General features: G+C 41.6%; 2 pseudogenes; both read right to left on the reverse strand.

Moving 5' to 3' along the window:
* Positions 1–9,693: 9,693 nt before the first annotated feature.
* On the reverse strand, positions 9,694–10,260 carry LOC143386392 (centromere protein K pseudogene; annotated as a pseudogene).
* Positions 10,261–56,283: 46,023 nt separating this feature from the next.
* Positions 56,284–60,599, reverse strand: LOC143388013 (melanoma inhibitory activity protein 2-like; annotated as a pseudogene).
* Positions 60,600–69,661: the final 9,062 nt, after the last annotated feature.

Raw genomic sequence — 69,661 nt, forward strand, 5'->3', positions numbered from 1 at the left:
CCATCCCGACTCCCAAACCCGGACTGGAGCTCATATGGTGAAAGGCCACATAATCTTTCCTATCTTCTTGCAGGAGCCTGGTGCACACACATGTTCACATTTACTCCACAGTTTTTACAAGCAACATGTGGGCCAGGGCAGGGGAGAGCCCTCACCATGGAGCCCCGAAGACCCCATGTGTTCACACAATCATGCAGACAGAGCTTAGCCCACAACCAAGCTATCTTGGCAGAAATGCTTCTGACCCTCCTGTTCAGTCCATCTCCTGAGTAGCTCCCAACTGCCCTGAAGGGAGATGTGCCCATGGTCTCCTGGCTTCTGTCAGGGATGAGCATTCCTGGCCTAACCAACTCAGTATGAATGGAGGGGACTATACACCATTCAGTGACATTCACATCTGGCTCCTGGGCACTGTTAAATCCTGAGATTGGCATTGCATGTGCAGTGATGTTCTTTTGGAGAGTGGAATGAGACCATGGAAAGCAGGCACCTGGGGCTGCTTTTTGTGATGTGAGAAGTGCACTGTCCACACCTAACAGAGCTACTGTGCATATTTGCCAGCTGTTCCAATCACGCCTGTCTTGTGTGTGCCAATGCCTTTGCTTTGGCATGTGTAGAACCAACACACTGAGCATAGAAGACATGGTGGATCTTCTGCTCAGCTGTTATGGGTGTGTGCATGATGTGTGCATGGGTAATTACAAATCATACTATAACTAGATTCTGTGCAATAGAAAACTTGATATGAAGACTTCTGAGAGCTGTCTGGAGCTGGGAGGAGGTAGGAGGTGGGGCAGTCAGCTTTATTCTTGCCGGTGCTTCTCATGTAAGCCCCTCTAACACCAAGTGTGGGGAACCCCAATGCCCTTCTTTCCAGGTCTTGCAGTGTGCAGCCCTCACTTTGTGGCTGGAGTGCCCATCACAGGAGAAGCAAGGCTCCCTGGAAATGCCCAGGGTCTGGACTGAGCATCCCAGCTCCTCCAGGAGGTAATGGTTTGGGTCTGGAAAAGATTGCACTCCCTCATAAACTACACCCCTGATCTGTGAAGAGCAGAGTTCACCTTCCCTCTCCCACAGGATGGTAGAAGAACCCATAGGGTTGAGGAGAGCCCAAGGGCATGAGTGAGATACTAATTGTTGGATAAGACAGGACAAAGTAAGCTCAGGGTGGCCCATGACTCCATCAACTTTTCTCTAAATGTGTTTGGAGGCCCCAGAGCTTGGTCTTCAGTAGAACAGCTGCTACAGGCTTATTGAGAAGAGTTTCAAATGCTACAATGCTAATGTATCATGACCTCTGAAGCCTTTCTCTAACCTGGGCCTTCTTGCTTTTAATCTTGAGTAGAAAGATTTAAAAAGGCCTTCCCCAGACCTTATTCCTGTTCCCAGGGGCTGCTTGAATGCATTTGATAAGACCAAAAATATTGAGGGGTACGCAGCACAGGGAATGGGTACTCTTCAAATGTCTCATGTCACTTTCTAAATTTCGTGGTTTTCTTTGCAGTTGTTAAAGGTCATATGATTAGTCCTGACCAGTGAACTATCAATGCAAGAGATGTGTGTCACTTCTAGATTGGGGTGGCTAAGAGCTGCTTGCCTCCTCCTGATGTCCCCTGTCCCCTTCAATGATCCTGGAGGCCATAGACTGCAAATGGTGCCTCTATAAGATCCAAGGGAACATCATGCTTACCTAAATTAAAAAAAAAAGTTGAGGCTTTTGTATTTGTCTCTGTTATAAGGTATCCTAAAAAATATAGACTGCCCATCCCCAAGCCTATCTCCAAACCTTTTCCAACCAGTGCAAGCAAGACAGTGTATTGGGAGAAGCATTCTAGGACAGAAGTTGTGTCCTCAGTGACGTGGTACTGTGCTACAGGAGGACTGTAAGTTTCCCAACTCAGAATGGTTTCTGCACCTTGAGTAGCATTAGCCTCAGCTACAGAGAAAGTGGAACTCCCTGGGTTAGTGGTGATGATGAGATATAGAGGAAGACTCTTCCAACAGGGGATGGGCTTTGAATTGAGCTGGTCCAAGAAGTCTGATATTTCATGCAAAATGAGATACTAAGTCTGTTCATTTATAGAGTAAGTTAAGTCATATATTAAAACTGAAGGAGATTTTAGAAACAATCTGTTGAAACTGTTAAATCTAATTCACACATGGAATGAGATCCACTGGGATCTCAGCCTCTGCAGTTCCCTGGCAATATAGAGATAGATGTGTCCCACCCATTACCACTGTATCCTTCCTGAGAGTTCTGGGATGGGCATCAGAAGTGGATCTGATTGTCCTGGTGGCTTGCAGGAGTGCATCTGGATTGATGGAAACCATAGCAGCATCTACCTCCATGGCTGTGCCTGATGCTCAGAGCTTCTGAGGCCAAACTTGCCCTTGGGGAGGATGCAGGAATGGGAGAGGTTCATTTTGAGGCTTGTGATGCTTAGGATGGGGGCAGTCTTAGAAAGGAGACATGTTTTTTGTCATATAACCAGGTCTGCCTACATTAAGGTGAGAAATGCTATCTGTCCTCCTGGTTGAGGGCAGCTTGTTCTCTTTCCTGCTGTTCTTTCTCTTTCCACCCTTAAGGGCCCCCATCTTTCTTCTTTGGCTTCATTATTTGTCTTTCCTATTGAATGTAAATGCTATGTTTCTCACTGAATACAGAAAATTATAAAAACAAAGAAGGGACTGAAAGGCAGGTTGACCATGAAGGGCTTTTGTGGACACAGAAGGCCAGGTGGTCTTTCCACGGTAACATCTTCTTTAGGGGAGAGAAAGTTTTTGGTGTGGCTGAGTGAGTTAGATAAAGGAGGATAGTGTGCATTCAAAATTCAGTTTAGATTAGATTTGTCTTTCTCAATATGTGTTCCAGACTAGAATTGTTATTAGATGAGCCTTTCCAAGAAATTACTAATGAAATACTTTAGTTACAGACAATCTTTTGTAAATTATTGATTGGTTATAAAGGAGATTGCAGCCAGACCTGAATGTCCACTCTGAAGTTCACAGCTAGGCTCTGCCTTCAGTTGAGATTTGTAGCAGCACAGCACAGAAAAAATATATCCCAAGGTATGTGAACTGTGCTCAAGGTTAGAAGCATGCTCAGTCAGAACTTCCTCACAAATCTGTGGGATGAAGGCAAGTCATGGGTCTTATGAGTCATATAGCTATGTACCTATATAATCTTTATAGTTATATGATACAGTGCTAAAGAGCTACCTAGCCTTTGGGATGAAACTTTAATTTTTGGTCTGGTTTTGCCAATTTGTATTTTGGTGATCTGGGGAATATCTTAATGCCTCCAAGCCTCAGTCTGATCTTTACAAAATGGGGATGAAAAATGGGCCCTTGCCTTTGATTTCTATGGGGAGTTAAATATGAAGATTAAAAAGAAGAAAATATGCCCTCTGAACAAGATCTGAGATGCTCCATTCAAGGAGCACATCCCTGTGGCAGGGACTCCTTGGATAGTGGCTCCTGAACATGTACCCCCTTTTCCCTGGACACAGAGCTTGGTGACATTACTCAGCCTCTGTGACAGTTGGAGGTGGCTATGTGTCTGAGTATTAGCTAATGAGATGAGAGTAGAATCAAGGTGAACCACATCTATCCCTGTCCCTCAAAATCCCACCCAAAATCTGTTGCTTCTCTGAACTGTGTTTCTCGGCTGAGCAAGCAGGCATGTAGCTGCTTGAAGGTGGTGAGGCTGTGACCTGAAAGAAGACTGCATAAGTGACATGGAAGAGAGACCCAGTAAGACTAAAGCATCAATTCTAACTCTGCAAGAATGAGAACTACATCTTATCTTGCTTTAGCCAGGACACCTGTCTCCATGCATTTGGAACAACACCTCACTTTATAATACAGCACCTCATTGCTCTGACAAGGAGGGCAGGTGAATGATCTTTTCACTGCCAGGTGGGGACTTCCCCACATGACCAGTTGTGCCTGTGATGATGAGGCCTGTGTTCTGTAAGTTTGCTGGCTCCAACTCAAAATGCAATATCAACACCTCAGGGCAAGTCTAAGCCACATCCCCAGTAGATGTTTAGAAGGCAAAGCACCAGCCATATGACTGAACTTTGAACAGAGACAGCGATGTGATCTACCTTAGATACACCTCTTGTAAATAATCATCACCATCATCATCACCATCATGTCATTGTCATGTCACATTCATCTTCCTCGTAATCACCACCACCACCACCATCATCATCAACATCATTACCAGCAGCAGCAGCAGCAGCAGCAGCAGCAGCAGCATGATTAAATCTATACACCTGTGTGCTCACTCACTAAACAGATTTTGGACAGCTACCAGGCACAAGGGCATGGTTTATGCTCTGGGGGAACCTATATTAGGGAAGGGAAATATCGGTAAACACATAATCCAGGGAAAGTGGGATGGAGGTTTTTGTTGTAATAAGTGCTATAAATAAATAAAGCAGAATAAGGATACTATGGAGGATCCTGTTATTTTAAATAGGGTGGTAGGAAAAGATCTCTGAGCACAGACCTGGAGTTGAGGTGAAGTGCAGCTCTAGCATGATGCACAAGTATTTTGACATCTGTACTGTCAAGATGTGGGCCATATTCATCCCCAATACTGGCAGTGATCCTGTGTTGGGTTTTTTAAATGTATTATTTCTTTTTTTTGTGGTTCTGGGGACTGAACCTGGGGTACTCTACCACTGAGCTATATCCCCAGTTCCTTTTTATTTTTGTTTGGAGACAGGGTCTCGCTACGTTGCTGTGGTTACAGTGAGGCTCCATTTCTGATTGACAACGTTCACTTAGTAATATGCATTGAAGTTTTCCACATGTCTGTTCATGACTTGGTGACCCATTAACTCATATCTATTTTATATTGAATAACATTCTATTTTCTGGATACAACACCACTTATTTATCATCTACTGGAGGACATTTGGTTGCTTCTAAACCTTGGTAACTATGGATGATGTTTCTGCAAACAACTGTGTGTAGGTTTTGTGAAAACACAAGTGTTCAACCAATGTGCATAAATACCAATGAGCAAAACAGCTGGCTTTTGTGGTTAGAGCATAGTCATTTGCATAAAAAGTCATCAAACTGTCTTCCAAAGTGATTGCACATTTGGCTCTCCCACCAGGATTGGCTGAGTGCTCCCACCACTCCACCTTCTCACCAGCTTCTGCTCTTAGAGGTGCTGTGAATCTAGGCTGTTCCAATTGGTGTGCAGTGCTTCTTGATGGTGCTGTGCCTTGAGATTCCCTGTTGCCATGGGACATGGAATATCCATTCACATGCTCATTGGCTATCTGCTACACTCTTCATTTTTAAACCAGGCTGTTTCTTTTCTTATTGTTGATTTTAAGAGTTCTTCTCATATTTTGATAACAGGTCTCTATGAACTATATCTTTTGCAATTACTTCCACCCAGTCCATGGCCTGTATTCATATTTTATTGGCAATGTTTTCCAAAAGGCAGGTTAATTTTAATGAAATCCAACTCACCAGTTGTGTATTTTATTGGTCATTCTTGGGTGTTAAATCCAAAACATTATCACCACAACCAAAAGCCATCTAGAATTTTCTCCTATGTTATCTTCTAGGAGTTTCAAGTTCACATTTAGGTCTACATTGTCTTGATTTAATGTGCTTGAAGAGTGCAAAGTGTGTGTTTAGATTCTTTTCTATTTTTTATTTGTATGTGGAAGTCTAGATGTGCCCACACTATTTGGTGAAAAGATGAATCTCTTCTCCCCATTGCATTGCCTTTGCTTCCTTATCAAAGATCAATTGATCATATTTAAATGAGCCCCCCAAACTTTTTTTCTTCATATGTAGTTGGCTTCAGGCATAATGTTATAGTTATGAAAAATGGACTAATGTACCCAGTTAATGAGTGGTAGTGGTAGAAGAAACATCTGGATGCGTGTGATATTTTATTCTCCACAGAAGTATTGAGCTTTCCTTGAAATTCATTCACACACTATCCCCACTCATAACTTCTGCTTAATGTTAACAGTTACCAATCACATCTGCTCCACATAATGTAGAAAGCCTTCCCAGCTTTGCTCATCCCACCCCACCCCACCCCAAAGAAGGGTGAGTTCTGACCATGATTTGTTGGTGATTTTCTCATTCTCTTAGTTCCTTTAGGGAAGGATCTAGTTGATTTGCCCCAGAGGTCAGCACAAGGCTCCACCCAGAGATGATGATGAGGAGGTAGCAAGTACTACCTCCTGAACTACCTACAGGAACATATCACCCATGGAAGGTGTTCTCATGGTTCAAGGTGGGAGGGCTCTGAAAGGGCTGGTGCTTGGTGCTGAGTCATGCCTCAGGTGGTCTGCATGTATGACCTTCAAAGGGCTTCAGGGGTACCGTGGTCTCTTTCAAGGAAATCTCAAGCACACAGGCTCTTCCTGTACTACATTTATCTTGAGGAAATGGAGATGGAGCCTGTGAAGGCAGGCAACGGGGTACCTGAGTGGTGAGTGTGTTTGCATGGACATGGGGGAGAGTGCCCAAGAGCTTCTTAGACCTAAATACACTGAACTATAAAAGATGGCTGAGCAGGGAGAATAGTTAGAAGGGACAAAGTCAGTAGAAATTCAATGCTTTTTGATTTACTAACACTCCCTTTTTATTTAAATTAACATCCATTCTAAATCCCCTCTATGTTTCTACTAAATTAAATAAAACCCAATCTGGACTCTAATGTAGAAAGCACACCCTAAAGTAAGATCAGGAACACAGTTATCTGCCTCTGAAACCTTGTCTGCTTTCCAGCCTGATGGCTAAGCAAGAAGGCTTTTCAAAGCCATGGAGATGGTGAGTCAATGGAGATGTTAGAATTTTCAGTTTGATGGATGTTTTCTCCAACTTCTATCAGGAAGCAGTGAAATCATCACTGGCCCTAACCATCATATAGGAGACATTCCCACAATCCATGAGGAATTGGGGGGAAAGCAAGTTAGGTTCCTCCGGAAGGGCTTGAGCTGGGAGAGCCTCCAGGTGATGTGAGATCAGGCACAGGTGAGGGGGGCAGAGACAGGAGTTGTGAGTTGACAGGATAGCCCCCCAGCCCACCTCTCCAAAGCTAGCACTCTCTCCACAACCCTGATGGGCTTCCTGCTGGGGCAGCTCACAGTGAGACACCAGAACACAGTCTGCCTTTAAATATGGGAATTATTTCTAAAGTGCCTTTTTGGGCAGCTAGTGAGGTACAAAATAAACACAGGTCTATCTGCAAGGAAGCAGGAATTAGCATAATTGGTAGCTGCAGCATCACCCATGGACACAGAATGCCAGAGAACCTCCTTCCTTCTGCAACAGAATCAGGGCCGGGACCTGCATGGCATAATGAGTTACTTCCCCCCGCTAGTGTCCGGCAGACCCCCCTAGCTTCTGGCATGTGCATCCTCCAAGGCCTTCCAATTAAAACAGAAAATAGCTCAAAGACATAATGCAGCATGACAGTGGTTAAAAAAATTTCCCTTGTGCAGAATAAATTTTTTTAAAGTGTTTTTACTTTCCACTGTCAAAATTGTAACAAGTAATTTTTAGTCATCTATGAAAAAGGTTTGTTAACAATCTCCTCTATTTTGTCAATCAGGAGAAAAATGTAAGTACAAACAAAGGGGCACCTGGGAAACAAGAACTTAATATTTTCCTCTGGGGGAAGACCAGCCAGTGGGCCACACAGACCACATTTTTCAAGTCCGGGAAAGGTAGTCTTGGTGCCCAATATTAGAACAGAACATCACACTGGGTGACCATGAGAGTTTTCTGTGCAGTCGTAGCTTCTACCTCTTGGTGCTGGAGTAGCTAAAAATGAGATTATTTGTACATTCAAGACAAATACATACTCACCTCAGCAGAGGTGAGAGCAATGCTTAAAGCAGTTTTTATTGATCAAAAATCTGTGATAGCAAATGGTATATGGTCGGCAGACAGCACTGTAAACAATCAGTGAGCTGTTTCTCTCTCTCTCTCTCTCTCTCTCTCTCTCTCTCTCTCTCTCTCTCTCTGCCCTCAACCCCCACCTCCTTCCCAAACTCCATTTCTTAACGTACAGACTGGTAAATATTTTTTGGCTGCAAATTTCTGAGTTTGGAAGATTGTCATGAAGATGCTTTATTCACAACAAATTTTTTGCAAAAAAATCCAATTACTGTATCAAATTCCATCAAAATAAAGGAGGTTTTCTAAAAGTCTCTCTCAGCTCATTTTCACTGGAACAGTGCTCTGATCTCCCTGTTCATGTCCCACAGGCTGCTGCTGGGCTTCACCTTGCTGCACTTCACCAGCTTTCAGAATCACCAGGTGCCATCAGGTCACTGACCTCTCCTTGTGTTCTCCCTGAGTCAGCAAAGGCAGCCTGCCTCCGTCCATTCTTGCCTGCTTTAGGTATGGAAAGTAGATCAAATTTAAAAATAAACACAAGCAAGTTTCCCCAGTCCCAGGAAATGCTAGCTTTCCAGAGAAGGCCTGGTTGCAGCTCTGGAACAAAGGGCAGGCAAAGCCAATAGATGGTAATGTCACCTGTGTGTCCAAAAAAATGTACATAAGCCCAAGGTACTTTGGAAGGATATTCTAACAGGACAATGGAAAGGCTCTGACCCAGTAATTGTCTAGAGTTGGGGGTCTGTTTGTGTGTTTCCACAGGGAGAACAGCAGTTGATTTGGATTCCAGAGAGATTAACTATGGTCCTGACCCAGTGATTGCCTGGAGTCAGGGGTCTTATTTGTGTGTTTCCACAGGGAGAACAGCAGCCAATTTGGATTCCAGAAAGATTAACTAAAGTGATTTCTACAGACCAAAAAGAAGTGATTTGGCTCAAATCCATAACAGCTGATATCCAGAACTCCAGTTTGGCTACCCTTACATCTGCGACAGAACCAGGATGCTTTTTTCAATATCTATTTTATTATTGCCCTTTCCCATATCATGAAGTTCTATTTCTTTTTTTTGAGCTCATACAGACCTAGGTTAATGTTTTGCTGATCAGTTCTATTTTTTGGACTATAGAGTTTTTAAACATTGCAATGGAGATTTCACCTGTAAAAAGTTATAAGGCCTTTACTATTATGCTATGTGTTGTATTATATTATGTGTGCACACTTGTGTTTTGTGTCATATGTTTGAATGTACATATGTCCATATATCATATATGATGAGTGCTCATGAAAAAATGGATCCAATTTTTTTTTTTTAGATTTGCTAGTATTTTTAATTATGTCACTTTCTCCTTGGGATATTACTTCAATTTTATAAACATCGGCAAATTAAATGACCTATCCATTATAATTCCTAAATATAATTCTTAAATACAAATAAAACTTAACGTGCATAAAATATACTGCCATAAAATTGAAAAGAAAATTATTATTACTACATTAGGAATATCCTAAATTAACAAAGAATTTTCCAAAGAACATCGAATGAGGCAAAGTACATTAATGGTTTATAAATCTACAATATTTTTTACTTGCTTTCTTTGTACAGTTTAAAATACCATAGCACTGAATGAATAAGAAAGGGCCATTTTTAAAATGAAGAAATGGCAATACATGTCACTTAAGGATAAAAGAAAGATGGATTATTATTTTGATTTGCAAATAATATTCTTTTATTCAAATAGTCCTGTTTCCATTATACTTAGATGACAAGATTCTTTCCTGTTATGAAAAAAGAACATCTTCTTATCGATGGAAGGCTTCTAATCTCAATCTGGTTGGATCTTCTGGATGTCTCAAAGCAATTCCAGTACTCAGCAGCAACTCAATATAAGGTAGCCAAAAGGAATCACTGATTTTGACATATGGATCATGTGGAACATCAAGTAATCTATTTATAAGAATCTCTAGTATTTCATGCGGTGTTATCAGCTGTTTGGTTGATTCTTGAATGTTTTTCTTTTTCTTTTTAACATTCCCATCAGGCAGAGGAAAGTGGTCTTCTAGAAATTCACCCAAGGTACTCAAGAGTTTCTCCTTGAATGCTTTTATATTAAGCATTTTAGTTTTCAGCTCACTAAAGATTCTTGTTTCAGAAAATGTCACAAACTGATTTTTCAATTCATTGTAAAGTGCATTAAGAGATTCCATTATTTGTTGCTGTTCATCCAACTATTGTTGCTCCCTTTCTAAGTCTTCCTTTAAATTTTCATTCTTTGACTGAATAGTAGATAGTACCATTTCTTGAAGCAAAGAAGGGCATTTTTTCAGCATAAATTGCTGATCTTCTTCAAGGGTCTCAGGAATTTTCATTCTAGCAAGATGAGACAGTAAAAGAACTCTGGCCTTCAGGCTATATGGGCAGGTAAGTTGAGGCTCATTCTTCTTTAAATTAATGCTGCCAATCTCTCTGATCAGCTGAGGTATTAGAATATTATCTGTTGGTCTGCTTGTAGCATCTTTATTATACTGGGGATCAAATTCAGAAGCTCCAGCCAATCCACTGGCTTGATTTCCAAGGTTATTGCTCTTTACATATGCAAGAGGAGAGAAAAAAAAAGAAAAAAAGCTTTGAAATTTGTTATTATTCTGTTTTCCAAGGGAAAATTTATCAGACCTTGCACACATTCAGGGTTTCAGGCTTCACTAGTTTTGGGAGCTCAAATTATATAAACAGGATTCTGTCACCTGCTGGGGTCTTTTTCCCCTCCTAATTATACAAGTTCATTTCCCATAAAATATCTGGAAAATACTGACGTCTACAAAGAAGAGAGAAAATGGATACATCATTTTGATAGTCAGAAGAAACTGTGGTTAAAATTTTGGTGCATTTTTTTAGTCATTTGTTCTTAGCAAAAAAAAAATGCATTTAGCACTGTTGGGACCACTAACCTTCTAAGTTGGCCTGCAAGAACCTTACTCCTTGGAAGATAAGCTCATTTGCTTGTGAGTGAGATCTACAGATATGTTTACCTATATGACAAAGATAAAGGAATTTTTCAGGCATAATTAAAGTCTCTAATCAATTGACTTTGAGGCAATCAAATGTGAGGCATCCATGGTGTCCTGCCCTAATCAGGTAAGCCCTTACAAGGAGACTAAGGACTTTCCTGTGCTCAGAGGGTAGACATAGCAATGGACACTTCCTTGCTTGCCTTGAAGTAACAACTCAGCATGAGTTCTTCATCCACAAAAAGGGATTCCACCAACAGACATGAAATTGGAAGAGCTCCAGTCTTAAATGAGACTCCAGACCTGGCTGACACCTATTGTCTTTGAGACCTTGAGCAGAGAGCCCTGTTATCCTGTGCCTGTGTGAGAGAATGATCTTGTGTCACAGATGATCATTTGTGATGCAGCATAAAAATCTAATGCAGAGATATGCAGTGAAGGAATCACATTTGCAGTGACATGGGGCCCTCTTTTCATCTGGTTAATGGGTGACTAGCATTCCACTGCATGAGGTGCTGTTGTCTTTTAATCCCAGGGTCATAGTGTAAGTGCTAATGAGATTCAGACAGGTAAAGTAAAATTATAAAAAATGGACATAGTGGAATGAATGATGGGGGCACCCCAGAGACCTGGAAAGTGGTGGCCAGTCTGAAGGGAACAATATACCAGCTGCAACTGGATTTATGGTTTTACTAATTATGATGACTATTTATTTTTGATGAATTTTTATTATAATTACTATTATTGTTGTTTGATTCTGGAATAGAGAATTCCAGATATTCCCTGTTCTTTGAAAAGAAACCCTCATTCTGAAATTTTATATGTGAAATATTTTTGTAAGTATTGACACTGAAATTACAGTTTATTTACCTCACTGAGTGAGACCAGCAGAATTTAATGGCCCTTTTGTTTGGTTTTGTTTTTGTGGTGCTGGGGATTGGACCCAGGGCCTTGTGTATGCAAGGCACTCTACCAACTGAGCTACATCCCCAGCCAACTGTTGGCTTTTGATATTTACCTCACAGGTTTCTCATTTACAAGTTACAATGGAACCAATCCTGTGTTATTATGTTCAGTCTGCTCAGCATTTCATTATCTTAAACAGTGGATGAGTGAACATATTTGAACTAAAACATTGTTTGCAATTCATGATAAATTCTGCAGTGTACACATTAAGATGTGAGAAAGATGGGTCAAGGTTGAAATGCCAGTTTTAACATTCTTAACGCACAACACTGTGAATGTGGCCTTGCAAATGGCTCTGACATTTCCTGGCATCTAGCACAATTTTCTGTCTTCTCATAACTATTTCTATATTAGATAATATTATACATTAGCTGTACACCTACAGAAATACATGTTTAGACATTTTTGTCAATGTAGTTGATATCTTGTTGTGTACACTTGGCCCTCTGTATCCATGAATTCTACATCTGAGAATTCAGATGACCTTAGTTTACAAGTATTTCTAAAAACTCCATCTGTGCTGAGCATGTACAGACCTTCATTTCTCTCACTGTTCCCTGAACAACAGCCATTTACACAGTATTTGCATTGTATCAGGCAATGATCTAGAGATGATTTAAGGAACAGTAGGACACACACAGGTTCTAGGCAAATGTCACACTTCTTTGTATATGGGACTTGAGCACCCTTGATTTTGGTGTCTGCAGGTCCCTGAGGAGACAGAGGGAGGACTACACTGTACATGCAATTTTTACTGGTGAAGTTGAGACATTTTTGCTCAATATTGTGTATTGGTACTTGTTCCTTGATGAATCATCTTTTCATAATCTTTGTTATTTTTTTTCTTTTGATTCTTAAGGCTCTTTATATGTTAGGAATATCACATAGAGTCTCAGCTCTATATCTTTTGAAGATGTGGACATCTCAAATCTTGGAATAAAGTAATATCTCACCAAAGGGTATTATATGTCATAGGTGATGTTTTTAAATTGACATATTTCCAAATTTAAAGCTCAGTATTCTGGGCTCAAGTGCCTACTTGGCAACTGTCATCTTTCTGGGGTCAGTCTCATGCTTAGGTACATGCCCAAGTCTTGCCATTAGAACCGGGTGACATATCTGGTTTCAGTGATAAGAGGAACCCAGAATAGAAACATAGAAATGTGAAAAATTGGGGTAAAATGCTAAGAATGAGCCTTTCCCTCTACTTAGGATTTAGGCATGGGCTAAGAACACCTCACTTAATACCAGGAAAGGCCAGGTCATCTATAAAATCAGAAAAGTTTTAGTATCCATCAGACAGCTGAGGTTTTGAAGCCACCAAGTAAACTTATTCCCAAGAAAGAATGGGAACCTTCACAGAAAGACAGGAGAATGAGGTGCTGTCACCTGTGTCAGAATGTGGGATAAAGAGGTGGCTGTCCTGCAGGTGGCCAGGGGTAGACAGTAAAGATGTTCAGGAGCAGCCAAGGACTATGTGTGAGTGGGCAGGCCAGTCTGGAGAAGCTGCAGGCCCCAGACACAGAGGGGTCCAGATGCACATGGAAGTCCTTCACTGAACCTTGGACAGATGCTTGGGGGAAAGACTGAAGCCAGAACAGTTCTCACTAGGGTGGCCTGGCATACATATTGGGACCTGTGGTTTCTTGGGATGGGACACTATGCCCTCTCTGCTCCCCAGAAGTTCGTCCAATTAAACCAAAGCATGACATCATCAGGGGAGCAGAAATAAGCCCTCCACCCTCAGAACATGGACAGGCCCATTGCTCTTGAAGGAGGAGTAAAAGCACAACCTTCTGATATTTTTAAGAGAGAGGGGGCATCTCTTGGATTCCCAGGACACATGCAATGATTCTTTGCTGCTGGTTGGAGCACAGAATAAAAAATTTCCTCGGGAGATCTAGGAAATCACAGGGGTGAGACTCCACATAAAATGAGACAGAGTCTGGGCACCACCAGAAGAGAATGGAACTCTGTAGCTCCCTGCCTAGGTTCCCAGACCCTGCCTAGGGCTCAGGCTGAATTAGAACAACAGAGACACCCACATACCAGTAACCAGTTCATAATAAGTGACAACTTGTATACATAGATATTAAAAATGAAACAAACATATAACAGAATGATATCACTCCACCACAGCAAGAGGCTAATAATAAATGTGGCAATAATCATTCCATGGACAGAAAGAAGTCAAACACAAAATAATCCATGTTCTACAATTCCATTTATTTTAATTTTCTTGAAATGGAAGACTGATGCATTGTGTCAGAAAGAATAATACTAGCAGCTCGGGGCCAGGAGCTGCTGGAGAGACAGGCAGAGAGTGACAGGAGGTTTTGGGGAGATGAAAGTGTTGTATATTTTAATTGTGGTAGTTTCACCTGCATCTATGTCAAAGCTCATAGGGTCTAAGGCTTTGCATAGATGTAGTTGGAGTGTTTTTTTAAATACATAAATTATACCTTATTAGAATTGATCAAAACAATGAGGTTGCCTCTCCTGAAACTGGATGGAGTATAGCATCAAATGCTCAGGCAGATGGTTCTAGTGATATAGAAAACTGTATTTGTTTCCAACTCCATCTCTGTCATTTTATCCAAGGGTGCCGTGTGCACTCCACATCCGTGCTCTGCCTCTGTTTCCATGATTGCATGGTGGGAATTCAGGTAAGATCAAGGGCAAGCCATTGACCTAAAGGGCCAGTCTTTCTCCCCTTCATAGGTACCAGAGAGCAGCGTCAAGTGGGACATACAGCCCTGCTTAGCAGGACCGTTTGGTCCAGCAATAAGACCAAGATGACAGCGCAGATGACAACCAGGAAATGCCCTGCTTGTGTGTTCTGTGAAGAAGGCAAAACTGATGCAGTTTCAGGGACTACAGCCAGGGTGCCACTGCAGACAGGTGTTTAGGAAAGACAGCTATGAACATGAGTTTTGAACAGAGACCTGAATGACAGGAAGAAACCAGACATGCAAAGAGCATAAGTGGAGGTTCCCAGGCCAGGGAGAAAATTTCTGTAAGACCTAAGGCAGAAAAGAAGGAGATGCACTGTGGAAGGGGACAAGTTTTATGACAAACAAAGAGAAGAGGGAGGTTAGGCATGGAAGGCTGGTAGGGCCCAGGGACATGTGAGCACAGGGTACACTCAGTGATGCAGACAAGTTTTTCCTACCATCATGCCAAAATATGATGGCAAGCTGGTAGCCCTGACCAGAAGTCAAAACCATCAGAGGCCATCACCAGTGCATTGCCCTCCTGTATCCTTGGTGATATGGTTTGGATGCGAGGTGTCCCCCATGAGCTCACGTGCGAGAAAATGCAAGATGGTTCAAGGGGGAAATGACTTGGTTGTAAGAGTCTTAACCCAATCAGTGAATTAATCCCCTGATAGGAATTAATTGAGTGGCAACTGAAGTGGGGGGGGGTGTGGCTGGGGGAGGTGAGTATTAGGGTGTGGCTTTGGATATATATTTGTATCTGAAAAGTGGAGTCTCTCTCTCTACTTCCTGGTTACCATGATGTGTCTTCTTCCCTTTGCTACCCTCTCCTGCCATGATTTTCATCCTCACCTTGATCCTTAAGGAATGGAGCCAGCCTTCTCTGAACTAAGACCTCTGAAACTCTAAGCATCAGAAAACTAACTAAAACACTTGGCTCAGCTCTTGTCTCCCTGGGCCAAGGTGCTTCCTTTTTATTGAGTTGCTCTCCCCTGTGGAAGTGTGCAGTATCTGGGCCCTTCTGAAGATATTTACTGATGGCCATGGTCAAGGCCACTGTTTCCCACCAAGTATGCAGAAGGATGGGACATGGACCTGCATCCTGAGAAAACTCTGTTGTCTGGGTATTCTGAACTTTCACCAGAATTGCCCATCAAGCTCTGCAGACAACAGACTGAGACTCCCCTGGTCTTTAGCTCCTGGCTCTCCAACTACTCCCACAAAACAGCTCTAAAGGCTTCTGAACCACATGGTCAGGTTAGTCACCACAGCAAACCCATTTCTTGTATCAATTTCTGTGTTAGTTAAGCTTTGATTTCTTTGACCAAAATCCCTGACCAGAACAACTCAGAGGAGAAATTTTTAATCTTGCATTTTCTTTTAAAGAGGTTCAGTCCACAGTTGAGTGGCTGCATTGCTCCAGGTCCCAGGTGGATGGAGCATCATGGCAGAGGGTTGGGCAGAGGAAAACTGAAAAGTTCATGGCAGCCAGGAAAGAGAGAAAGGGAAAGAGAAGAGATACAATCTCCAGGGGCATGCCCCCAGTGACTCAATTTCTTTGGTCCCATGGTACCTGTCTACAGTTACAAACCAGTTAGTTCATTCAAATTATTAATCCCTCAAATGACTTTAATCCACTGATTAGTTTACAACTCTCAGAATTTAATTATTTTTTTTCTTGCATTAACACAGAAACTTTTATGGGACACCTTATATCCAAAACATGACAATGCTTATTTAAACAGTGACTGTAGTTTAAATATGAGCCAGAACACTGGATGCTGTTTTTCAAGGACTTTTACATTCATCGCCTAGAGTTTTTGTTTGCTTAGCATTTATTCTACCTTCTCCTCACTTTTTCTTTGAGGAAACCTCTATTTTATTATCTGTAGTTTTGGGGTTCACATTGATGTCAATCCACACCATCATATTGACCTTGATAACCAAGTATCCTTTTCCTGATGGGTATGTGACCAAACACAAGCCATTGAAAGCTATCCCAGGATTTTGCTTGGAACCACTGAAAAATAGTGTTTCTTTTGAGTGTGCGCACTGTGAGGTCTGAGCAGATATTACCCACATGCTGCATGGTATGACTGGAGAAGCTGGGTGAACAAATTTCCCATGACATATGGAAAGTCCACCTATAAATTTATAAATCCAACACAGAAACAAGGACTTATATGGACTTAGATTGGATGCCTACAGCAAGTTATACCTGAAACCAATATTTGAATTTTTCCCTTTAGGATCCAATAAATTCCATTTCTTTCAGAGACTAAGTTGAGTTTAAGACACTTGCAACTCTTCTTCCTTTCTTCGGTTAGCAAGCACCAAGTTCTCCAATGGAAGTTGGTCCCAGATTCTTCAGCTGTACCATGCAGCTTCTGGTAACTCTCTGGATGTTAGGAGGAGGCAGCTACCAGCTTTTGGGTTGAGCCATAATCAAGACAGTGTCCCTCAAATTGCTATAATCTCATGGTTTGCTGCCAGCCTGTTTCTTTGCTTTGCTTGGCCTGCCTGCCCCCCTCCTCACTGCCTTGCTCCCTCCCTTCTTTTTAGGTATGACAATTTCCTTGCCAGCATACCCCCATGTTTCTTTAGTGAAAGGACTCATGGAAATAGGACATTTTGCAGGACATTGCATGTAAGGTGACCTTGCTCAAGGACCAGGGTGGATCCATGTTTAGGGTGTTCCCCCTTTAGAATAGGGCGGTTTAGCATAATAGGAGATTAGAGTGTTCCCCCTTTAGAATAGGGCGGTTTAGCATAATAGGAGATTAGGGTGTTCCCCCTTTAGAATAGGGCGTATCCTGCTGCTGAGTTCCTCTTGAGTTCTTAGGGTCAGACAGTATATTTCGGAAGACAGAAGCCCAGGAGTAGTGGATTTGGGCAGAGTGTGGATTTGGGCAGAGAACGTGGATTTCCCCAGAGCTTGTTTGTAGAAGGCTGGTGTGAGATCGGGAATAAAGAATTGCTGTTTGAATCTACAAGCTGTGTGGTGGCTCGTGATTTGTGCCCAGCCAGAGACTGCGTCACTTCCCCTTTCTCTCTGTTCTCCCACCTCCATCTCTCTCTTGTTTCATCTCTCCTTTCTTGTCTCTCAATCCCTCTCTTACTCTTTCTTGTCCTTTCAAAATCTGTGAAAGAGAAGATGGGAGGTTTGATTCTTAATGTGTTAAGTTCTCATTACAATGTTTTGCTTTTCCTTTTCCATCAACAAATATAAAAAAATACAAAATTAGATATCCCCAAGAATTCTCCAGAAAGGAGGTGTTTTCTGGTGAATCTGAGGCCCTGGTTCTCCAGGGGAGCCCCAGTCCTAGCACCTGAAAAATCTCAGATGCAAAACCTTATTTAGCTGATGAGTGATGGTCCTTCTCATCTACTCTCCTTAAGCGCCTGCCCTTTCTCTCAGGGGACATTGATCTCTGCCACTTTTCTGAAGCTTCTTCTTCATAGGGGATCATCTGACAGTGTTGGAATAAGTGGATCATTTAAATTTATCTTCAAGTACTTTGGCCAGCCTTTGGTCACCTAGAAGTACTTAGGGGTCCAGCTGATGTTTTTATGTACTTTAAAAATGTCTTTTGATTCTCTAAGTGGTAAAGTCTTCCTCTAGAATCTCTTTGAAGTTTTTTTTTATTTTATTCTATTTTTTTTACATTTTCCTATTGGATTTCAGATGGTATTTTGAATTCTGCTGAAGTTTTTAAATTTCATTTTCTTATTGTACATTTTCTGATGGCATAGATGTGGGCTCAATTTGAAAATTTTAATTTGATCTCACATTGCTTTGATGATGTGTTTCTCTTCAGATGTTTTCTTTTGCATCTTCTTTCCTTCTTCTTATGGGGTATTTACAGAAGTGGGCAGCTTAGCAGCAGCAATCAGTGGATACAAAATGCCTTACATCATTGGTTAGGTGTCTCTACATTGCAACTTGCTCTGTACCTATTTTCCAGTCACCACCCCACCCTCTGGAAGGACAGTGTGACACATGCTATTTTCTGCTTGTTTCCATCAGAGGATTAAATAAACTCACCTTTATCATTTGGGACTTGGACTGTGCCTTTGTGGAGACACCAAGGATGGTTTTACTGTTCATTCATGTCCTTTTCTCTTTCCTTCCACTCTTCAGCTTCTCAGGAGAGCAGAATATTGTCAGACGGTCCCTGGTTATGAGCATTTTCATCCATATTATACATTAGCTTTGCTAAGTTGCTCTTTCTTCTTCTGAAGAGGAATTTAACCATTTTTGCTCAAGCACTTGATGTCTGAGGGCTTTGAACTTGTCTTCTGGTTTTGACATTCATCTTTAAAGGTGAGCCTATACCATGTTCCAAAAGAAAGCTCAGGCCCCTCTTTCTGATTGTTCTTTGAGATGGCCTCTTCTAGCCTCACATAAAGAGAGGGGCCTAGCTAGATGTTAATTCCTGCTGCTGAACTTACAGCATAGAACACATTCAAAGAGCTGGCTTCTGTGGAAGGTGGCCTGTGATGCCTGTGGACTTTGGGAATCAGGCTGAGCTTGTCATGAGTTTGATCATTTTCTTTCACTCAAGTAGAAAATCTTAGGCCAGTGCTCTTCCTGGCCTCTGCTGGGTGGACAATGTACTGACCAAGTCATTGCTTGCCTTCCTCCCCCAGGACACAACAGTGGCATGGGCATTTGCTGCTGTCTTCAGGAAAGGTCACCAAAGACCTGCTCAGTTTCTCAAGACAGGTTGGAAGGGGTGAGATTGGAGGTCAGCATTTAGGGGCCCTGCAGCTTGACTTCTGGATGCTGGTTGTTTGCTGGGGCCTCCACAGGTCATAGCTAACCTAGCAGAGGGTTCTGCCTGGGACCAAAGAAGAACTTGACAGCCAGGGATGGCTGTCACTGGAGGTGGAGGAACCCTAGCCAGAAGAACAAGGTCTTCCTGGTCTTCTGTGGTCAAGGTACATGTAGATGGTGGGGACATACAGCATGTAGACATGAATGGATGAGGACACTGAAGTCAGGGGTGGCCTATCCAGGAGTCCAGCTGACCCAGTTTCCCCCTGGGAAGTTGAGAGGAGCCAAGCCATTTCTTCCCTGCTGCCCGTCCTCAGCTCTCACCTGTGCCAAGCCCAGGTGGGTGCTCTCCAACAGGGGGCACATGCCCACAGCAGGGGAACTTTGTTCTCCTCTCCTGGCCCACATTCTCATTCCTAAAGCCCTGAGGCCCTCCTCTGCCTGCAAAGGCTGTGTAAGTAACTGTTCCTCCCCCAAGAGCTTCCCCTGGATTTATTAGGGAGGAAGGGCAGGAGAGAAGTCTGGTCACAGTCAAGAATTTTTACCAAGGGTGTTTATTGTTTGTTTGTATTTTTGTTGATGACTGTTTTCCCACTCAACCTACATTCATGTACCCCATGATCTACACCCAGGCACCCAATATCCTGATCGAGATGGTGAACACTTCTGGAAATGCATCCCCTAGCAAGGCACTCATGTGCTGGGTGTGGGCCTGTGACTTCACCTCTGGCTTTGGTGGCTCAGCCCACTGAACCCTCTTGGGACAACAGTAGAACCAGCTCTAGGGCCACAGAGGTGTGGATACAAATTGGTTAAAACTGAATGAATTCCAGGTCTCTTGAAGAAATTATTAGAAAAAGGTTTTATATTTTGACTTTATAGATGGGAAGGTAGAGATGATAAAGGCCTGGGCCATGGTGGGAGCTAGATTTGCCAAGGGCAGAGACACAGATGATGTCAATGACTCACTTGGGCCCCTGAATTGCAGATATATATATTTTTGCATCCAATTATATTGAGCTGAGTTTGGATGAATCTGGTTTGTGTGGGTTCTCTGGTACCTGCAAGTGGCAGAACTGTTGGAATGAAGGTTCTAAAAGAGGCCACCATCCTTGAGAGCATTAGAAGACAGTAGACCTTCAAGGAGATGAGCCTGCATCTCTGGGGAGCCTGTGGATACGGAGAAGCCATGGTCATCTCTGACATAAAACAGGGTCCAGTGGAGTGTGCATAGTCTTTTCCTGGACAGGGCAGCCTGAGGCAGAGGTGAGGAGGGCCACGAATCTGTTAAATATGGAGACACAGTCAGGAATGCAGATACAGCAGCTGGAGTTTTCTGCAGCAGAACTCCACAAGCATGTGTATAACATGGCACAGGCAACAAGCTCCTCCCAGGATCATCTGGAACCTGGGATTCTTTTCTATCTCCCAGATACTGGGCTCCTGGACAATTATCCCAGCCATCACTTACCAAATTCAAGAGAGCCATAGGTACTTAGCATCAACCTTGAGGGAAGTGTAAGGGCTGCACATGGTCATATATGGTCTTACTACTTGCTTTTTCAAGATTGTGTGGCATTGTACATGGGCATGCACACAATGTAGCTTATAGAAATTCATCTGATGAATTGTGAAGGATCCAGCTTTGATAGATGGAGAGAAGCATCTTTCATTGACAAAAAATCAACAACAACAACAAAAACAAAAACAGACATCAATTTCAGACAGCCACCTCCTCAGTGTCCACATATGAGGCTGTCCTGGTGGACAGGGTGAGGGCATAATCATTATTCTTGCTGAAGCAGCTTTCCAGATAAGCCATAAATACTGTCTTTGGCTGTCTTCATATTGGAGAAACTGAACAATCTAATTTCAGGAACTCAGGAGGAGGAGACAGTCACTGGTATCATGCCAGATGTCCACGCCTGTGATTCCCCACATTAGGTCAAGCGGAAGGGAAAGGCTGTGCTGGCTAAAAAGGACAGACATGGCTGACCCTCCTTCCCAGGAGCATTGCTGCCATTGGGTGTGTCCTCTCCACACTCTACAGGTGTGATCATGGCTTGCAGGTGAACAGAATCTGAGCCCTCTGAAAAAAAGCCAGGTACCCTGACTCCAGGCTGCCCATCTGGAAGGAATATGAATCTGATGCTGAGCCTTGCCTCATGGCCAAATGGTTCTGAAGTCACTCAGACAACTTCCCGCCATGTTTGCACCTTTTATTCTAGAGAAGTAACTACTAGAAGAAACCTTTAGGTAAGCTATATTTAGTAGAGTTTATTTGAGCAAGGGTGGTCAGGCTGCTAGTGCTCTCTCTCATTCTGACCAGCAGCTCCTAGAACACACCAGCTCCTGCTGTTGCAATTGGGTGAGATGCCAGTGTTTGAAGAGTAAAGCTCTAGGGAAGCTTCAGCTGGTTGTCCTGCCAAGTCAGGTTGCAGTTTTTTCTTTAAATACTTGAGTGTGAAAGCATCCTCAGGCCAAATTTAGTTTAATACACAGAAAACAGAGTCCTAAAACTGAGTCAGTTCTCTGCCTTACATCATGCCCTGACCTGTCACAATGGTGGTGAGGCTGCAGTCATTTATTAATGACTCCATAGAGATTTTGCAGACCAAAGCAAGCATCACAGGGGGCCCACACCAGAGTCGTGCAGCTGATGAGGTCAAACTCAGACCCTTTTTAGAGAAATTAGGGTTTTTTTTTGTTTGTTTCTTCTTGGTGCTGGGACTGAACCCAGGACCTTGCACATGATAGGCAAGTGCTCAGTCACAGAGGCACATCCCTAGCTCCCTTTATACTATAATAATATTGTTTATATATATATATAACATTTACAAATGTACTTCACAAAATAATGTAAAAACCACACTACATTATAACACACACATCCATAGTACCCATGCTCACAAATATGGCACAGAATAGCAAGTGTTGTGAGGTAAGCTTCTGGTCTCCAGCTGGAGTTTCCTCCTTCTGGCCAAGGGTGCCCTCACCTGTTTTATTATCATTATCATTTCTTTTTCTGCTCTTCCATCACTGGTGCAGAGCTCCCTGGTAATTACTAACCTGTCTGTCATATTTTTCTCTCCATACAAATGCCAACCTCATCCAATTGCTTTGATGTTCGATTTTAATTTAGATGCGAACTACTCCCACAGTATCCATGATCTAAATGAAACCTGGGCAGGCTGTAACTAGAGAGGGCTGGGGTTTTCCATCTGATTAGAATGTCATTGTCTTTCCTCCTACAGACAGCACATGGAGCCCCATGGACACTGACATTTCCATCTCTTCCTCCTTGTTGCCTGTGAAGACACCTGTAAATCACATAGGATTCCTCACATTTCTTTGTGTTTGTTTTATATTTAAATATCTGTGAGCAACAGTGCCCAAACAAAGCCAATGCATTTAAAGACATACTTAGAGAAATAAATAGATATGCATATGTGTTTATGCATATCTATAATTGTGTGTGTGTGTGTGTGTGTCTGTGTATGTGTTTAAATTTCAAGACAACCTACTCTTTCATAAGGGACTTGGTGACTGGAACTTTCTCAGTTCTGTAGAAATCTAGGTGGGTAGTGCTGGGCTTGCCATTGATGCTTGCCGCAGTCCGGCTGCAGCAGAATATCTGTGGGGGGGGTGACGAATGACTTGTGTATGTTGAAGCAGCTGGAATAGGAGCCATTTATTGTAGAATAAGAGTGGTATTTAAACATTTTACATAGCTTATCTAATTAGCATAAAATAGATACAGCAGTCAACCAATAAGGATTCTCCACACTTAATGGCTCGCTTTTGTTACTTTACAAACCACTCCCTCTGGCATTTGGCCAGGTACCATCCAGACTTGTTTACAGACTTTAACATTTCTTTGGCAAAATAACAGGTGCCAATCTGACTTGTTTACAGACCTTAACAGATGCTGACAGGAAACAGGTATTAAATTTAATTGAAAAGGATTTGGAACAGGCTTGCTCAAGCAGAAATTAACACTTTTTCCTTTTTTTTGTGTGAGTCAAGTGGGTAGTTCTTCTTGGAGTATTCATTGTAGCCAAGAACTTGTCTCAGGGCAGAATTTTTTATGCAGGCCAACACTGCCAAGGGGCTCTCCAAGGCCCCTACCCTGAGACCCCTGGCCACTGGGGAGAGACCCTTCCCTTTTAAAGCTCAGAGTTTTTAGTTTATGTATGATGGATTTAATGACTGTAATTGAGATCTGGGCTCAGAAAAAATGTCAAGGGACCCAAAGGCAATACCCCAGAAGCTAAGGTGGGTCACAGGCCAGGATTCCATATATTGACTAGGAAAACAATTTTCAAATACTAATATACATTTTAAAAAATTGCCAAATGTGTAAAAAGGGGGCTCTTCTGACACTGCCTGAGATTCCTATTGGGTGGGTGTGGTGGGCACATAATGATTATCCAGGTGGTTCTAAATTCTGTAACCTGCAAGTGCATTATATTGTATGGCAGGTGACTTCTAGATGCCAATGAAGATCTCGAGATGGAGTTATTGTATCAAGGGTCTGGATAGGCCCAAGGCACCACAGGATCCTTGGAGGGGTAGGAGGCTTGCCTCACTTGTAGGACACTTGACATCAGGGGTGGAAGGTAGCAGCCACACAGGAGCCAAGCAACAGCTTTTCAGGGCTGCAGTGGACTCATCCATTGCTGAAAGGAAGAACACTGTGTTTGGTTCTCAGACCAGTAGGGCCAGTGATGCACAGTGCTCAGAGCGGGCCTTGCTCTCCACACATGCCCAGGGAATGCGCTTGTTAAAATCCACATGTGCATTAAAACAGTGCTCTCTGGCAGGGCCTGAGGCCTGGCCACCTGTGGGTGCTTCTCACTGAGACCAATGGCCCAGAATCACCTGGATTACACATGGGATGTCCACCAAACACAGGGATGAGTCACAAACCACAGGAATACTTCATTCTAATGGAAATTCAAGATTTGAGGAGAAAAATGATCTCCTGGGCTGAAAATCAAGTTGAGAGCCAACAAGTGTTAACCTCTTTTTCAGAGTCCTTGGGAGAGGGTGGTTAGCAGTGCCATGTGACATAGATGATTTCTGTCTTAGGGGCTTGTTTCAAGTGAATTCCCTTGAGACACAGGTGCCCAAGATTCCTTTAGGTTCTGAGTTGTTCTTTTGTTTCTGGCCCTTGCATCTGAGAGGTTCTGAGACATGGCACAGGGTTCTATCAACACCTCAGTGATGGCAGTTTTCAGGGCAGCATCAAAGCCAGATTTGACAAAGAGGGTGGGCAGAAGCCTTTGAGCCCTGGCTCCTCCTGAAGAGTTCCTGCCTCCCCAGTGGTTTTCTGACCCCTCCTGGGGCATGCACTGGGGGAAACCCTCAACAGCTAATGACAGACAGAAAAGACATTCAGGGGCTGTCCTCCAGCCCCACATGGCTTCCAAGCCAGATGCTTTAAGAAAACACTAAAGGGAGCTGGATATTGGAGCTGGGGAAGACTTGCAAGGATTGCACAGCTGGCATTCCCATGCAACCCACAAATCTCCAGGAAAGGGTTCCCCATGTTCAGCCTCCAGGAGATTTGCATTCAAAGGAAAAAAATCAAAAATTATAAGTGAGAGCATTTGGGCACCACTTTGAACTGTAAAATAAGGGTGTGAGTCAGCAGAGACTCTGTTTCCTCCATGGAGCTGAATCAGCTCTCACTCAGATAGAAAGCCCTTCTGAAAGGAGGAAGTATGAGGAAAAAACACGTGGAATGGACTCCATGAGAACATCTGGGGAATAAAGTCAGAATGCACTCAGGGGGTGCCCTGCCATCTCCTATGTGCTGCAACTTTACTAGCTCAGTACTTGCCACCCCATGATTGCTGAAACAAAGCCTCACCACGTCCTGCCAAAATTAAAACACCCTGTTGGTCCAGGCTGTGAGACTTGTATACACAGTAGCATTAACTCTGACCTTTGGCTTCTCTCTCTGCACTTCCCCAGCCCTTGAGTTCCCAGATGGGGCTGCCAGGGAGGTGGGAAGGAATGACAGGTCAGGGTGTGGTCACTGCCCTCCACTCAGGTTGGCTTCCATTCCTGGCTGAGTTTTCTTCCTTTGCCTATGGGCCCTGCCTGGTTTCCAGCTCCCATTTCTCCCATTTCTCCAGCAAGCTGGAAAATTGACTAATGAGACCTGCTCAGACCAATGAGTTTACCTTGGGATCTGACTTGGGACTAGGAGGAAACAAAGGCCTGTGTGTAGGGAGGTCCCAAGACTCTGTGAGTGCAGAGGGCTGGATGTTTGCAACCCTGGGTTTCCATGTTGAAGGCCCCACCCCAGGGATGGGGACTTTGTGGAGGTGCCAGAACCACAGAAGTGGGATGGGTACCCTTCTGAAAGGGTCCTCAGAGAACTCTCTCACCTTCTTCCTACAGTGTGGGGACTCAGAAGAGGGCCCTCATCAGACCCCAACCATGCTGGCATGTGACCTCAGACCTTCAGCCTCCAGGACTGTGAGAGATAAACTAATGTCTTTTGTTTTTTAAGACACATAGTCTACCAAACTTTGTCCTGGCCACCCAAATGACTATGATAGTGAGTTTCCTGAATATTCGGGGCTTATGTCCAAATCTAATTTAATAATATTGCCACCGTGCCCTAGCTTGAGACTATATATTTTCTTCATAGAATCACATGAATTCTGAATCTTCATTTACTGGTTTATGTGAAGAGAATAATGATAGTAAAACATGCCTTTGTATTTCAGTCTCAAGTAGGCTCCCTTTCTAGCCAATGGATGTTGGATGGGACCAGGGTGTTTCACAATTCTATTAAAGTCTTTTCACACATGTTTTCATGCAAGTCATGAGTGTGGGGATGAGCTGGCAGGTTTCTTTCTTTGTTTCTGAGAAAATAGACTCACTGGCTGTGAGTGAGAGTCTGGAGAACAGGAAGGGTGTCCTGGAATCCTTTCTGTGGAGACCAGATGTCACAACCCACTATGTCAGCTGGCACACTTGGATTCATTGAGGCTCCACCTATATCGGGGCCTGCTATGATGGCTTCTGAAGGGCAGTGGAGATGATCTATAAACCCAGGAAACTTGGATAAAGCCTGCCCACCCACCTCATCTCCCAGCTTCCTGTACTCCCTGCTCACTCCTGTGTGTCTCCTGCCACTCATCCCTTCTCTCTAGAGAAAATGTGGGTGGCATTTTAAAGCATAAGTCTTATCCTAATAGGTCCCCACCAAGCTGCTCATCACCAGTCCCTGCATGATGGCATGAACTCACTCAGGAAGTGTGCAGGTCTCAGAGGGGCCTGGCCGCCTGCCCTGGTGGCAGAGCTGATGGGGTCCTCTATGAGCCGGGTCCAAAATGCCCATAGTGTATAGAAGATAAGGCAACTTTGTGTCCCTGTGACCAGGTGTGAGCAGACTCAGGGCAACCAGGTAGCTTACTTTTCAACAGGGACACTTTCATGGTGTCCCTGTTGAATTGATAGGTCAAGACTGCCCTGGGCAGATGGGCATATGACCAACCTTCCCACACAGGACATAGCACCAGCCTGAGCCTTTGTGAGGACAGTACAGAGGAGCCCCTGAAGCACAACAGGATCCCAACAGTAAAAGTCTATCAGTGGTGGCTGACAGATGCAAGGAAATGGACAGGGCTTCAGAAGGGGGGCAGAAGTGAAATAAACTTCTTCAGATCTGTGCAGGTCTTGTTAACTTTAATGTGGTAGCTTTTGGAGATTTTTGGTGATAAAAACATGAGCCCTTGGCCTTTATGTGTAGGTCTGGGGGGATGGAGAAAGGGAGAAGAGAGGGGGAGGGAAAGAGGAAGATAGGGAGAGGGAGAGAGGGAGAAAGGGAGAGAGGGAGAAAGGGAGAGAGGGAGAGAGAGAGAGAGAGAGAGAGAGAGAGAGAGAGAGAGAGAGAGAGAGAGAGAGAGAGAGAGAGAGAGACTTCAACCCTACATCTATTCTGGTGTTAAACCTGCCTGGCATTTCATGTTACAATCTCCTGCTAGTATTTCATTAGAGATGTTCTTCTAGGTGTTCCTTGTCACTTACGTAAATAGCTCAAATGCAGCCTGCATAAAATGCATAATTTTGAAAGAGGCTCAGTGTCGAGCCTTGCAGCTGGCTGTGTTCGCTGTGGAATGATGTGAGCTCAAGGCTTACCTACAGGAATTGCCGGGACTTGCTGTCCAATAAAATACCTAAGCAGTCTTCTAAATTAACCTCGTGGACAAATCCCCTAGAGCCTCAGATGTTTCTTAATGGAGGAAATGAGGTTATTGGATGGGAGGAATTCCCTGGGTTAGCTGGCAGCTCAGAGGATCTGGAGGCCCATCTCTTGCACCAAAGCAGGTACCAGGTGGGTATTTGAAGATGAAGAGGGCTGGGATCTGACTTGGAGATGGTCTACAGCAGATGGATTAATGAGGATCTTAGTTGAGATCTGTGTGGCTGATTCAATGCCTCTTACTAGAAGGGCACTATTGATTGCTGACCTTTCATTTTTCCTGTGTGATAACAATGTCACATGGCTAAGCATTGTGTATGGATATAAATTGTGTGTAATATATTTCCTGCAAAGACTTTGTGACCTCAGATGACAACTGTTATAAATTTTAGCCTGTTTTTATTCACTATTATTCACTATTTCTCTTTCAGTTTAGAGTAAAACTTAAAGTAAATCAAAGCTCTCATCTAGCAGTCATTTAATTTCTTCACAGACACAAATCCCAAGCATTTCAATTGGAAAGGTAAGTCTCACTCAAGCACCTTTGCTCATTAGCTTATTCTTTCATTGTGGTGAGACAACTTCACCCCTGATCTACCCATCTAACACACCTTAAGGGCACCACACATATCACTAACTGCAGTCATAGTGTCAAACTTGTCTCCAGCTTGCTCATCTTGTGTAACTAAAACTTTACACCTGCTGGACAGCAACTGTCTGTCCACCCCACCCCAGCCCTGTTGATTTGGGAATGGCACAAAGCCTCTCCACCCTCATTTCCCAGCCACACAGTGGGAGCACTGCAGGCTGTCCCTGTCAGGTGGTGACTGACATCTGTTTCTGGCAGGCCAGAGGAGATATTTTCCCTCCCAAACTGAAGTGGAGGCCACTGGCACCATTGGTTACACCTTACTTATCTAGGAACCTGACCACTTGAGATGCCCCATGTGAGAGGACAGTATTTGCCCCTCTGTGATTGGCTTATCAGCATAGTGACCTCTAGATACATTTGTGGTGTTGCCTATGGAGGGATTTCTTTCTTTCTTAGGTTGAATAACATTCAGTTGTATATATTATAATTTTTTTCAGGGTGGAAAATGTCATTATCATAAGAGACAATCTTTTCTTCAACATGTTTTCATTTTTAATTGACCCAAAATAATTGTATATACTGTGGGGCTCATGAACCTATACCATATGCCCAGTTTATAATGGTCAGATCAGGGTTTTCAGCATATCCATCTGCTCAAAATGTATCATTTCTTTCTGTTGGCAAGCTTTGACCTCTCCCTCTCTTTTCCTCTACCCTCCAGTACTGGCCTCCTCATTGTCCCTTGCAGAGCATGATACCACTTCTCAGCCTTGGCAAGAAGGCCATACATCTTTCTGCATTTACTTAGAAAGTTCTGTTGGCAGTCTTTACTCAATAATTCCAAATATCTGTAGAAATCCTGCTCTATCTGATATTTTATCTATTTAACTTCCTCATGTTCAAGGCCTAAAAACCTAGGATACAGGAAAGACTTGGAAAGATGGAATAGCAGAGTTCACAGAGGGGCTTCTGCCCACTCCTTCCTCTCCTGGGAACAGCTAGGGGAGCTTCCTTCTCAAATCTGCACAATGTTTGAAGGTGTCAGTCATTGTGGATCCAGAGAACCAAGACAGCAAACTCCCAACTGAAATATCAAATGCTTTACTTAGTCAAAGAATAAGATAGAACATTCCAGAAGATGTGGCATCTGGGGTCATTTTAGTCTCCCTTTCCCATACTGGATGAAAATGTTAGTTTTCATAGATTGAGGGAGGGAATGGGGCCATCAGAGAGAGCATGAGCTTTTATTTTGGGGAGTGCTCCAAGCTCTGTCCAGATGGGGACCACCTACCATTAGATGGAGGAAAACCTGGAACTTACTTGGCACCTGACAGCAATTTTCCATTCCAGGAGCACCATGGATCAACTGCATCTGCCCTCATCTGTGTGTCCTCCTGCCACCCAGGAGGACTGGTAATCACAGAGTGCCACACAGACCTCAGTAATTCTCAAATACAGAGGGCTCTGCATCCCAGGGAGTACTTGTAAATGTGTGGGGACACTTCTAGTTGTCACAACAAATAGAAGGTGTCCTGACTTTCAGTTTCTGGGAACCAAGGGATGCTGGAGAGCCTGGGAGAGGTTGGGCATTTCCATAAAGTAGAGATCCTTCCCTCCATCACATCAGGTGTGCCCAGGGTAAGCCCATAGACCTGAGCCTCTCTGTGTCCCAGGTTGATCCCACCAACATCTGACAGTCACTTGCAGATCATGCACTCATCATGGCCCCACATGTGAAGACTTTTTTTTTTGTTTTGCCATGGAGAACAAAGGCTTGCTCAGGGCATTTGAGTGACCAATCAAGGCTGCACAATGGCATGATTCTATGTCTTTCAGGCTCAGCCTTTTCCTGTCACTCATTTTACTTCCATAATTCAGAGCTTACTTTCTTCAGTGGCCAATTCTGTGCTTTTCACCAAATGCACTTAATTAGCGTGCTGCCTTGGGTATGGAACTTAAATTAGATTAACACAATGATAAGTTAAATTTTGCTCATTTTTCTTTGGCTAGTTGTGATGCAGGTGACTGAGAATGTCTCTTCTTGTCCCCTGCAAGGGATCTGCGGGGCTTCTCCTGTCTCATGCTGTACCATGTGGGATCCAATAGCAGTCAGGTAAGTCTGGCATGCAGCTGCCACAGGGCTGTTGTGGGGACATTTATAATCAATATCAGTCAGCCTGATTATTGCTGTTAGTTCTATCCAGTAATTACTCCTCATTATTTCTGTGGTTGGTTGATAAAGCCTTGGTTGGAAGTGAAGAGACCTGGCAGAATGTCACCCTCTAAAACTGTGCTGACTTGGGAATGGCACAAAACCTCTCTGCCCTCATTTTTCCCAGCCACACAGTGGGAGCACTACAGCTTGTCCCAGCCAGGTGGTGACTGATATCCATTTCTCGGAGGCCAGAGGGGACGTACTCCCTCCCAAACTGAAGTGGAGGCCACTGGCATCCTCTTGATCACTCCCTGAAATAGCAATGGGGTCTCCTGGGGAGCCCTGACCTAGCATCTTCAGAACCTTGCCTGGATGGCTGGGACTCCTCTGATTTCCTGATTATCAAGTGGACAGGATGGTGCAAATGCCAGATCCCTGGGACCTGAGCTGCAAGTTGCCCACCCCTCAGGGAGTAGGGCTCATGCAGTCTTCTGATGCCAGAAGAACTGGCTCCCATGCTTGGGTGTCCAGCAGGTGAGGGTCAAGGCCAGGCTGGCAGTCATGTTTTATTGTTTGTGTATGACAAAGATATAAACTCTTTATGTATTTATTTATTTGGTATAGGGGGTTCAACTCAGGGACACATGGCCATTGAGCCACATCCCCAGGCCTATTTTGTAGATTTTAGAGACAGGATATCACTGAGTTGCTTAGCACCTCACTGTTTCTGAGGCTGTCTTTAAGCTTGAGATCCTCCTGTCTCAGCCTTCTGAGCCACTGGGATTACAAGTGTGAGCCACTGCATCCAGTCTTCATGTTTGAAGATAGCAAGACTCTTTGTTCCCAAAGCTGTGGCCATGCTTGCTACAGCACAGTGTTCTGATAGGGCTGGATTTCACTGTAACACTGTTGGCTTTTAATACCATAGTGAATGAGACTTGAAATAAGGATAGCCATCACACAGTGTAATAGGCTACTGTCCTTAAAGAGTGACACCAAAGGCTTCTAGACACATACATCAGCCCTGAGTGAGGAGACTGGTTCTTATTTCATCACTAGCCTGAAAGTGCTATAATTAAAGTGAGTGCACTACTCTTATCCACTGCCCAACCCACTTGTTTTCTGATCTCACAGATGTTCCTGGAAATGATCTACTGGAGGTGGTGAGATCTTCACATGAGATCAATGCAGCTCCTGAAAAATACATAGCAACATTTCATCTCTGCTGGGTTTCTACTGTATATATATATATATATATATATATATATATATATATATATATATATATATATATATATATATATATATAAATGCATCAAGACATCTCTAATTTTTTCCACCAATGCTTTTCTATATGGTAAGGAGATGTTGGTGTTTATATATTTTTTAATTTTTTTGCTGTGTACAAACTGTGTTGACATAATCTGGGTTCTAGACAAGTTCAGGTGTATAGATGTTTTCAGTGACTTTCTAGATTCCTGGGGTTGCATGCAGTGAAAGCTCGCTGGACCTATGGAGGAGGCAGGACCTGGTGCTGGAGCCCCAGGATGTGGCTTGAAGAACCCACTGTCATTTGTAGACAAGATAAAGAGCTTCAGGGATCAAACTCTCTTGCAAAACATTGTGCAGAGTGAGTATCAAACCCACGGTGCCCTTCCAGCCTCCCTTGATTCCTGCCGGGTCTTTCTGGGTCTATAAAAGCATGGTCTCACGCTTGATTTAGTCCAAAAACTGCCTGATTGCCTTCCTCCCAGGGTACCACTCCATCACCCTGGGACGCTAAGTAGGAGGCTCAGTTATCATGCCACTTACAGGGGAGAGAATGGAGGCAGAGGCAGAGCCACTGGCCCCCAAGCCCTTGCAGTTAGCGGGAGGCAGAGATGGGTACTAACTTGGATAGGGCGCCTGGTGTCATGGATGACACCACCTCTGCTGCAGCCTCTGGACATAACTGCCAGATTCCAGAACAGATTTGTGTGGCCCCTTGGAGTCACAGGCTCTGGCTTAAAGCTCCATCAGGAAATCTCTGACTGTGCCCATTGCGTAGGTTTATGTTCCAAGGGAGGGACATGCAAGAGTTTTCAGTGACTTTCTAAATTCCTAGGGTTGCATGCAGGCAGAGCCAGAGCTACCACTGGGAGGACCCATGATCTCCAGGGGTTAGTTTGCAAAGTATTCAACCTGGCCACAGACGGCTCCCTGAACTCACTGAATTTTGCTTCTTCCAAAAGGTGGAAAATGATATCAATAATAGATACATCTTAGAAAATAGATACAATGTTCCAGACATACTTGTACAGTGCACACACACACACACTAAAAAATGTAGATGTATTTCCCATGTAACATGAATGTAGTGTACTTTCATACAAATGAAATATGTGTAATTCATATCTTGCAGACATGTAGAGACCCGTGCAGACATGAAGAGACCTCCGTGCATCCCTGTGTGTGTTGCTCTCATCCCCCTCTCAGAGGTCACTTAGACACAGAGGGTGGAACAACTTGCAGGTCCTAAGTAATTTTTGCAGGTGGAGGCAAATTTAAATCCAGGACCTCCAGCTACGGAGCTAGGCTCATGTGTGACTACCTGCTGCACTGCCTCCCTTTCCAGGCTCTGAACTTCTTTGTCATTTGGAGGTGCTCAGAGAGTAAAATCTCACCATTAGCCTCTTGGATATGCTGCCTCCCATGTTATCCCCCCCTACTTTTTAAAATTTCTGGTTAGTACATTCAAAAATATCCTTTGAATTACTCTGCCAGTGAGAATTAATATTCTCCATTGTGTTTGGCAAATGATATTCATCCAGCCTACAAAAGACTCACTGCATCTAGCTTGCTATTTCATTAAAACTTCTATAAAGATGTGTAACAGTCACATTTCATTTTTAATAATGTGGATGAAGAGCATTCAAACTCCTGGAACAGAGGGAGTGAGAACTCCATTATCACACCACATTTACACAAAAGCATTTAGATGTAAGCCTGAGAAAGAATACCCCTGTTCCTCTAGTGAAGCCATCCCTCAGTGTGAGGAGGTGCCTTGTGACATGAGCACGGAGCCTCCTGCTGGCTGCTCTGAGCCCCATCCCAGCTGTGACCAGGGATTTTGCACTGTCCCTGCTGGACTGCAGTCCTGTGGGGTATGGTTACATCTCTGCCCCTTTCTGTGCTCTCCCAGCCAGGACAGCATTTGGAATCTCAGAGGCATCAGAAAGGCCTGCTGAAGTAATAAGACCTGTGGATACATAGATGGAGATGTGGTCAGAGCGTTTGTTTTGAACACCACTCACAAAGGAACCTGTAGATGTGCTTTAGCTCTAGGCCTGTATTAGGGCCATGGGTATTGGGAATCAATCTGATTCCTGAGACTACGTCTGCTGAGCTTTGGGATTGCTTACATCACTTTCCCTTCTATTCCCTGTTCCCAAGACAGACATCACTGATGGATCACAGGGCCACCACTGAGGCAGGACAAGGCCTCAAAACTCATGGGAACTGCGCAGCCTACAAAGACATCCTGGTCTGTTAGAGTCAATGGGGCAGAGGGACACTGCTCCAGCCCTCTGCAGAGACTCCATGCAGAGATGGAGCTTTAGGAACATGATTATTAGGAAAGTAGGAAGAAAAGAGAAGGACTCTGGGCCACTTGTTGTGCTTCAAAAGTTAAAAGGGTCTTGCAAGTTGGTTTTGTCATTGCACAAACTACATAGCAGTTCCCTAACAAGCTGGGGATGCAGCTCATAGAGGGCCCAGCATTGTCAATGTCAGACTGTTTCTGTAACTAGAATAGAAGAGAATACAGCTCATCTCAAGTATTACCTCTTTATTGACTCAAATAAAAACCATCCAGAAAATAATTGCCTTCCATTAAACATAAGTATGTGGAACATATAACCTGAGCAAGGTGATACAAAGTGGCTTGTTGGTGACAGCAATCAGAAGTGAGAAAGCGGACATAAGTACCCAGGCACAGGGGTCCTAGTGGGAGAGGGGAACACTGGACAGAACAACACCCCTGATGGGCTCCTACACCAGCAAAGCCACTGTGCCCTGGGAGGGAAATTGTACCTGTAGTGGGTACCAAAGGCCTCACCTGCAGAGTGGAGGCTGCCAGGAGTGCGCTTTGCTGGGGACAAAGATTTACCTGCATTTTCTTACATAAATGAGAGGAAACCAGCAGCAGGGTTCTGATTGAAGCAGAGTCTAGGGACTTCGTGCTCAGATCTCAGGCAAGATCAGAACCAAAGATGGAATTTCTCCTGCCCAGATGTGGACATATTCAAAAACTCTAGCACATATTGTGGCTGGGTGGGTGCAAGAGCACTGCAGCGAGACAGCAGCTAATGGAAAGATGTCATCACTGATATTATGGGAGTGCCCCTTCCCAATGTGAGATGGCCACTGCTGGCTTTCTTGTGTTCCTCAGCCCCCCTCCCACGAGTCTCATCTGCTTCTTCTGCATTGAGTGTGTGGCTTGGTGTCTTCCACCTTGCCGGAACCCCAAATTCACTCACAGAACTTTGCACATTGTCCCCCAGTTGGCAATCCTTTCCCATATGTGCTCGTGAGCCATGACAGCTTCAAATGTTTTTTCTGACTGGATCTCTGGGGTCCTGCAAAGTGTGATTTACCTAATGTCAGAAGAGTCATATATGCATATGTATGTGCACTCCACATGTCTGTGTATGCATATGCACATAGACTTTTTTTGTTGTTGAAATGTTTTAATTAGAAAAAGGGTGATTTTTTTGTGAAGAGCCAAAGGTAATCCAGCTTGCTGTGTTCCTGGGCTACTGTTCTACCTGCCCAAGTGACTTTCAGAGGATGCCTCTCTCCCAAATTGCCTCAGGATCCTTTATAGGAGTCTCCAAGGGTGAGATGCCTTTGGTTGATTTGATCCTCCTTTTAGACCTTGATTAGCATTCCTGTTATACTAATAGCTTACCTTTATGCAGCACCCACTCTGTTCCAGGGACTAAATACTGTCTCAGGAGAACAGTGCATGAGGTTGACATAGTTAATACCATTTTTCTCTCAGTAGCTCTGAGTAAATAAGCACAGAGAGGTTAAGTAACTTTCCCAGATTCTCACAGCATGTAAGGGGCAAATTAAAACTGGAAGACCAAGGCCTGCATCCCTAACTTTCCCAACCTTGCTGCCACCTTTGGGATGGTTACCATATGTATAATTGTGCCTTGGATGTGGCCCCTGACAGTACTATTCCTTCATGATACTTCAGCTTCTGGTGGAAACCCATGCAGGTACATCAATATAGAGCTAGGTAGAATGAAAGGAGTCACCTTGAGGCCCCAAACATGCAGCCTCAGAGCCTGGGTTCTATCCACTGTACTATACAGAGGCTCCCCACTTCCCCATGACCTTCCCTTGCCTTGAGGGAAAACCCTGGCCTCTTCCATATACAAACCAAAAGGGCAGTTTTTTATTTAAGCTTTATATTTGCTCTTTACAGGAGTTTTCTTTGATTTACCATGTCAGGATATTATTAAAATCATCAATTGAAGATGGGGAGGCATCATGTCCCTAGCCAGAAAGAATCACATCATAGCCATTAAAATTTCCCTAATGAAGTTTATCAGCACTTTTACATATTTATACCCAGTATAAAAATGCATCATAAATTCAACAAAAGTGGTGAGGAATAGATCACATTCAAAGGAAAAGTCAGAATAAACTGAAGGCTAGGAAGTAAATGGGCTTAGAGCATCAGCTCAAACCAAAACCCATGTTTTAAGGAGTGTTTGGCATAAGTCTTCATGTGGGTTCAGGGATCTCCTCATTCCCTGCACCCCCATGGCCATAGATCAACAGATTCTGTGCTCTTCCCTGTGGCTACACACTTCCACTTTGTAGCTGTCCTGGAGTTGTCCATCTTCTGTCCCCCATAACCTGTGACAATGTGGGAGCTCACAGGTGATAGCAAGTGAAGGACTGTGAGATGGAAGAGATGGCCCCAGAGTTTACAGGTAGGAACATAACCACAGAGAGACTCCTATCAAGAGAGATAAGGTGAGAGGACACTGGGATAACCCAGAAGGAGGTTGACTGATTTGGCCACCAGCCAAGGGATGAAGCTACACCCAAAACCTGCACAAAGCAAGGGAGTTAATTCTCACTCCAGAGGGAAATAGCCTGTCTACACCCTGATCCATTTCAATGCTGACTCCCAGAGCTAAATAATAAATCCATGTTGTAAGCCATTGCATCCATTAATTTGTTATAGCACCTACTAAACACTCATACATTCCTCTTGATTCTAAGTTCCCTGAGGGCTGGCTTGGGCCTTTATCATTAATTTCTGCAAACTGATGGCCAAAGTCAGTGTTTGGACTCACATAGGTATCATACATATGAATTGAATGAATGAACAAAGGACAAAATGAATCCATTTTGGCTGAAAATGTGTTAAGAAGCCATAACTGTAGGTCTTATTAACCAAACAACAAAGAAGACATGTTCCTGCTATGTAACACTGATGCTGAGAGCAGAGACTGCATCCAACCAGCTCTGGGGGTGCTTCCCTCTGCCTATAGTTCTGGAAGATTCCCCTGTGGTTTTCCACTGATGCAGAGAGCATGCATGTACATGATATAACATGTACATGGAGACTATAAAGTTTCAGAATTTACCCTGTGCAGATAAATCAATTGACCAAAATGGATATGGCAGCAGAGATGATTTGCCTATGGTCTGGAGCATGAGAGGCATAACTGAATCACTGGAAAGGTGGGCATTAGGCATCTAAGGAGAAGAGAAAAGGGCCCTCAAGCTTTGATATATGCTGCAGATGTCAGTAGGTGAGGAATTTCCACAATGGCAGTTCTTATGCATCCAAACAACTTGCATGTATAGATGGAACCCCATCCATCAAGTCTAATGTGTGAGTGGCAGAAGATGACCATAGACAGCCATCACAGGTTTCCCTCACCCCACAGAGCAAAGTACCTTTTCTTATCCCCCTAGATTACTACTGTATTAATTCAGACAGAAACCAATTCAGAAAATAAGCATCTCCTTTACATTAAAAATTAGAATGATGTACATGTAGAGTAAGCCAGGCATTGAAATGTAGCATGTTGATCAACGCAATCAAAAATGCAAAATAGGAAATAAATATGCAGGAGGATCTGTCAGGAGCACAAATTCCCAGGCAGTAGAAGCCATAAGGCAGCTGACACCAGGAGACCCTGAACAGAGTGCATCAAGCTCAAGGCAGACAATGGCCTAGCAGACAATGGCCCAGCAGGTGAGGCACACCCACTATGCCTGGCATAATTCTGCAGAATCAATTTTTGGAAAAAGTACCTCTATAAAGCATCCTTAAACCAGAAGCTTCTTAGAAATACATCTGGTAAGACTAAGTGTCTTGTTTGTCATTTTCATTTTATTTTTTTCTAAAGACTAAATAAAGTTTAGTTTTTAGTTTTTAGTTTCTAAAACTAAATGAAGACAGCAGAATTCTGGTCTGATCAAGGGTAAGAGCCTTTGATTCTCAAAGTTCTTTAGAAGGAAAGGGACCTTGAGTGTGACTGCAATCCTGAGCCCACTCTGAGCCACAGGAGGGGAAGGCAGGGTGTGGACTCCTCAGGCTGAGTCCAGCAAGGCAAGCTCAGGAAAGCCATGACCTTGACTGTAGATTAAACCCCTGCTCCTCCAATATGATAAACTTTATTGATTTTCCCATTGTTTGTGCAGTTAATCTTTTGTTTGTAACCAGGGTTTCAGGTGAGGACACACAGATGGATTGAAACCCAATCTGCAGGAGCTAATGACCCCTTCTTTTATTTCAGTGGTCCCTGCTGGAACTCAAAGAATCAAATCCCAGTTCAATCATGTTTATCTCTGCCTGGTCCTGAGCCCATGGAAACCTTCAAGTTAGTTTACTATTCAGTTTTCTGTTTTATTTTTTGAGAATTCGGTGATATCAAAAATAGTAGTTTTAATTTATTTTCTCATATTCTTCCTTAAAATATGAATTTTGCTCTGGGGATAGATGATCATCTTGTAACTACTCACCAACGTTGTATTACAGTGAACTTCAGGAAGGAAGACCCCTGCTGGGTGAAAGATGGAGAATTTGCTCCTGTGTTCTGTCTGGCTCAGGGTGTCCCAGGGGCCTCATCACCCAGCAGGAACACCAGGTCTCCAGGCTGCAGCTGGGGGTGAGGCCCACTTCTGGTAAGTGCCCACAGGGGGCAGGGGGGATCCTTCTCGAAGTTCATCCAGATTTGGGGATTTCAGCCTGTGGATTTTAAGTTGCTGTTCAGCTACAAGCAGGAGGCACCTGGGGAGGGAAACTTCTGTTGGGGCCATTCTGGGCCAAGAGGACGAGCTGACCAATAAATGCTCCTGGAGAGGAAGCCCTACAGCCACCGGAGAGGAAAATGGTAAATATCCACCAGAAATTGTATGCATTGGGCAAAGTTTTGAGCCAGAAATTCTGCTTCTAGGAAATTATCCTGAACAATAATTAGAAAAGTCATCAATCTTCATATCCCAAAGGAGGCTTATCCCAGTAGTATGGACAGGAATGCAGATGAGACAGCTGAATGTCCAGTGACAGGGTAGGAGAGAAGTCAGTGTACCAGTATAGGGGAAAACAGAGTACTTTAAGGAATAACACAGAAATGTATGTAGTTACATGGGAAAATGACAGTTGCAGAGTTAATATTAAGGCATGCTGCACAGTGTGCCTTAAAAATCTACAGCCACAATCATGTTTCTGAGTGATATAGAGATGGCCCTTCAAACACCACATTCTTACCTTGACCTTAAGGTTCTACTTGAGCAGCATGATGGTTTTAGAAAAAGTGATTCCTAAAAGCATGTGCTGTGTCTTAGCAGAGCAAGGGTACTTTCTTTTTAAAATATATTTTGAAGTCATTATAGGTGCATTAAAAATTGCAAAAAAGCATGGAGTGGGTCTGTAATTCTTCAGCCCATTTGTCCTGACAAGTAGACCTTGCATAACTCAAGAGAGCATCAAAATCGGGAAAATGACACTGTGCATCTTATATGCATGTTGTGCCATGTCCCATGTGTGTCTCTGTGTGTTTGCAGGTGTCTGCACACTTATCATGTGTGTTCTTTGGAGTAGCCACCAGCACAGTCCAGGCAGGAAACTGTACCTAGCCCAAATCTCCTCACCCTCTCTTCCTCTCTCCATTCATGACCTCTTCCAGCTATAGTTGCCATCTTCATCTTTATTACCTTTCCACATCTTTGCAATGTTACCTCACAAATGCTGTATCATATGCAGTCTGGAACCTCTGAAGATTGGCTTTTCCACTCAGGATAATTTTTTTGATAGTTAAACAACTGTTGAATGTGTCAAGACTTCATTTCTTTTTATGACTGACTAGTATTCTAGCCTGTGGCTATGAAACAGTTTAACTATTCACCCAATAAAATTTGTGTGGGTAGTTTTCAGTTTAGGGCCATTAGGACTAAAGCTACCAACATTAATGGACAAGATTTTGCAGATAAATCAGCTTGCATTTATATGGAATTAATGCCCAAGAATGCAATGGCTATGTTGCATGATAAGTTTATTTTTAGTTTTAAAAGGAACTATCTAACATTTTTCCAGAGTGGTTGTACCATTTGAAGTTGCCATGTTTGAGTGATCCAGGTTCTTAGCATCTTCATCAACATTTGCATTCAGTAAGAGGGAGTGGGAGAGAAAGAGAGAAGCTAGAAAAACATACATTGAAATGTGCAGTCTTGAACAATAATATCCATGCTGATAGCATCACAATACCTGATCTCAAATTTTATTACAGAGCTACAGGAACAAGGCCTGCATACTGGGCATCAAAACAGACAAAAGACACATGGAATAGCAGAGAATACACAGAGGCAAACCCATATGGAGTCTTCTTATCATTGACAAAAATGCCAAAAACATACACTGGATGGGGAAAGATAACCCTTTAAAAAATGGTGCTGGAAAAACTGAGTGTCCATTTGTAGAAGAAAGAAACTAGTTCTTTATCTCTCACCCTGCCCAAAGGTCAATTCAGGTTGCATCAAAGACCAGGGAATTAGGCTGGAAACTTTACAACTTCTAGAAACTCAACACTCCAACATCTTGTGGCAGACACTGGCTTCCTTCATAAGACTCCTAAAACTCAAGAGACAACACCAATAATAAATAAGCAGGACAGCATCAAATTAAAGAGCTTCTGCACATCAAAGCAAGCAAGAATGTGAAGAGAGAGCCTACAGAATGGGAGATCTCTGCCACCTGTTCCTCTGACAGGGGATTAATATCTAGACTATATAAAGAACTCAAACTTAACACCAGAGGGGGAAAAACAAGAAACCCAATGAATAAGTAGGCAAATGAGATAAACAGAAATTTCTCAAAAGAAGAAATGCAAATGGCCTATAGATACACAAAGAAAATATTCAATGTCCTTTGCAATCAAGGACATGCAAATCAAAATTGCATTGAGATTTCATCTCACTCTGCTTAGATTGCCAGCATTGAGAATACAAACAGCAGTAAGTACTGGAGAGGATGTAGGAATGAAGGTGCACTCATTCATTGTGGCTGAAACTGCAAATTAATAACCTCTCTGGAAAGCAATATGGAGATTGCTCAATGATCTAGGAATGGAACCACCATATGACCCAGATATCCCACTCCTCCTTATTAATCTAAAGAACTAAAATCACTATACTGTAGTGATACAGCTACATCAATGTTTATAGCAGTGCAATTTACAATAGCCAAGTGATGGAACTAGCCCAGATATTTGTCAACAGACGAATGGATAAAGAAAATGTGGTAGATATATACAACAGAGTTTTACTCAACCATAAAGAAGAATAAAATTGTGTCATTTGATAGGAAATGCATGAAACTGGAGAACATTTTCTTAAGTTAAACAAGCCAGACCCAGAAAATCAAGGATTGAGTGATTTATCTTATATGCAAAAGCTAAAAACAAAAATGAATTAATATTAATATTAAAATTAATATTAAAATTCTCATGAAAATAGAAGGGAGAACAATGGAGCAAAAATGGAGGGAATTGGAAGAAAGGAGGAAATGGAAAGAGGAGGAACTGCAGAATGAGACTGTCTGATTATGCTATGCTCATGAGCAGATATATCACAATAAATTCTACTTTTATGTATAGCTATAGTAAACAATTAGAAACAATGAATAAAGAGAAGGAAGACCAGTAGGTTAGTGTAAGGAGGTCTGGAGAAGAAGGAGGGGAAGGAAGAAAAAGTCCTGGGGAAACAGAGTGAATTATGCACTAATAAAAACACATTCATCGATCAATAAATCTTCCTTAGAAATGGTTACCCACATTTTTACCATGCACATCAGAGCACTAATCTCCAGAATATATAAAGAACCCATAAAGCTAAACAATCAAAAAACAAATAACCTAATCAATAAATGGGCTAAAGAAGTGAACAGACACTTCAAAGAATAAGAAATATAATCATGAAATACAATCACTATACTATAGTGATACAGCTACATCAATGTTTATAGCATAAATATATGAAAAAGTTTTCATTTCTAGTAATTAGAGAAATGAGAATCAAAACTACTCTAAGATTTCATTTCACTCCTGTCAGAATGGCAGCTATTAAGAATAAAAGCAACAATAAATGTTGGTGAGAATGTGGGGAAAAATGCACACCCTTACATTGCCATTGGAACTGCAAATTGGTGCAACCACTCTGGAAAGCAGTATGGACACTCCTTAGAAAACTTGGAATGGAACCATTATTTGATCCAGTTATCATACTCCTCAGTCTATACCCAAAAGACTTAAAAACAGCATACTATGGGGACATAGCCACATCATTATTTATAGCAGCACAATTCACAACAGCTAAATTGTGGAACCAACCTAGATGCCCTCCAAAAGATAAATGGATAAAGGAACTGTGGTATATATACATGATGGAATATTACTCAGCATTAAAAGTTTTAAAAAAATTATGGCATTTGCAGGTAAATGGATGGAGTTGGAGAAAATCATGCTAAGTGAAGTAAACCAACCCCAAAAACCAATGACTAAATGTTTTCTCTGATAAGGGGATGCTTATCTATAATGGAGGGAGGCAAGGGAGAAATGGAGGAACTATGGATAGGGAAAAATGAGGACAGGACATGGGGTAGAAAAAATGGTGGAATAAAATGGAATCCTTACCCTAGGTACATGAATGAAGACATGAATTGTGTGACTCTACTTTGTGTACAAAGAGAAAAATAGAAAATTGTGCTTCATTTGTGTACTATGAATCCAAATCCATTCTGCTGTCATGGATAATGAATTAATACAAAAAAATAAATATGTAAATAAATAAACAGGAAAAAATCATTTGCCACAGTGGTGGTAGGGTGACTGAAAATAATTTTTCTATTTCCCCTTCCTCTACTGTAAATATATACTGCTTTTATCTTGGGCAAAACATTAAAAAGTTATGTTATTATTTGAGAAAGTATTGGCCTTGGCAATGAAAGAGCTTTATGGATTGAAACAAGGTGATTCCATGGGTTTATGCAGCAGGAATTCTACCCCACTTCATCTACTTGAAAAAAATAATCTTGAGTTTGTTTTCTACTATTTTATATCCACATTGTGGATGACAAAAGGGATGCTAACTTCACTAGTATTTAAGTTAAACACAGTAAAGTTTACCTACTGGCATTCCTCAGCAGGTAAAATTAAGTAAAATTAAGAGGTGCTTTGAAAACCACAATTTTTGGCTGGTAGATGAAGGAAAAGTCATTAGTTGGTCACAATTCTTCCTTAGGAATATCTTCATTTTCATCCTGGCATTCAGGGACTTATCTGGATGGATTGTTCCTTCTGAAAGGGACAGGTACAGAGAGTAGGTTTGTTGTTGTTTGGCTAGGAAAGCCTGGGGATGAATCTGCTTTATCCAGAAACAAGGGCTACAAATGCAGATTATTCTGTTTTATTGCACCCCCACAGATGTCATTTGAAATGAAGTCATTTACTTCTTGTTTCTTAGGCTAAAACTCATTGGAGTGGCAGGTAGATTGTATTGTTAATGTTTGTTTCTGGAACACTTGAGAAGCTCATTGTTACTGGATATGGCTTTAAACAGCCAACTCCACTGTGAGCACATTTCCTGGGGCCCTTGTCCATTGTCTGCAAAGGAAAGGATCTAGCATCAGCATTGCTTGTGAGTTTTGGGTTTTCCTCCCCTTTTTTTCTGAGTCACTTTCCTTATTTTGGAACCTCAGAGAAACTACCTGGACCAGGTGCTTCAGGCTGAACCTTCTGGCTGGCACAGCAGGGATGGTGCAAGATGAATGAACAGGAAACCCCCATTTCCCACCTCTGGCATCAGAAGGTGGTGGCAGGGGGTGGGGGAAGTGTCAAGCATCGAATTGCACTTTGAAATTTTCTTCCCAAAATTCAGCTGGTCTGTCCTCTCTCTGCAGAGCAATTTGAATGAAAGATGCATGAACATTTCAGCCACTTTGGATTTCTCTGCAAAAGATCATGCCATCTGTGGGAGCAAGGGAGAGACACAGGCACTCCCTTTGCTCCTGCTGCTGATTAAGACTGAATCACCTTTTTTCCATTGTGAAATTCAAGCCCCAGAAACACCAGAGAGAAAATGTATCCCTACAGCTGTGGCTGATTCTCCCTCCATGTTTTGCTGCATGGATAGAAATAGAATGGTGAATGGCTATTTGTTCAAAGAAAAGCTAAGCCCTTGACTGATCAAAAAGTCAGCAATAGAGGTATCTGGAATGTTCTTTTGTTGAGTCAGGGAAAAATCCCATGAGAAGAGTGGGGCCAGGGCTTCTTGGGTCACAACCTACCATGAATCTGGCTGGCTTTCCTCAAACATAAGAGGAATAAATCTAAAGAGGGTGAAGATGCACACAAAGAGGCCTTCTTTCTTCTTTATTTCCAGCAAAAACAGTCAATTATGTGTATTACCCATTGTTAATCAAGAATATTGAGGAACCCAAGGCCTTGTCTCCAGGGTCTTGGGATGTGGGAGGATGCCTGTGCCTGGGGCAGAGGGCAGGGACTGACCTCAGGGCACTTCATCTCTGAACCAGCTCCTGTCTTTGCCTGTGGAAAGGTGATGGTTTCAGTAGCCACTGCACCAGCTCAGGGAGGATTAAAGAAAATAATACATGCAATGTTCAGCACAGGGCTGGGGACCCATGACAGAGCACTAGTAGTACTCTCAATTACTTACCAGGTAGTGCCATTGTAAGTAAATCCTAGACTTCAATATCATTCTTGTGGCAACACCTCTCTCTAATACAGTAGAAGTGGAAATAATCCACTTTTATTTTCACTTGTTTACACTTACCTTCTGTGTTAAAGACATGTCAGTATATGCTCCCATGGGTGCAGGATGTCACTGTTGAATACTTCTAGTGCAGTCTAATCTCCTAGGAAACCCCCAGAGGAACCCCTATGCCCCCCAGGACAGTGGATACCCAGGCAGATGGTGGCCTCTCAACCAGTGCTTGTGGATGATTGAATACGTCTTTAATATGCATCTGCTTTCCCCCTCCTGTCAACCTACCAAAATCTTCTAGGCAACATAGACAGTACAAAAAATCTGCCTGTAGTTACATTTTGAAGATGGAGAACAGGGCCATTGAATCTTAAAAAGAATAATAAATTTTAGAAAATGGGATCAATCCAGAAAGGGAGATTCACACTGACTTATGATGACCTTTCTCATAAACAAAGCTATCTGAAACCTCAGTGGATCTTGTATAATCTTTATATCCTTTGAATCATGTGTGAGCTGTGTGTGGAAGCTACAGTATATTAGTGTTCAGGTGTGTGTTTGTGTGTTGTTGGGCTGGGGAAAGGAGTACAGATCAGAGAAGGCAGAGGACTTTGTATGAGCTCACTATGGTCATAGTGCACTTTTTCCTGTGACCTGTCCCAGTCCCTGAGAAGCTCCCTATCTTCCAGGAGTAGCTGCTGGTTGTGAGACCCTGAGAGCGAGCACCTGCTGCTTCCAGTCACCACTGAGTCCACAGTTCCCAGAATAGCACCAGGACTCATTATGTGTCAAGTAAACATTTGTGGATCTAATATTTGTTGATTTGTTGAAGAAACAGACCCATTACTTCAACTATTTTCTCAATTCCTTCATATTGATGAATTCCACATTGAACTTTATTATGTATGCCCATCAATTTCACATGACTGTGGCCCTATCTTTCATGACCAATCCTACTCTACAGCAGCTGCTATGGACTTAGAGAGGTGCTGAAGTGGTGTGTCTGGGTCAGAGAGCAATACTTGCATTGTGAAAGGCAGGCCAGCCCTAGAACACTCAGTAGGTACTGTGCAGGGATGGTGGAGGGGCACCACAGAGATGTGTCTCCTGAGAAGTCTATGAAGAGGTGAGAGGCTTCCCAGGCCTGCAGTGAGCCCAGATACTATCTTGAGAATAACAAGAGTGAATAACAAGTTCTTTCTTGAAAGATATACTTAAGATTTTTTTCTTTAGAGCGTAAAATTTGAATACAAGAGGTGGGGATTATCTACTCCCACTTACTAGTGTATGGTGGATTAAAGTTCCTAAGGATCTAAAGTTAATATTTTTTCCTTCTTCTTTAATCTCCTGCTTATTTCCCTTGGCATTTCTAATATGATGGAAAAGGGCCACACACTTTGGTGTTGATGGGCGTGAGCTGAAAGAATGTAGAGACTATGGTTGTGATACTAATTGTGTGTGCTTAGGTTCAGTAATACTCAAATGGCTGGTGCAACACTGAAAGCATGTGGGGGTCAGCAGGGTTGGCCAGGTGGATTAAATAATTTTCCATTTTAATGTTTCCACCACCCATGTGTCTTTCCTCTGTCCCAGGGATGGCCTTTGTTTATCTGAGATAGCACTGCCAATACATCTACTCTTGGTGAACATGATCTCATTCTTTGCTCAGAAGTGTAAACTCCAGCATTAAGTAGTCACAAATCCAACTGGTCTGGGTTTTCATGTATGTGTGATCAACATTGCTTCTCCATTCCCTGAAGGAAGGTGTTTCCTACAGGTTTACAGGGCTCTCCTTGTTTGTAACTCAATTTGAAATTACTACTGTGGTCTGTGGACTCGTGGCCTCTGTTTCTGCTAAGGGGCAAGAGACACTCCTAGTTTGCTTCTCTAAACCGAGGGCTGGGGCTCTGTCCTCTGCTCTTTCTCCATTAATCTTGCTGATTGAAGCCAAGATATCAGTCAGGCCTCTTCAGTGCCAAAGAGGATGAGGGGTAATTCTTTATATATATATTTGTCAGTAGATGCATAATACTCATTTTCTTTTTCTGTTTAAAAATGCTTCCTGCAAATGATTTTTGTAATGGCTTCTACCTAAAGCCCTGTTATTTTTATAATGGTGTTATCAAGGTACATTTATGTAGATATCTTGTCCTTGGTTCTTCAGAGTGACCTTGGGGTGACATTGGGCTTGCACCTGAAATGCTTATTCTTCAGCCTGAGGCTAGGGTTCTGCATATGGCCCCTTTGCACTAATGACTTTCTCACACTCTTGGGAAAATTCTAAAAGGCCACAATGCCCACCCCCCCATATATCTGTACTCTTCATCATGTAGATATGGCTAGAAACTACACTATTTTTTTTCCTTTTCAAAATATAAATTACCTTCATCAATATAAAATGATACTAATCATAGGAACTTTACCCAAAGTGCAGAAAACAACAAACAGCAAAATAAAGGAAAATATCCAAATAAAAGTGAAGCTTATGAATATGTGAGACTAGTATTTTTTTTCTTTTTTTCTGTACATTCTTATATTTTCTCTTGAATATATTTTATGTACTATTTTGTATTCTGTTTTTTCACCCAACTATAAACATAAATATTTAACATATTAGTCCAAATTCTTCTTAAACATCATCTAATGTCTGCAAAATATTTACTTTTTATGTGTGGCTTTGATTTAATTAATGCCCTATTTTGCCAATTCGCAAAGCACTGAATGTGCTTTTTGTAGTACTTATAGCAGAACTAGCTGTAATGGCTAGCCTGATGGAGCAATCACCTGGGCCAGAGCTGGGTTAAGTGTGGTACAGTCTTTATTTCTAGAAACCTCACAAGCATGGGAGGGAGGATCTATCATGGTCACCCCCAGACTCAGAAGCTCACAGAGACTAACCAGACTTAGTCCTGCTGGAGCACATTTCAGGGCCACTGTGACCATGGAAGCGAGTTCAGGATGTGCTCTGTGTTTGGATTCACCCCTGGAGGAAGAAAGTAGCATCCCCTTGTGCTCCAGTGCCACCATCAGGAACCTCTCTGGGCAGTGCACACTGGTGACTGCAGCTCAATGCTGGCCCACTGGCCTCTGAGGACGAGGGCCCAAGCCCCCCTAACTTCTCTGATGCCACCTGTGGTCCTGTGGTGCTTCATTATCACCTTCCCTGAGTGCTTCCACTTTGTCCTTTATCTCTGGGAACCCTGGGGCCACTGGTTGCTCTGCATCTATTCTTAGACCTTTCAGAATCTGTTGAAGGGAGGTCTTTGGCTCATGGTGGAGTTTAGTTTAATTCTCTGGATTTCTTGATTCTGGCACAATAATTCTGGAAGTAGCTCTGTCTTATTAATCTTTTGTCACCCACCACTCACTCTGTGACTCACATCACATCAGAGTCCTCCTTGGCCCCACAACATCAAAGCCTCCATGCTCCCCTGATCCTATGGGGAAAGTGAGGCTTGGAGATGTTAAGTAAGAAGCTGTTGGTTACACAACCAGCAAGGGGGCAGAGAGCTGGGTTCAATTCCAGATCCATCTGAACCCACAGCCAGGACTCTGGATCCTCTGTTATGTTGTTTGTTTATCTACTTCCTTGTTCACTTGGTTATTTCAGGGGCAGTTTGAAGTTTTGAATTCTTAGTATTTAAGCTATTAGGCATGTTACTCTGGGATTGATAGCTCCATTTTAAATTCATTTTTCAGTTGAAACTGACTTTGCAATGTGAGCTTTTATAAGAAACACAATAGTACAAAAGAAAGGGGTGTGCAGAGAGCATGTTCTAGGAAAGCAGAGAAAAGCACAGGCTTGGGTATTGGATGGCTGCTAATGCCCCTCTCAGTGCTACCTCTTTCTGGTTTGTTACCACTGGTAATTTATTAAGATCCATAAGTTCTTGCTCTTTGTCTAATAGGGACAATCTATTCACAAGATGGACATGGAAAGTATAGAAAACAATGGGTGCAGACCCTGAGCCCCATGTTGGTGTGGGTGAGTGGCTGGGCACACAAATGTATGGTGATAGTTGCAGAACATCCCTTTACTACCCAAGGATGTTTCTTCTATGTGGGATCTAGTGGGTTTCCCAAAAATGATGGTCAGGACATGCAAATAAATGAAAAGTGCATCACTGACAACTCAGAAGTGAGAACAAATGACGGCTCTGGGAACACAAGTCAGGAGGGGAAACAAGGGAAGACACACAAACACATCATCTGCACAAAGTCATTCACTGCATGAGCAAAGATGCCAGAACCAGTGGGGGGGTGGCCCAGGATGTCTCACTCTGAAATGTGTAATATTGTAGGAAAGCTTGTCTTGGAGGTTTCATGGACTCACCAACGCAGGGAGATGATGGTATGTCCTACTGACCTGATCTAAGGACCTAGATCCAAGCTCCAGAATTCCTACAGAATTCCAGCCAATGATTCTCTTTTATAGCTTTAAAAAGTCATTGTCCTACTCCTCACACTGACACAAGACCCACAGGGAAAGACTGTCATACCTCCAACATACACCCAGAATTTGAAAAAAGCCTACTACATGGTCAACACCCAAGAATATGTATCAAGTAGACTGCTGGGAAGTAGGAGACTGAGCTTAGTCTGAGTTCTCTGAGAATATGGGAGAGTTGGGCTGAGGATAAATAAACACCAAGTCCTGAATTTGACAAAGCTGCAAACATTTATGAACCCAATAATTTAAATTTTCTTTAAAGAGCACAAATTTGTGATTTCTCTGACTCTCTTCCTCCAGTGTCCCTTTTCTCTTGTCTTCCTTCATGTCGTGTTCAGCAATCATCACCTCCTGGCCACACTGAATCTAGAACTCCAGTGTTCTCAGAATGTGGCTGTCTTAGTGGGGCTCCCTAGAAGCAGGGCATGGACTGGGGTGCACATGTTAATATGGGTGAAGAATAGACCCATCAGAGAGCAGACTCATGGAACAAGAAGAGAAAGGGAGGCAGACAAACCACTGGCCACCTCAGACCTGGGGCTTAGAACCACTGTAAATCAGACATGAGGAAGCTGAGCCCACAGTCCACAAGTCTGGAAGCCATGGACTGTGACTCCCTTTCATCACTCCCCTAGCATTTGGTCCCCAACATGCCCTACCAGACAGACAGACAGAGCAATGTAAGTGGGCAGCTCTCAGGTGAAGTGTAGAGGTGGCAGGTGCTGGGAGTTACCAGGACCCTGAGAGGGTGGACATGGGGCAGCAGAGCAGGGTTGACAGCACTGTCCATGGAACTGGCACTTTGAAATTGGGTTTTGGTTCCTGGTTCAGAGCAGAATGGTCAACAGTGCTCCCTTCCTTTCACAGAGCAAAGCTCTCAAATATACCCCAGAGATCTGGGGCAGGTCAAGTCACCCTGCAATTCTCTAAAGATGAGAGGTGGGAGGGAAAGGGAGAGAGAAGGGAAATTGCATGTAAATGGAAGGAGACCCTCAGGGGTATACAAAATTACATACAAGAGGAAGTGAGGGGAAAGGGGGAAAAATATAAGGGGGAGAAATGAATTACAGTAGAGGGGGTAGAGAGAGAAGAGGGGAGGGGAGGGATGGAGGGGGGATAGTAGAGGATAGGAAAGGCAGCAGAATACAACAGACACTAGTATGGCAATATGTAAATCAATGGATGTGCAACTGATGTGATTCTGCAGTCTGTATACGGGGTAAAAATGGGAGTTAATATCCCACTTGAATCAAAGTGTGAAATATGATACATCAAGAACTATGTAATGTTTTGAACAACCAACAATAAAAATTAATTTAAAAAAAAAACACCTTCTGTAATCTGACGCAAGATAACCACAACCCAATGAAAATGGTTTTACTCACAATTCATGAGGACATGTTATACATCTCATTCTTCATAGAATGAGAAACCAAGATCCAGACTAATCAAAGATAGCACTAATTTTACTAGCAATAGATAGAGAAAGTTGTGTTCTATCCATCAGGACACATGAGAAAGTAATTAAATTATGGCCATAGAGCTGTCCTGATTGCATAATAACTCATTATACCAATTAATAATCACATAAAGTATTGTAGTGATGTGTTCAGTTCCCATTTTCCCTAGCTCTCCATCTCTCTCTTTGACCTTCTCTCTTTCTCTGTGTTCCTCTTTCCGCCTAAATTGTACACCATCTCCTGCTGTTGATCTGGCTTGCAGCACATGGTCCAGGATACACGGCTGGTGGTGGACTTTTGAGCTGTTGATTCCTGTCCCTTAGGAATGGGATCCATTTTGTTAATTGGTGTGTCTTTGCTGTGGTGCACACTGTTGTTGTTTGTTGGGATACAATGGTAAATAGTAGGTGCCCTTAGATTGCTGGATCCCCTTGTTTATATATCCTAGTAAAGCAACGTGTTCCTGGTCCTGAGAAGTGCACTATGCTTAGCAACTCTGGGAGGAAAAAGAGCAGCTTATGAACCCAAAATACCCAGCCCCTTCAATTGGCAAATATATATCCTTTCTGTTGCTGCTGTGACCCATTCTGGCAAGTCCTCAGAGCCTACAAAATTTTGGAGCCCTGCTATATAAATCCTTTGGATTGCTAAATGTTACAGCTGGGATGAGTCACCAGGGGTCTCTGTAATTCCATTATTTCTGCCAACTACCCAGACCTCCAACTAATCTAGTGCACTGAGCATGGAATAAACATAACAGACAGGAGGACTTGAGCTCTAATCTGTTGCAGAAAACTGTCTCATGTTCTGGCTATGCTGGCTAGAAAATAAGAAGAAGCATTTTCCCATTTATGTGGCTAGAGGCATGAAGTGAGAAGTGAGGGAGAGTCTCAGAGAGTTGGGGCCAGCTCCCTACATCACTTTGTTCATCCCAAGTACTTCTATTACATCAGCTCAGGATGTCTACTTTCCTTGACAGCCATGGACTTTAGAAGTTGATGTAATGGGGTGAATTAAGCCACTACAGTGGCTTGGGGCATGGTGACAGAAGACTCCAGGTGGCCCACACTCCAGGTGCAGCTCAATGTGACTTCCAGAGTTACTTATAGACATTTACACACCTCCTGTGCCTAGACAAGAACCTTGAGCCATGCCCATGTCTGTAATGTGTGGCCCATTGTTAAAGCTGCAAGAGGGAATGAGAATGCTAATATGCTGATGGTTAAATATCATGCCCTTCAAGCTTAACCACCGAGGGCTTGTGGACCATGTTCTCAAAGGCAGAAGATAGCATTTTAACCAGTAGCTCAATTGTTCCATTGAATGAAGACTCTCAAATCTCCATCCACAGATGGGAAGACCCCTTTGTAATTCCATTTGCAATCACTTTCTTCCTTCTTTTCCTTCCTTCCTTCCTTCCTTTGTTTTTGTTGAGGTCTATTATTTACAACTTCTCCCTTTCTCTAATTTATGAATTAGAGGTTTGAGTTATAATTAAAATTACTTTGGTCACTTATAACTATAAAGAGTGAGTACATTAAAAGGAGATAGACAACTTCCACTTGAGAGTGTTAGAATAGATGTACTTCCTTATTGCTCTTACTTAAACATCCTGGAAAGTTAGAAAAGTGAATGTAGAAAAACACAAAGAGAAGAAAACAGAAGATAAGAGAGATAAGCTAAGGATTGGGAGACCAAGGAATAGCATGAGGCGAGTTTCTGGGTTTTCTCTTTGCCTTCTGTATGTTTAATTGCATGCTGGAGAAACTAGCAGCATGGAGATACTAACAGACATAAAGAAAGAATACTCCCTATAGCCCACTCCATCCCACCAAAGAACAGGAAGAGGAGGCTTAACAAGACAAAACTTTTCAACTCTGGTCACTATACAGTAAACTGTGGCACTACCAGAAAAATATGAGCAGAGAGCCTAGACTTCTGCTCTCATGATTCCATGATGAAGTAGCCCAATTGTGTTGTCCACAGCTAAGTCAGAGAAGACCAGGAGGGAAACTAGGGCTTTCATCCTATTTAGTGGTAACAAGACCCTGAAATCCCAGTGTCAACAGAGACCACCTGGGTGTCTGGACTTTCCCCCTGTCTGGAGGTAACAAGGCACTTTTCCCTTCCCAGTGAGTTCCTGCCAGACACAGCTAGTGGGGCAGGAACAATATATCCCCACTCAGAAATGACAATACCATCCCACAGCACAGCACCACTGGGGACTTGTGGAGCTAAAATGAGGCACTTCGGCCCCTCAGTTGAGGGTGTTTCTAGTGGAAATGCAGTGCGCAGCTTGAATTCCACCCAAATCTATCAGTGATGAGCTTGCAATGAGAAAGCTGGACTTACTCCTCCATTGGGTGAAAATGGAATGTGCCTCTCATCTCCCAAAGGAGTGGTACCAATGCAACCAATGGAAATAGAGGAAGTTGGTGCCTGCGTCTTCATGATGGAGTGTTAACCCTCTGTTTTCTTCTAGAAGTTGCAAGGTTTCTATTCTAATTCCCAAGTTTTGGTTTATTTAGACTTGACTTTTGTCCAGGGTGAGAGACAGGGGTCTAGTTTCATTCTTCTACATATGCACATCCAGTTTTTCCAGCACCATTTATTCACGTGGACACAGAGGAATGGGCATGAGGGCTCACTGAAAGTGGAGTCCTCAGGGAATGAGGCCCAGAGACAGCCCAGCCTCTGGAAGCACAGGCTGTACCTATAGCTTCAGGTGGGCACTGTACAGTGAGCCAGGAAGGATGGAAAGAGCAAACCTGTCACTGAGGGGCTTTCATAGATCATTATCCTGAAGAGCAAATCATGTATGAAATTTGCAGAAAACCCTTATGTGTATGGTCAATATTATCATGTGCTGAGGCATGACCAAGAATGAATGGGCATGTGAGAACAGAAAAGAATGGAGTCAGACTCCCTACATCACTTCATACACACACACACACACACACACACACACACACACACACACACACACCTTCAAAATATTTCACAGAACTCAATACAAAATTAAAATTACAGACTCCTAAAAAAATAGGAATACATTAGTTTGGCCTTACATTTAGAAGTGATTACTTATTTAAGGCACCAGCTAAGCAACAAAAGAAGTAATAAGTAAATTAAATTTATTGAAAATTATAGCTTTTGAGCAACAAAGAATGCACTAAAAAATTGAATTGACATCTCACAGAATGGAAGAAAATATTTGCAAATCATAGATTATAACTCAGAAGTGGTTGTTATCCCAAATATAGAAAGAACAGTTAAAACTAAACAACAAAGAAAATCCAATAAAAAAGTATCCAAAATCTTGAATATGCACTTCTGTAAAGATCATTATGTTTGAAAAGCAGTCATCATTTATCATTTATCATTAAGGAATTGCAAATCAAAGTCATAACAAGAGACCACTTTATGAGTAGAAGGATGGCTACAATCAATGACATGGACAATAGCATACGTTCTCAGGGACAAGGATACACTGTGACCTGGTGAAGAAATGTAAACGATGTGCCTGCTTTCTAGCACAGTCTGGCAACTCATCCCATGTTAGACACAGACTTACTAAATGACCCAGCAATACCACTCCTAGATGTACATCCAAGAGAAACAAAGTTATATGAGTGTTCACAGCAGCATTATTCAAATAGCCAAAAAGTACAAGTGACTAAGTCAACTAACAAAATAGTTTAATAAATAATATAATGGAATGTTGTTCTGCAATAGAAAGGAATGGAGTACTGATGACATTCTATGACATGAATGAACCTTGAAAATATTATGCCAACTCAAAGAAGCCAGTCACAAAAGACAGGGTCTCACTAAGTTGCTTAAGGCACTGATTTTATCCTTGATGAAGGAAGGGTCACTTGGCACTGTGTCTCCCATGCAGACAGCCACACACCTCTTCAGGCACAGTTAGAAACTTGCTTACTGAAATGTTCCTAGGAGAAGCCAGGTTTCACAGCATGCTTTGCATGGATTCTGTCCCAAGTTCCTTGATGCCACAATTCCTTTCAACACTTGTTTATCTACTAGGACCTCCAGACAGAAGGCAGCATCTCCTGGAATATTCCTTATCATGCTATGCCATTACCCTGCCCAGACTTCTCCATTCCTGCCTTCCTCTTGACCTCACCAGAGAGCCACTATCAAGGTTCCTCAGGGCAGAGTGCACTACTCTCAGGGAGCATGCCCTGCAGCCTCAGAAGATGCTCTCCTTAGAGGCATGGAAGAAAGGGGACTCAGGAAAAAGTGCATCATGTAATTTATATAACAGAATTTTCCTATGGGTATGTAAAATATATTCATATTTTGAACAGAGGTTTACATGTTCCAAAGGAAATTGTCATTTCTTATTTCCAGGAATCCGTCACTTTAAAACTCTAACAATAAGAGGCCAGGTTTGTCATATTTTTGACCTTCATAAAGTTGTATGTTGAAAAAAAAAGTTGTATGTTGTCCTTTGACCCAATATTAATATACCAATGCAATAATGACCCATTCAACCAAAAATTCAGGCAAGGATTTATGAACAGTATGCCATCACCAACCAAGCCTTCCCAAATGAATCCTCAAATGGACACCTCACCAGGCTGGATATCCAGGGATGTGTAACCATCTAAAACACCTATTGAAATTAGGCCACCTGCCATCCTCACTGAGAACCCACCTGTTTTCCTTTAGACCCACAGCTCCCTCACTGGCAACCCTGAGTTTTTTATTTTCCATTTTAAATGTTTGATTGTGGTTAATATATATATGACATAAAATTTGCCATGTTAACCATGTTTTAAGATTTTTTTTAGTTGTAGATAGACATAATACCTTTATTCTTTTTATATGTGGTGCTGAGGCTTGAACCCAAGACCTCATATGTTCTAGTGAGTGCTCTATCACTGAGTTACAAACCCAGCCCTCATTTTTTAAAAATACAATCATTTTACCCAATATGAATACTCTCAAATCCATAACATATTTGAGGAATATTTATATCCCTGAGTGTATAAATTTAATTCATTTCAACAAAATTCTACCATACCCATTTCCTCTATTGTAGAAGAGTAGATGCTGGCCAAGTGCTAGGAAATATTTCAGGCCTTTGGTAAAACCACTATAGAATCAAATAATCCCTGTAATGTATAGAATATTTGGGCTGGGGATGTGGCTCAATCAGTAGCACGCTTGCCTGGCATGCATGCAGCTCAGGTTCGATCCTCAGCACCACATACAAACAAAGATGTTGTGTCTGCTGAAAACTAAAAAATAAATATTAAAAACTCTATCTCTCTCTCTCTCTCTCTCTCTCTCTCTCTCTCTCTCTCTTTCTTTAAAAAAAAGAATAGAAAATTAGAAAATAATTCAGATCCAATTGTTATTGGTTATATATTTTTGGTTTGTATTTGTTTAATGATGGAGATATTCTCATTTTCTTTTATATTATTGTTAGTGGTTATTAAAACATAATCATGAGCTGAGGTTGTGTCTCAGTGGCAGAACTCCTGCCTAGCATGTGTAAGGCACAGGGTTTGATTCTCTGTACTACATATACATAAGTGAATAAAGTACAGGTCTATAAACAAATAAAAAAAGTTTATAAATAAAACACTTAATCATATACCTATTAGTTTCATTCCCTTGCACTATATTTTTCCACATAAGTCTTTAATTATGACAGCTCAAATATCAAGAAGAGGATTCTTCTTAGTTGTGGGAATTTTGATTTTTATTATAACAGCCCAATTATTTAGGTAAAGTATATATAAGTATGTATTGTATATATTTTTGAGATGCTCCATAAGTGTTTCCTGGAGGACGTGGAGGAAGAAAAGGTCCTCTTCTCATGAACGGACTCCGTGGATCCACAGAAAACAATGGACCTCTGATTGAAGGGTAAGAAAAGCCAGAGCCAGTTGTTTGGTTTTCAGCAGGGAGAGATGAATCAGGTACATTGGAATCACCTTGACCCATTTTGGTATCATTTCTACTAGATTCCATTTCTGAATATGTAGGCCCATCCATTTTATCTAAAGACAGCATAGTTAAATTTCTGAGTTCTGCTGATCCAGACAATCTACCATATTTAGAATTACATCCATCTTGCCTTTGTAGAGGAAGATGTGGATCAGAATATGGTTGGCCTGGTGAAGGGATCATTATCCTATGGGCCTGTTCCCATGGATGTTCCAGGTGCCCTATGTCAGAAGGTGCTCTCTGTGGATAAGTTGACCTATTACAGTTTGATTCTCTTCTTTCATTGCTAGTTGGATGGTCCAGAGGATTCTCTGGGCCCCTTAAACCTCTTTCTCCTCCTACTTGCACCAAAGGTGAGAGTATAAATGTACCCTTTTTTCCAAATGAGAAGGTCTTATTCCACATGAAGGTTGACCCAATGGTGAGGGACCATTTGGGGAATTCTCTTTGCCAAAGGCTGTATTTGAAGCATCAAGCACAGAAGGATCTTTTTCTACAAGCTTAAATTGTGACTCTATTTCAGTTAATTTTTGTCTAGTGTGAGCATTTTTTTCCTTAAATTATTGAGGTATCTTTCAGCACTCCAAACTGCCAACTCATTACCTTGAGCTTTTTTCTCATAGTAAATAATGTGCCCCTGATAAAAAACAAATGGTTCTCTCCAATTCTTCTTCAAGATCTTTGGCTCAGGGGCTGGGGATGTGGCTCAAGCGGTAGCGCGCTCGCTTGGCATGCGTGCGACCCGGGTTCGATCCTCAGCACCACATACAAGCAAGGATGTTGTATCCGCCAATAACTAAAAAATAAATATTAAAAATTCTCTCTCTCTCTCTCTCCCCTCTCACTCTCTCTTTTAAAAAAAAAGATCTTTGGCTCACTTTCTATTGGTCTCCAGCAGTTTAGTTGTATGGCTGATCTTTTCTTCCTCTTTGCAAAGTTTTTCTTATTGCTCTACCTGGTAATTTTCCTCTCCTATTAATTTTCTTTGGAGTTTCATTACATTTTCTTGATATAATTCCATCATGAATTTAAGTTTCTGCTGAAGATTCTTATTCTCACTTTCAAACTCTGTATTTTCTGCTTGCAAAGATGCTTGTTCTGTCTTAAGATTTTAATATGTTCTATCAGGTCTTCCTTTTTTTCAATTACTTCAGATAATGAAGTATAAATTTGATTTTTATCTCTTTCTAAGATTTTTAAAGAGGCCTTTAACTTAGCATCATAAACCAGTTTCTTCCAAGACCCTTTTGGCTGATTCTAAGTGAGCACCAATTTCTGATTCACTTTTCAATTCCAATTCCAAGTAACCATCATCTCTTAGGACTTTTTCAAGCACAGGAGCCCAATCTTTTATCGGCAGTAAGTGTTCAGTCAGAGACATAATGAGATTTTTTTTTTGTCTCTTAGAACTTGTTCTGCATGTACTTTAGAGTGTTCAAATGTAATTTTCTGTTTAGTAAGGCCATTCACTTTTTCTTTTTATACTTCAAATTTTTGTAAAAGCTTTTTATGACTTTCCTGAAGTCATTCAAAGCCTCTTTTATTGCTACTGTAATTCTTTCTTTATTCATTTGAAATATTCTCAAGGTTGTTTTAGCTTCAGGTATTTGTGATTTAAGGGATTTTGATTCATCTTCTAGGGACTTAATCCTTTTTGATATACCCACGATCAATTCTTCCTGTTGAGAATATTTAGTTTTCCCTTCTTTTAGCTTTTTTTCTAGAAAGAGTATTTCATTCTCAAGTTTAGATATGAACCTCTCCAGGATTTCATATATTGCCTCCAAGTTTTCTGCTTTTCCTTACTCCTTCACCAAAATTACATCCTTTAAAGGTGACTCTAAGCCTTCATACTCTTTTTGAACAAAACTAACATTTTCAAGTAGTTGACATTTTTCTTGAATTAGTCCAAAAAGTTTTAGAGCAAGTTTTTTTTTCTCTCTTCTAAGGTTATGCCTGCTTCTCACAGACTAATAACTTCTCCACAAAAATAAGAGAACAACAAAAATCTAATAGCTGTACATAACACCAATTCCCATGGACAGCCATAAGGACTAGGGTGTGTTTCCATGTCTTCAGGCAAGGTAGACCACAACCCTACTTACTTCTTCCAGGACCACCCCCAAGTATGTCTGAGATACAGCTCTTGCCCCTCCATCATGCTAAGGCTACTTTGGCTATTCCATCCACAACCATACCATGCCCAGCCATGAAAAAACAGGGTATGAACACTCAGGCCTTTGGTCAGAAAAAAGCCTGCACCAGGCAATGGAGCAGACCATTTTGAACCAGTGAGTGGTGGAGAGGGGCTGTGGGAATGGGCATGGGCAGCCCTGGTTGTGGTATCTCAGGGGCCTAGCACACTACACTGCCTGCCAGGGAAGTCTTTGTCCCTTCACTATGCTATAAATTCTGAACCAGGAAAGGTTCAAGACTGTCTCAATCAAACCAGAGAGAAGTCCTCTCCACGTCATCCACCAATTGATTTGGTTTATGCCAGGCTAAGGCAGAACTTATTATGTGCCATTCTATACAGTCATAATATCACCCAGTTAGATGTTACTAAAATTCTACAGCTCTGTAAATTTTTAAAGAGCTAGTACACCATATATTTATATTTGTACCACTTGCCCTTTTGTTTTAATGACTCATTTCTTTCCCTCCCCTCCTCTTCCCTCTCTTTTTCCTTCCTTCCTTTCTTCTTTCTCCCTTTCCTTTTCTTTCAGTGTTGGGGGTTAAACTTCAGAGACTTGTACATGCTGGGCAAGCTCTCTACTACTGAGCTACATCTTCAGCCAGATTGACACTTTCTATAAAAGTCATCTGAATTATTTCCATAGAAAACCTCTTGTGTTAGACATTTGAAAAATAATTTGAGAAGAGTTGCGAACATGGGCATAAATCAGTTTTGATAAGTTATTTTTAAATAGCATACAATATGTAATGTTTCTAAAAAGAAGTTGAGTTGGTTTTCATGTCAGTTTTTGTAGACAACTATTTATTTAAGAGTTCTTTGAAATCTTTTTGCAGATGTTCTTTTCACTTCTCATAGGATATAAACACTTCTAAGCAAGCTGGTCATTATAAATATATAGCAAAGAGAAGGATAAGATAAGAGAAGGAAAAAAACAAAACTAAATGTTGCATGGGATTCTCACACAGACAGGAGTATTCAACAGGAAGCAGTGTTTATTTGTGTGCATCTAGCCTCAGTGCATTCTTATCTGAAGGCTGAACATTTAGTGTAGAAAGTGATCTCTTATATATTCTAGTTAGTTTCCTTTTACATACTAGTCTTTTTCTTCATATGAGGTAATACACATTCCTGATGGACATTCTATTTCTATACTACAAAGTAGCAAGAATGTTCAAGATTGATTACTGGAGGGCTCACAATGATACAGATGGTATCGTGTTCTTTTTTCTTCTGAGATATCTCTACCATAAAATGTAGCTCAGTGGTAAAGAATCCCTGGCTTCTATTCCCAGTACAAAACCAAAGCAAACCAAATAAATGGCAGATGCACTTCATTTAGGGCAGAGAATTTAGCATTATAGTGAGTTATAGTGAGCAATGTTTACCCTAGGACACTTAGAAGAGCAGCTGTGTATCTTTGACTGGTTTAAGGCCTTTTCAAAAGAGCAGTTTCTGAAACAAAGAAACAACTTCAAGTTAAGTTAGCCATGAGCAACTCTCTGCCTGCAATCACAAGTGTTTCTAAGTTCCTGCCTGGCAGCTGAACACTTTGTAGGCCATTTCCTAGTGGGGAGAAAAGTCTGAAGAGGGAGAAAACTTGAATTCTTGGGTGATTCCCTTCTTCTTTGGCTATTCTAATCAACTTTCTGTCAGTACCTCCAGTATCTAAGATGCAGAGAAGTTGAATGGCCTCCAAATCTGGATCTTTGAGACCTGATCCTGACCCTCACCTCACTCCACATTCCTTGGTTGATTTCTCAAACACCTCAATGCTCAGATTTTGGAGGATTTCACTTCCTTCCACCTCTATTGCCTCCAGTTCACTGAGGGCTTTGATTGCAGTACCTGAAATTGGGAAGGAGTTTCTCCAGGCAGGAGATTCAGCCATCCTAGCAGGCTGTCTTGACCCTTGAACCTACATAAGGCAGTCCCCTTAGGGCTACCCAGTAGACCACATTTGGGCTATTACTTATGGGGTTGAGTGTTAGCAATTGTTGCCAGAAGGCATTTCTCCCTTGTTCCCAGGATCTCCCTCTCAGAGATAGTACTTACTCTTTAATGGAGGATGAAGGCTATCTAGGTGCCAGACACTCACTTTTCTCACCTCCTTTGCCCACTGGTATCAGAATTAGCATTCTCTCACCCAGCCCATTGCCCAAGGCCCACAAGACCCAGGAGGCTTTAAAGGCTAGTTCTGTAGGAGTGGGTGAAGCCACTCTGCATTCTGTAAAGAGACATCTTTGTTCTGAGAGGCTGTAGTGATAGGAATCACCTGCATGTTTTTTTCTAGAACACCTTGAAAGTGGGGTTGTGATGGATGCAGTCAGGTCTCCTTTAAAGCAGCAGTTATTTATGGCTAGAGACATACCCAGAAGTCTGTAGTCCTGGACTAGAGAGGAGAAAGCATATTGGTTTCTTCTATACAATTTCAGCACAAATTTTCATTTCTCTTGTTGTACCTGATGTAATAATGCACTATATGTGAATTCATATATGTACCTAGGTTAATGATTTCCATCTCTTTTCACCATCTTTTCTCTCGGCATGCTTCCTTTCATCCCTTCCTTCCCTTTTCCCCATCAAAGTTCCTCCATTTTTTCCACTCCCCTATTATTGATCAGCATTCTGTTACCAGAGAGAACACTCAGCCTTTGTTGTTGTTGTTGTTGTTTGAATTGGCTTACTTCGCTTAGCATGATGTTCTCCAGATCCATTCATTTACCTACAAATGCCATAATTTTATTCTCTTTTAAGGCTGAGTAATATTCCATTGTGTTTATATACCAAAGTTTTATTATCAATTCATCTATTGAAGGGCATATACGATGCTTCCACAGCTTAGCCATTGTAAATTGAGCTGCTATAAACATTGGCTGCATTACTAAGCCATGATCCCAGCCCATATTTACCATTTTTAAGTACACATAGAATTCAGAAGTGCTCAATTCATTCACTATCACTACCATCTATTGCTAGACTTCATCTTCATAACAGAAACTCTGCACTCGTGAAATATTACCAACCCATTGCCCATCATCCAGTCCCCTGCTTTCTGTTTCTGTGAGTTTGATGTCTCTATATACATCATCTAAGCAGAACTACATAGTAAGTGTCCTTTTGTGATTGTGTGACTACACTTAACATAATGTGGGATGAATTATGTCCCATTGTGTGGATGTACAACATGTTTACCCATTCCTCATCAATGGATACTTACATTGCTTCCATTCTTCAGTTTTGGGGAACTCCTACTTGGCATTTCTGGAAGCTTGAGAACTAGAGGAGATGGGGAATCTACAGGAAATGAGCTGTGGTTGGGATCTCATGGATCCATGATTTCCACCTTGATGTAATCTGTAGGCAAGAGGAGACATGAGCTGATCCAGGTGAGGGCACCTGCAATTAGCACAGATGCTACAGGTAAGGCCAGAACAACCTCTTGTCTCTAAAGAAAGGAAATTATGAAACTCAAAGACAGACTTGACAAGAGGGCCTACACCCCAAAAAAGGTGAAGTGGCGCCACACAAAGAACACTAAGAAGAAATGAATGTGAGTAAAGAATGAGCAAATCCCAGGCACACCCTTCTTCCCAACATCACAGGTTGCACTTGCCATTCTTTGTTGTTCATTTGGTAAGCAGAAGGCTTAGCATATACTAGGTTTAAGCTGTCCAATTCCAATATCACTGTTACCTGCACCATTTAACAGAAGGATGCCTTTTTACAGACTTTCCTTTTAAGGACTGAGTACAAGAGCTAAGTCTAATCTTTGAATGTTCCAAGGTGCCTCATGCATAGTCAGCACTGGGCCTTTCTGCAGTGTCAGACTGGGGGCAGGAGTCAGGCCCAAGAAGAAAAATTTAGGAATCCATCAGTTGAAAGAAGATGCAAGGCACTGGGAATATTGGTCATTCTTTATCCAGAGGTGGCAATAGCCCCTAACAAGCCCCCAGGGGCATTTTCATATTTCTGTTTAATATAAAGGCCAAACAAAGAAGCCACATTGCCAACAAGGTGGTGCATCCCCACAACCAAAAGTTTATGACCTTGATTATGAAGTTGCACCCCCTTTCTCCACAGAAAAGCCTTAACTGGTCTTCTCCAGAAATCTTTACCATGGCTATTTTTAGGAATTCCAGCAAAAGAGTTCAATGTAGATAAACTTTCTATTTTTGTGTCATCCTGTTTACTTGGCCACTGGCCAAGAAGATACCAGCACTTCAAGTGCTGTACACCCCCTTACTAGTTTTTCACAAACATATCCAATATAGTAGTTTGTAAAAATGTGTAAACAAAGCCTCTGTCCTTGAGCTGGGCTTCACAGATATTTCTACATTTTTAAGATAAGAGAAATTACCAATTGGGCTCTATAGTTTTAGCTGGCAGGGGGAGGAAAGAAAGGGGAGATAAAGAATCTCTCCACTGTTCAGGTGTTGTACTTGAAGGGATAACTTGCCCAAAACACTGAGAGAAAATGCTGCTTTTATGTGAACTTCTATAGACTGTAAATTTGTAAGCCTCTCCACTTACATGCTGGGTATAAAACTTTGAAACTACCTGAACTCAGGGTTCAGGGAATTGATTGATTACAGAAAAGCTGTGCTCTCTGAACTTGGCTGCAGCCAAATAAAACCGCTTCCTAATATCTTCAGGGCCTTGCTTTATCTGTTCCTACAACATTCCAGGCAGTCTTCTCTGTTTTGCTCTTGCAAATGAAACTCTTGTAGATAACTATAATAAGTCATATGCTGGGTTATCTCTCACTGACATTAGAGTTATAGTTAATTCTACCTATAACCATAGACTGCCCCATGGGAAATGCAAAATCCCTTGCTACCAATGTACCCAACAATGCTTTTTGGAATGTCCCCCTCTGATAATGATAATATCCCATGGAATTAATGTGTTACTGCCATACCTTCTCTGGGGAAAAACAACATCTATGTGCCTGGGTAGGTGCAGCCCCATGGAATGTAACTAATGTGCCCAAAAACCACATGAGCTACTGCAGTAACTGCTATACAGAACAAGCCATTACCAATGGGTATGCAGGAAATCAGTACGGCATGATGGATATCAAACCAATATTGCTAGCTGCTAGACTCATAAAATGGGCAGCAGCCAGCTCTATTGAGTCCATATACTGACCATGGATTTTGACAATTGCCTTGGTAAAGTTATGTATAGTCATAAAATCGTTAGCATCCCAAGCACCCTTAATATACTATATATATTATATGTACATGGATTTGTCTTTGTGCCAAATTATGCTTATACCCACTATGCAAAAGCTTGTGCTACACCACCCTTTGCCATGCTAATAATCAATGATACTGATGACCTAAATATCACTAAGACAGAGATCCCTTATGCGGTCAATATATCCTGCTGGCTAACAAATTGTCTAACCCATGCTATGAAAGCTAAATGTATATTTATTCTCAGAATAAACTGTCCCCAGGAGTCTGGCTTCCAGTGAACTTTCCAGTGGAGGAGTCCATGGGACATGGAGATGAAGAATCTTCTGAATGAGATACTACACTGGACAAGGTAGGCAATTAGCCTTTTTATCACTGGGATTATTGCTCTGGTAGCCACCATTGATGCCACAACCACTGCTGCTGCTTTACTCACTCAGAGCATCTAGACTGCTCAGACTGTAAACAATTTGTCTACTACCATTGCAAAAGACTATGCCATTCTAAATGACTAAATATACTGTCCCAAGCTGCTATCTTAGTCATTCAGCAAGAACTAGACCTCTATCAGGAAAAACTAGATATTCTGTTTATGTTGCAAAGGCTCACTTGTGACCCGAAATTTTAGAGTATTTGTGTCACCCAATATGCAAATGTAACCTTTCACTTCTCCAATTTTTCTTAGTATATTAAGGGTGCTTGGGATGCTAAATATTTTATGACTATGCATAACCTTACCAAGGCAATTGTCAAAATCAATGAGACAAAGGTGTCTATCTTGAAAACCTTTTTTTGCTTCCATGAATTCACAGAACATTGGAAAAACCTGATAGCTGAATTAAATAATCCTTATAAAGCTATTACCCTGGCCCTACTGTTCATAATAGTGATAATATTTTCTTTTGTTGTGAGATGGTTATGTAACCATGTGAAGACCACCCAACGAAAAACAGCAATGCTGGCTGAAATCTTTGCAACAGAGTCAGAGTGGGGAGTTGTGGGAAAAAGTGCATGGATTACTGCATACATGGCATATGTTAACAGCCTCTGAGTGGCAGGCCACTCCCCTCATGCTAAGCTTGGCTTGTAAGAGGCACAGCCCCGGGCCATACACTGCAGTTCGTGTGCTTGCTCCATGGCCCACTTATTGATTGGTTACTGCAAGAAAAGTTAGCAGACATTGCATTGGTGGCTGCCTATAATCTGTTTAGCTACTGCCTGAGTATAAATACATGGTAACTCTGCAATAAAATCAGACCTGTTTTCTGTTTGGTCTTTGGAGGTCTTGATTAGTGACTCTGAAGCCACATTCTCCTTGACCCTTTCCTGTGGACCTTCTTTTTGGACGAGGCCATACATAAAAAAGAGAGTTAAACATTATTTTCAAAATCACATACTAGTACATGGCTAGGATAAAACTTGCTTCTTGGTTTGTCATAAAAATACAAAGTGCTACTTCTACTTGAAGCTATCTTGCTAAACTCTTGGTAGTCTCCCTAAAGATTAGGCAGGCTTTGAAAACAGAGACCTATACAGAGAGTCTGACAGATTAAAAACAAACATAAAAAATAACAAAAAATTCAAAAAAAATTGCTGAGGGACCTGCCATTGTCCAGCATCGACTGTGGAAACTTGAGGGCATGGAGAAACTCCTTCAAAGAAGGTTTCAGAGAATAACATCTGCTTTATTGTACAGTAAAAATAGCTTTTATAGTGGATATATGCCAATTTACATAAAACAGTCACAATAGACCAGAGGTGATACATAACATACCATCTTATGGGAATCCAGACACCAAGAGTCTAGAAATTGACATGTAGGGTGTTGTCCCAAAACATAGCATTCTATTTTAGGATTTCCCTGCTGCACAATAAGCAAGACCCCCCAGGTAGGTCCAAGATCAGGGCCTGAAACTGTTCCCAACTCTAAGTCTTGAACAATCTGAGTTATTAAGACAATTTTTTTTTGTTCAGCTTCAGGCATACAGTTAATAAGACTTTTGAAAACAAACAAGGTTAACAAGAAAAGTATATCTAATATGCCATATGTTAACAGACTGTAGTGATTAAACCATGAAATTAACTTTTGTCATTGGTCAAGTAAGTGTGTAGCCCACCCTTAAAAGAAAGCGAAAACCATAGGCATGTTAATTTGAATAGAATTAGTTTTTACAATTTGGGCAGTTAGTTTAAAGAGATTTTGTTGGAATTGATTGTCCCAAGGTCCATGAATATAATTTGACAAAATAGTATAATTTTATAGAGAATCATTTCAGGAAAATTGAGTTCAATAAATGTGAATACAATACACATAACAAAGCAGTTTTTAAGTTTGATGTAGAGCTTTGATTTTTTTATTTATATATGACAGCAGAAAGCATTATAATTCTCACTACACATATATAGCACAATTTTTCATATCTCTGGTTGTATACAAAGTATATTCACATCAATTTTTGTCTTCATACATGTGCTTTGGATATTAATGATCATCACATTCCACCATCATTTATAGTCCCATGCCCCCTTCATTATCCTCCAACCCCTCTGCCCTATCTAGAGTCCAACTATTCCTCTCATGCTTCCTGTCCCTACCCCACTATGAATCAGCCTCCTTATATCAAAGAAAACCTTCAGTATTTGGTTGTTTTGGATTGACTAACATCGTTTAGCATTATCTTCTTTCACTCCATCCATTTACCTGCAAATGCTGATTTTATTCTCTTTTATTGCTGAATAAAATTCCATTGTGTATATATGCGATTTTTTTTTATCCATTCATCTATTGAAGGGCATCTAGGTTGGTTCCAAAATTTAGCTATTGTGAATTGTGTTGCAATAAACATTGATGTGGCTGTGTCCCTGTAGTGTGCTGTGTTTAAGTCCTTTGGGTATATATCGAGGAGAATATAGCTGGGTCAAATGGTGGATCCCTTCCCAATTTTTCAAGAAATCTCCATACTGCTTTCCATACTGACTTCCAGATTGGCTACATCAATTTTAAGTCCCACCAGCAGTATATGAATGTACCTTTCCCCCCCATATTCACGCCAACACTTATTGTTGTTTGTCTTTATAATAGCTGCCATTCTGACTGAAGTGAGATGAAATCTTAGAATGGTTTTCATTTGCATTTCTCTAATTGCTAGTGATGATGAACATTTTTCATGGATTGATTGATTGTACATAATCTTCTGAGAAGTGTCTCTCCAGGTCCTTCACCCATTTATTGATTGTATTACTTGTGTTTTGGTTTTTTTTTTTTTTTTTTTTTTGGTGTTTAGCTTTTTGAGTTCTTTATTTACTCTAGAGAAGGGTGCTATATCTGATATGAGAGGAGTAAAGACTTTCTCCCAAGATGTGGACTCTCTATTTACCTCACAGATTGTTTCTTTTGTGGAGAAGAATTTTTTTAATTTGAGTTCATCCCATTTATTGATCCGTGATTTTAATTCTTGTGCCACAGAAGTTTTATTAAGGAAGTTGAGGCCTAATCCCACATATGAAGATTAGGGCCTACTTTTTCTTCTATTTGTTGCAGGACCTCTGGTTTTATTCCTAAGTTCTTGATCCATTTTGAGTTGAGTTCTGTGCATAGTGAGAGATAGGGGTTTAATTTTATTTTGTTGCATATGGATTTCCAGTTTTCCCAGCATCATTTGTTAAAAAGGCTATCTTTACTCCAATGCATGTTTTTGGCACCTTTGTCTAATATAAGATAATTGTAATTTTGTGGGCTAGACTCTGTGTCCTCTATTCTGTACCATTGGTCTACCAGTCTGCTTTGGTGCCAATACCATGCTGTTTTTGTTACTATTGCTCTATAATATAGTTGAAGGTCTGGTATAGTGATGCCACCTGCTTCAGTTTTTCTGCTAAGGATTTATTTAGTTATTCTGGGTCTCTTATTTTTCCAGATGAATTTAATGATTGCTTTTTATATTTCTATGAGGAATACTATTGGAATTTTGACTGTAATTGCATTAAATATGTATATTGCTTTTGGAAGTATGGTCATTTTGATAATATTAATTCTGCCCATCCAAGAGCAAGATAGAACTTTCAATTTTCTAAGGTCTTCTTTGACTGCCTTCTGTGGGGTTCTGTAATTTTCATTACATAGTTTTCTCACATTCTTTTAAGTTTATTCTCAAGTATTTTATGTTTTATGAGCCTAATGTAAATAGGGTAGTTTTCCTCGTTTCAGATTTCTGAGTATTTATCACTGTTACTCAAAAATACCTTTGATGTATGGGTGTTAATTTTATATCATGCTACTTTGCTGAATTTGTTTGTTAGTTCTAGAAATTTTCTGGTAGAACTTTGAGGGTCTCTAAGTATAGAATCAGATCATCAGCAAATAGTGCCAATTGGATTTCTTCTTTACTATGTGTATTCCTTCAATTTCTTTTATCTGTCTGATTGCTCTGGCCAGTTTTTAAGAACTATGTTAAATAGAAGTGGTGAAAAAGGGCATCCCTGACCTGTTCCAGTTTTTAGAGGGAATGCCTTCAATTTTTTTTCCATTTAGAATGATATTGGCCTGGGGCTTAGCATAGATAGTCTTTATGATTTTGAGATATATTTCTGTTATCCCTATTTGTTCTAGTGTTTTGAATATAAAGAAGTACTGTATTTTGTCAAATGCCCTTTCTGCATCTATTGAGATGTTCATATGATTTTTATCTTTAAGCTTATTGATGTAATGAATTACATATATTGATTTGTATATGTTGAACCATCTTTGCATATCTGGGATAAATCCCACTTGATCATATTGCACAATCTTTTTGATATGTTTTTTATTTGATTTGCCAGAATTTATTGAGAATTTTTGCATCTATGTTCATTAGAGATATTGGTCTGAAGTTTTTTTTTTCTTTTTTTAATGTGTCTTGGCCTAGTTTTGAAATATGATGATATTGGCCTCATAGAATGAGTTTGAAAGTTCTGCCTCTTTTTCTATTTCCTGAAATAAACCGAAGAGTATTGAGACTAGTTCTTATTTAAAGGTCTTTTAGAAGTTGGCTGTGTATCCATTTGGTCCTGGGCTTTTCTTGGTTGGTAGACTTTTGATGGCATCTGCTATTTTTTCACTTGAAACTGATCTATTTAAATTGTTTATATCATCCTGATTCAGTTTGCGCAAATTATATGATTCTAGAAATTTTTTGATGCCTTCTATATTTTCTATTTTTTGGAGTAGAAGTTTTTAAAATATTTTTTAATTATCTTCTGTATTTCCATAATGTCTGTTGTGATATTTTTATTTTATCACATATGTTAGTGATTTGGGTATTCTCTCTTCTTCTTTTCATGAGCATGACTAAAGGTCTGCCAATTTTATTTATTTTTTCAAACAACCAATTTTTTGTTTTGTCAATTTTTTCAATTATTTCTTTTGTTTCAAATTTATTGATTTCAGCTTTAATTTTAAATATTTTCTGCCTTCTGCAGCTCTTGGTGTTAATTTGCTCTTGTTTTCCTAGGGCTTTGAGATGTAATGTTAAGTCATTTAATTCTTGACTTTTTTTTTTCTTTTAAGGATTAAACTCCATGCAATGAACTTTCCTCTTAGGATTACTTTCATAGTGCCTCAGAAATTTAGATATATTGTGTCCGTATTCTCATTTACCTCTATTTTTTAAAAAAATTATCTCCTTGATATCTTTGGCAACCCTTTGTACATTTATTAGAGTGTTATTTAGTCTCCAGGTGTTGGAATGGATTTTTTTTTGTAATTTTATCATTG

The sequence above is a fragment of the Callospermophilus lateralis genome, unplaced genomic scaffold (assembly GCF_048772815.1).
Source record: "Callospermophilus lateralis isolate mCalLat2 unplaced genomic scaffold, mCalLat2.hap1 Scaffold_323, whole genome shotgun sequence".
NCBI lineage: Eukaryota > Metazoa > Chordata > Mammalia > Rodentia > Sciuridae > Callospermophilus > Callospermophilus lateralis.